Genomic DNA, 71,008 nt, shown 5'->3' on the forward strand with positions numbered 1-71,008 from the left:
ACCGTCTTCACAATTCATGGCGACGATTTATACCCAAATTATAAGCCAACCAACAGCTATGAACGCTTATAAAAACGCTGCCTCCACTTACCTCAAAGCAGCCGTTGCTTGACTGTCAGCTGCCATGCTTGCTGCTACCTTACGTCGCCGGGGGTACGCTGGCGGCAATATGACTTGACTTGACGCTTCACTTGCTCAGCCGAACGACGCGCAGCCTGGTCTACAACGCGGCTTATCTACGCGCACTGCAAACACTTTTGTGTGTGAAAGGCAAATAGCGAATTCGGAAAACTCTATTGAATGCTTAGGTGACACAGAGCAAACAACAACAACAACAAAACGACTAGAAGACCGCAAAGCAAATGCTAGCCACAGAACTATAAGGTGTGTGTCAGGTGGATGGGTGTGTGTGTGTGTCTGTGTGTGTTACGGACGTGTTGTTTATTCACTCGGAGCGATTTGTACGCGTGATAAGCATCTTATCTGGTACTCCAATGTGCACGTTTATCTCCGTTACACCGAACACTGCCCTATTTGCGCAACGTTTTTATGTGCGTGTGTCTGTGTTAGTGTTATGTGATTCGGCTGAATGCACTTGCGTTGTTGCGTTGTTTTTGGCGACTGGTCCTTTCACACGGCGGCGCAGTGCGGAAGCGAGTAGGCGGGTTTCCAATTGCTCTTACTTTTCGGCAGGTAAATGCGCTTTGCTTCGTCAATGAATGAACGATTATGTCACGCTGTTTACCGAAAAACTATTTCACTGCCTTTCAAAAGCGGTGTGTGCGTGTGCATGTGCGTGTGTTTTATCTTTGTGCTCCTTTTGCCCTTGTGCGCTCGGTCTGTTTGATCACTCAGCTCGAAGGCACTGCTGCTGATTCATTCATTGAAATATCAATTGTGGATGCACATACGCACACACATATTCAACTGTGTGTGTGTGTGTGTGATTAGAACAATGGGCCGGAAACGGATGCCCGACTACAATGCAACTGAATAAATAATTGAATTTTATTTTATTTTATTTTTATTTCTTTTTCTGTGTATCCTGCCGCAACGTGTCGACAGGCAATGTCTGCCTTTTTCCTTTCAACTTTTTTTGCTTCTTGCTTTTAAGGCGATTAAGAAGACTCAGAAGATTTGTGCCGAAGGGCACGAAAAAACAATTAATCACTGCTGTATTTTTTTTACTATTTCAAAGCAATTATTTTGGATTTGGTTGCAATTGCACTTTGTGTTCAACAATTATTTAGCAGTTTTGTAGCTCACAATTTCACTATTCGCAATATTGGCTTTCGAAATATTTAACTCAAAAATGAGTTTTCCAGCATACAAAAGACTTAAGTGACGAACCCGCCAACTTGTACACTTTTTTACACAAAACACTGTTAGTTTTATAAATTTATCAAAAATTGCAACACAAACTGCATTTGCCACACAAAATGATTCGGTCACAAATCGCACATATATGCTCACAAAATTTTCACAACAACCAATTTGAGGCTTTCCGATTTCATTGACTCGACAGCGCGAAAACCAAAACTCAACTGAGCACACCAACAGCCAACATGTGGGCTTGAACTGCGCGCCGACGTCGGTTGTGTTGATTCGCCTACATGCACACCGCGGCCGTCTGCCGACTGCCAACTGCCGACTGCTGTCTGTTGGCTGGTGTCTGTTGGTTGCTTGCTGGCGTTTGGCTGGCTGACTGGCTGTCGACAGCTGTTGTACATTACAACAACCACCGTGTGCTAGGCGGACGGCATGATCACTCTATAGCAGTGCCGTTGTTGTTGCTTTTGTTGGCGAACGTAAACCTACGCGCGCCTCAATGAATTCATTCACAAAAACAGACGCACTCAACCGGTAAGCCGCAGCGCACACACGACGTCGCACAAAACTCCTCACAACATGTTTGAGCGTCCACCTCGTCGCTGTATTGGTGCGCGCTGACTCTCACCTGGCAAACTCGATGACTGTGTAGGCTGACACACAAATTTATGAGCGAACTAGCTGGCAGTAATGATGCCACCACATATTGTATATGTATGTATGTATGCATATATATGTGTGTGTTTATAACTAAATTTGTGCTAATCTTAGCATTATTGGCGAATTAAGTATCGGCGGCGTATTGTGTTACCAAGTTAGCAAAAGCCTTTTCATTCAGCGATTCTTATTTGCAGCGCTAATGTGTCGCCTATTCAAGTGGTTGAAGTGAGAGCTCGCCTTTATTTGCATTGATTTGCACTTATTGGCAGTTCACAGATCATTCACTCGCTAAATGTGCTAATTTATCGCTGAATGAGTGAAGAATTTTGTTCTTCATTCAAATTAATTTGTATACATTTATATATATATATATATATATGTGTGTGGATGTATGCTTGTATACACTTAGTGAGGGGCTTAAATCCTTTGCTGCTTAAGTTAATTGAGCGACGGTGAATTGGTGACTGCCTCACACCGCCGCAAGCACTTTTATGCAAATTCAAATTCAAATGTTTGTGCGCATGCGCCACCCTTTGTGCGCAAATTTTTGCAGTTACTGCGGTTTCCTTGGGCCCCAACCATGCCAAGGCAATGTGGCCGCTTAAAACACAAAGCCAGTTGTAACATCTACGTATATATGTATTTATGTATCAAGTGGCAACGCATCTGAAATTTCCACAGAGCTCACGTACAGTGACATGCCGTGAAATCCATTTTTCCATAATTAAGTGTTTTAGAGAGATACCTGGGTAGGTTAGAGCTTCCTAAAGTATGAAATTTCTGAATGAAAAAGTGGGGAATTGGAGCATGAGCTTATTTTGTTAGCAGATTTGTGGGGCAAGACCGCTTAAACGGATTCAAAATGGGACCCTCGAAAATTATGCTGTATAAGGCAAGTTTCTAGTTCTTGTTTTCTCTGAAGATAGGGTAAAACTCTTCGCTGATAATTTTTGGATTATTGTAGTAAGATGGGCAACAACTACCTACTGTGCGACTGCGAGATCCTCCTAGCCTAAAGCAGGAGATCTATTGAACTACTTGCTCTCATTAAGGTTCATCTTGCCCCAATCGTAGATGTTCTTACTGGTGATTGTCCAATAGGCGTATATGCGGTAAGTGCGAAAATTTTGTCGGACGCTAAATGTCAAAATTTTATGGAGGATGGTGAGGTGGAAGCATCCAAACACGTTCTTCTCCATTGTCCATATTTGGCAAGACTGAGTTTGAAACAGCTCGGCAGTCACAACTTCGGCGAACCTGGCGATTTTTGAAAATCTTTTCAATCAATACTTAGGAGTCGTTAGGTATCATAATGGACCGGCGTTATCAGCTGAACACATGAGATCGGTTTTTGGAGCGACTCTTTCAATTAACCCAACCTTACCAGTCACATAAGATCAGAAGGTATGGGGCTTTCATCTTCCCAATAGCTCTTTGAACCTACCTCAAGTAGCAAGACGAAAGTAGTTATTCGGTAAATGTGTAAGCCATCGGGGGAACCGCTTTATGCAACCAACTATGCAGAGCGAAAAGTCGGCTAAAGTAGCACGCATACTTCTGCGCATACGACGAAGCATTATCAGCGAATTGGCTTACTGCGTTTGCTTTTTGTTGCGTTTCATACATGCTGAACCACAACTTGACGGAGTCGGTTAGCGAGTCAACTAAAGCAAACTTATCTCCGAAAACTTACCAGAGAAATAAGCATTTTAGTTATTGGGCTGAAAATATAAAGACTTATGAGGTCGGCACAGAAAAGGATTATAATAAGGTTATACAAGAGCGATAGGGGAAAGTGTGTCCGACGTTATAACATATGATCGATTACTAAAACTACTAATCTAATAAAATTCGAGGTCGGTCCTTGCAAATGAAAGAATCTCGAAAAGTATGAAGAGTGGTTTATACTCATATTGCAAAAATAGGTTGAAATTCAGCGGATAACATTGATAGCTATAGGTGATAAAAAAGTGAGCTTATAATATGCACCTTATCTAATTGCTTCTCTACTTTTCACGGCAGTATACTTTTATTGCTTGGTGTCGTAAACGGCTGCTTGCATCTACAATATATATACGAGTAGTTGAAAGAAGCCGACTTCAGTGGCCCATCTCAATGAAGTCATGTTGTGTGTACGTCCACATGCACATGTACAAATATTCCGTGTTTATACAAGTGCATGTGCGTCAAAGCAAGAAGCTGTCTCGCCGTCGCAACGCTGCCGCAAGTCCCACTTCGTGCGCTATCGCTTTGTGGACAAGACGAACTTGTGTTCAACGAAACAAAGCAAACGTGAACTTTCGTAATAGACAACAAAAACACTAAAACAATACTTATGATAGCCGCAAATTCTTAACCAAGTTTCAGTACAACTACCGTTAAAAGTTCACACGTACTTTACATTTATATATCGGCATAGAGAGCATACTGTGTGACAGATAGAAGTATCCTACAAGAAGGAGGACTGGAAATCAAGCCACTGCAGTAATCAGTAGCTTAAATAGCGAAAAATGTAGGATGAACAAGTAGCACACACACACACACACACACACACACACACAATTACGAGCTGATACATTCATCTTCGTTTCACCAACAACAAAAGGCAATATTGTCGTCACGCTGCTAGAAATTTGAAGGCACACATAATTGAGGCCTTGAAACAGCATCTTGATGTTTAGTATTTTTTATTCTGCAAATACTTTTCGCACTCTCGCGTCATGTGGCACAATCACTCCATATATGTTGCCTTTGACCGACAAGGTGTTCCTTATATGTACGCACAGCGAACGGGTCGGCGAAGCATGTACATAGCTCTCAAAACCCATTTCTCCCTGGTTATTTAACAACAACAACAACAACACACCAATAAAGAAGCTCTACTGCCTACATGGCTAGCGCTGTTTAATAGAACAAATAAATTGGTTTCACACACACACTTGCTGCAGCGGCGCATACCCACGACAGCGAATGTGTGCATGTGTGTGCTTCATTCCGACACAAATGGGCAGAAGTTCCAAGCTTGTTTATTTGACTTTCCCATTCTTAACCCAATACTCATCTTCGCCGCTTCTCACCTTTGTAGGCGTTCGATAAATACAATTTGCCAGCGCTTATGAGCGCTAACGAGTTGACAAATACTAGCGATAAAGCGTTCATTCTACGCAGGAAATATTTTTTTTATAGAAAAAACAAATTTTTCGATTTAATTCAAACTAGAGGTAATTTATATATATCGAGTTTCCATATGAATGCAAGTGACATAAAAATTGTTGTTTATTAGAAGACTATGCATTTGTACTGGCCGAGGTACCAGGCTCAATTATTTCTTCTTTAATGGGTTCGGCTGGTATCAGAGACGGCGGAATGTTTAGAGTCTGCAAAAAGTTTATTTTACTTTAAAATCATTTCTTTTATGTAAAAATATCTGTAATGATAGCTCACCTTTCCCGGGCATGCAGCTTCATACTGATGCTTTAAGCTTTCCATTTCATAAACACATGTGGACAAGGCTGTTCTTAATTCGCACAGCAGAACCATGTCGGAGCGCAGTTCATTGAACGTGTTACATATTTCCTCCGTTGGCGGCGGCGAGGGGTCTACAAACAAGAATTTTGATTAGTTCAACGAAACTAAATATATGTAGCAAAAAAAAAAACACTCACCAACTTTAAATTCTTGTATGGCTTGTTCCAATGCTTTTACCTTACGTTGACCGATGTTTGCAGGCAGTTTCATTTTCTGTGAACGCAAAGAAACACCAGATCCACGTAAGTCTGAGAACTTGATGCCACTACCTCCTATTTCTATAGCATTTACGACCGAATCAACCTTCGAGGGACGCGGTTGATGATGTAGCTTTTTCTTGACAAGTTTCTTTTCATATTTGCGTGCGCTCTGCACATTGGTGGCGGCATCACTTTGCTAGTGTGGTTACGGATTTTTCAGTGTGATTTACGAAGAAAATGTTTATATACAAATATTCGTACCTGATCCGCCTGTGAGATGAGTTTTTGTAGATCTTGTGTTTTGCGTTCGCGCTCCTTCTTACGTGCTTCGATCTTCTTAAGCTCATTCAAGAGCATTTGCTCTTCTTCAACTTGTTGGGTAGTTCGCTCAAATAACTTCTTCAGTTGATCCTTGCGCTTCCTTTCGTGTTCTGCATCGAAAGCATATGCTTTTTTGTCACTATTCTGTCCCTTGGCCTTGGCGAGCAGACCTACTACTTCATAGTAGCGCTCTTTCAGGTCTTCCACAGATTTAACGCCATGCTGTGCACGATCCCAACGATCAGCCATTACGATAAATCGCAGATCAAAACTAAAATTTAATTTAAATAAATATTTTTCTTTGGTTGTCAATAACAGTTTATTACAACTCTTACCGTTTAGCTAAATCAAATAAATGATCGGTTTGTGCTTTGTTCCACTTTTGTACGTTAGTGCGCAAGTGTGTGTTATACTCTGTCATGGTGTAGGTGGGTATTTGAAGCTGCTTATTGAATTTGGCAAAGGGATAATCCTTTTGATCGTCTGTAGTACGACGCCAATGATGGAATACAGCGCCGTCTGTGCGTGCTGGATTATTGAAAGGAGCCCATTCCCACTTGCGCACTTTTTTCATTCCTAAACGAGCTTTCGCTTGCTTATAACCGGCACCAATGCCAAGCGCTACAAGATCATTTTATGCTGAATGTGTTTTGTGCATTAATTAATAAATTTTGTACCTGTGTCTGTTGGTAAAAGCGGTGGAGCATCTTTGTTGTCATTATAGAGCAAAGCGAATACCTCGCGGTGCATACCTTCTGGACGCTTGGAAACTCCTTTAGCTCTTTGAAGTTGTTTGGGTTGAAAATGTAACATTAACACAATTATATTATTAAAATGATTATAAACTTACTTTTCAAAGTTCCGCCGCCTCTGCACCAGAAATGATTCTCGGGTCACTTCAGGAGTATTCGCCCGCTCGATGTCTAAAATATCACGTACATCTGCCATTCCGCACGTGTTCTTACAACTGAATCCGATAGAATTAACAATATTACACAAATAAAGAATAAATTTCGCGCAAACTAATAATTGTTCTCAATTTGTTGATATAAAATGCAGATTAGAGAAAAATGTTTAGTTGGTATAATGACAGATTAACAGATGCATTCAACTGTCAAATTATGGCGATGCCAGACGGTACGCTTCGGTACGCAGACTGAATTCAGATTTCAATTGTGAAGAAGCGACACTGGCACTACACGTGTTGAGAAGCCGCATGTTTTAGTTGATTTGGCTGTGAGCGGTGTAAATTAAAGTGCGTGTTTCAAATTACTGTTATTTCATTGAATTTAACCGATTCTTTTGCAAATTGTGCATAAAAGTGTGCAAGAGTGCCTTAGAAAGTAAAATCAACCAAAATTTGGGTGAATACATTGTAGTGCAACTATTTTTCAATGGATTTATCTGTAAACAAAATTCGGCGCTCCGTGGTGCAGATGCGCGAATATTTGCAGTCGACGCAGCAATCAGCTGATAACGACAGAGCACTGCTCAGGTTTTTAAACACAAACGTAAACAATAACAAATCGTTTGTTTACATATGCATTAATGCGCTACTTATTTGTTTCACTACTAGGATCCCAATGAAAAAGATGTGGAAGCACTCTTTAATTATTTAAGTGACCATATATTGGAATCACGTTGGACTGCAGCCATTGCTACATCTTTTGAAAACGTTTTATTGTTGTTAATCACACGCAGCATACCATACGATGAGCACATCGATGAAAGCAACTACGAGCCATATCAGAAAAAATGTATTGCGCTGGCCACCATGATGCGTCTATCTGTTGACACAAATCGGTAAATATTATTATGCATAAAATAGTTTTGTGTGTTGCACTGACTCTGCTTTTTTCAACAGCTATGCCATTAGTTACTTCCGAAACAAACCCGCACCCTTCCAATGCCCACAACTGATCGAAGGTACTTCATCGACCAAACGCTCCAAGAATAGCACTCAAATAACTTCAGTTGACCTCGTGAAATGTTGCTATCATTTGCTATGTGCGAATCCAGTGTTTTTTAAAGACCTATGGAATTGGTCTGTTTTTCTTGAACAGTTTGTTGACTCAAAACAAAGTGATTTGTACCAGCTGTATTGCAACCAGATTATTGCAGTACTGACAAATATGAGTGCCTCACAGCTACAAACTATGAATGCGCGACTCTCACCGGCTGCGCTTTTGCAATTTGACGAAGAACAAAATTTACGACCTACCACGAAATCCATTAGTTCTTTTGAATACTCCAAACCAGATAAGACAATTACACTGAAAATAAATTCGCATTTGGTCACAGACATGGAGGGCGTTCTTTTGCCCATTTTCAATAAAGACAACTATGAATTTTATTCAACTAACGACGGTCTACACGATAATATTGTAAAAGTTGATTCGACTAAAGTTAATTTACGAAGCATTGCTTTGGGTATTGCTTCGGCAAAAGCTATATGTCTCTCAGGTCCAGTAGGCTGTGGGAAGACTACACTTGTAGAATATTTGGCGCGAAAAACGGGACGAGTTTGCCCGAAACCTGCTGAAATTGAGCAAAGAAAATTTGAAAATTGTGAAAACCAGTCTACAAATAACGGCGGTATTGTAAACGGAAACGATCAAGTGCCAGGCGGAAAAAAAAGGAAACATTATCCTGACGCTTTAAATAACTTTGAGCAAAGTCTAGACGCCAGTGGTATTAGCTCGAACGGTTTCTTACGTATACAATTGGGCGATCAAACCGATAGCAAAATGCTTTTAGGTCAATATCGCTGCACTGATGTTCCTGGTGAATTCGTTTGGCTGCCTGGTGTGCTAACGCAGGTAACACAAAACTCTAAAAAAACACTATTTCAAAATCTTTAAAAATGTTTTTAATTTTAGGCCGTTATGAATGGATATTGGCTGCTTTTGGAAGATTTGGATTCGGCAACACAAGATACATACACGATTTTGAGTAGCCTACTGGAAAATAATTACTTGAGCGTGCCAGGTTTCCGTGATTGCGTCAAAATCGAACCCGGCTTCCAGTTGTTTGTAACCGTACGGTATGTAAAGTGCTTTGTATTTGCAAGAGAAATATTTTAATAACTCAAATTTATTTAGTACGAACAAATCTTCGACAAGCGTCGGACAAAAGTCACTTTTTGCACTATTGGAAAAATATCTATACACAATAAATATTCTGCCACTGTCACGTAATGAACTCTGCAAAGTGGTTAGCACGAATTATCCCAAATTAGCGACAGTAGCTAATCGTATAGTCGATGTATTTCTTACGTTCTCCAGTGGTGATCACGCAGCAGCGGATAATTTGCGCCAACAAGAATCTGCTGATAAAGCCGATACCACCGAAAACTATACCGCCTTGCCGTTTGAGCAAATATCACTCTCAACTATGACAAACTCCGGCCGTTTGGTGTCCACACGCGATCTTATCAAGCTATGCCAGCGTTCGAATCCTGTATTTTCCGTGACCAGCGTCGAATGTGCTTACTTCGTCTTCCAAAATGCTGTCGACGTTTTCTGCTCTTATCTGCCACAAGGCCCAGAAAAAACCAAACTTATTAGCAGCATCGGCGCCAAATTGGGAATTATTCAGTCTCGTTGTGAATATTTTGCAAATGACTACAAACCGGAGGTGTTCGTGAATAGCAATAGAATAAAGGTTGGTCGCACTGAATTACATGCAAAAACACTGGAAGAAGCATTTAAGATCAATGTGGATGACTTGGAAGAGCAAACGGATATTAATGGACCACAGGCGGTTAAGCGGCAAAAGTTGAACGACGCTGACGAAAATCCACTCACTACTATAAAACGCACTGTACAAGCGTCCAAGAATACCACATTTTCATTTACCAGAATGGCATCGTGTATTTTGGAGCGTATCGCCGTTTGCGTATCGCATGCCGAACCCGTATTGCTCGTCGGCGAAACCGGTGTGGGTAAGACATCCTCCGTGCAGTACTTGGCCCAGCGTACGTATCACAAACTGGTTGTGGTCAATATGAATAATCAATCGGACGTATCTGATCTGATTGGCGGTTTCAAACCGGTCGATCTGACATATGTCATGACGCCGCTGCGTTGTGAGTTCGATGAACTTTTTGGCGCCACCTTCAACATTGAGAAAAATCAAACATTCCTACACAAAATGGAGATCTGCTATAATCAAGGCAATTACTTGGTTATAGTTAAATTAATGTTAACGATTATCAATTCCGTATTCGGCAAAGCTGAACGCAATGAGTTGCGACCAAAGGATATCGAGAGTCTAACACGTTGGCAGTCACTAAAAGTGAATGTGCTCAAACTGCATGCGCAACTGTGTAAATCTATAAACATTTCGTTTGCTTTTATACCGGGTTCGCTGGTGAATTGCATTAAAAACGGCGATTGGATATTATTGGACGAAATCAATTTGGCCTCAGCTGAGATGCTTGAGTGTTTGTCGACTATTTTAGAGCCTGATGGTTCGGTGGTGCTGCTGGAGCGCGGCGACTTTATGCCGATAAAACGACATCCCGACTTTCGCATATTCGCATGCATGAACCCCAACACAGATGTCGGCAAAAAGGATCTACCGGTGGGCATACGTAATCGTTTCACAGAATTTTTCGTCGATGAACTGACCACAGATGTAGATCTAACTTTACTCATAAGCGACTATTTAACAACCACTGGCATACAACGTAAGAGTGTTGCAAGTTTGGTGCAATTATATAAGAAACTGAAGTTATTGTCGAAGCTTGAGTTGAATGATGGTCTTGGCAACCGTCCAGTATTTTCTTTGCGTACTTTGTGTCGCTCGTTGCGCATTTGCGCGAAGAACTTGTGCGGCTCTGTTGAACGCAATCTCTATGAGAGCTTCTGCATGAGTTTCCTCACACAGCTAGATCCGGTTTCACACAATGTGGTCCTACACTTGATACAACAAGCGCTCTTAAGCAACGTCAAAGCTGTATTAAACCAAATCATACCCAAGCCAGGTGAGAATTATCTGAATTTTGAAGGCTACTGGATACAGCAAGGCTCCAAAGAACCGGAGGAGTACAACAGTTACATATTGACGAAAAGCGTTAGGGAGAACTTGCGTGATTTGGCGCGTATTATCGCCATTGGTAAACTCCCGGTGCTGTTACAGGGTCCTACGAGTGCGGGTAAAACCAGTTTGATCGATTACGTGGCAAGGCGAAGTGGTAACCACTGCCTTCGGATCAACAACCATGAGCACACCGATCTGCAGGAATATATTGGTACATATATAGCTGATGCTACAGGTAAATTGAGCTTCAAGGAAGGCGTACTAGTGCAAGCCATGCGCAATGGCTTTTGGATCATATTGGACGAGCTGAACTTGGCTTCCACCGACATTTTGGAAGCTTTGAATCGTGTGCTGGACGACAATCGCGAGCTCTTCATACCCGAAACGCAGACATTGGTCAAGGCGCATCCAAACTTTATGCTGTTCGCCACACAGAACCCGCCTGGTTTGTATGGTGGTCGTAAAACTTTGTCGCGCGCTTTTAAAAATCGTTTCATCGAATTACACTTCTCGGATATACCACGTGAAGAGCTTGAGATTATTTTAGAGAAACGCTGCTTAATACCAGCATCGTATGCCAAAAAGATGGTAATGTGCATGTCCGACTTGCAGAAGAATCGCAAGACCACCACTAAAAATGTATTCACTCTGCGCGATCTCTTCCGCTGGGGCAACCGTTATACCTACGCTGACAAGCAGCTACTACAGGATACGCAATATGACTGGAACCAGCATCTCGTTGAGGAGGGTTACTTGGTGCTGTCCGCCAAAGTGCGCACTGACATCGAAATCAAAATAATCGAGGAGACCTTGTACAAAAACTTTCGCAAGCGTGTCGATCTCTCTCGTCTCTTCGATACGCAGTCCAGTGCGGAGGCATGCTCGGCAGTGACGCGCAATATTATTGAAGCAATAAAAGCGTATAAGCTGCGTGCTGATATTGTTTGGACACGCAATATGACTCGTATGGCTGTGCTGACGGCCAAAGCGCTGCAGTTCAACGAACCCGTGCTGCTTGTCGGCCCCACCGGCTGCGGCAAAACCACCGTATGCCAGCTGCTGGCCAGTATATGTGGCGTACAATTGCGTATACTCAATTGTCACATGCACACAGAGGGTGCTGATTTCTTGGGCGGTTTGAGACCATGTCGCGAGTCGAATGAAGATAGTAACACTGCCAAAAAGCTCTTTGAATGGGCTGATGGACCCTTAATTCTGGCTATGCAAGAGGGCTCCTACTTCATGGCTGATGAGATCTCATTGGCTGAAGATTCAGTGCTGGAACGTTTGAATTGCATACTGGAACCTGAGCGCACAGTGCTACTAGCCGAGAAGGGCGGAGTCGATGAATCGAATAATCCAGCGGAGATCGCCAAAGTTTTTGTTGTACAAGCGAAAGAGGGTTTCCAGTTTCTGGCCACCATGAATCCCGGTGGTGATTTTGGCAAAAAAGAGCTTTCGCCAGCATTGCGCAATCGTTTTACCGAAATCTGGTGTTTGCCTTCTGACACCAAAGAGGATTTGATACAAATTGCCAGTAACTGTATGCTAGAGAGCGCACAAATGGCGTCAAACAACAGTAAAGTAGAGATTACGAAAATTGCCAGCTACCTTGTGGAAGTAGTGCTATATATGCGTGACGTTGTTGAGAAATTTAGATACTCTATACGTGACATATTGGCTTGGGCCAACTATATTGCCAGCAATGCGCACTTAACATTTGCGGAAAAAGCCATTTTTGGTTTAGAAACAATTTTCTTAGATGCCTTGGAACTCTTGCCACACGAGTCCTTGGTAAAGGTTGAGTTGCTCCGGCAACAGATTGTGGAATTTGCCATCAAAGAGGCTGCGATCATTTTAAACGAAAGATTCACCTTCGCCGATTTGACAGAAAAACGCGGCACGGAAGTGGTACACTCCTTCGAAAAATTCGGTATCAAGCCTTTCTTTATACCCACCAACAGCGGCTCAAATATCGGCGCAAGCAAGAACTTTTTATTCGAAGCGCCCACCACCAAAAAAAACTTATTTCGTTTGCTCTCGGCGCTTTCCCTACGAAAACCAATTCTGCTGGAAGGGCCCCCAGGCGTCGGCAAGACTTCGACCGTGGAGAGCATAGCTGCCGCGATTGGCTATCGCATTGTGCGTATAAATCTCTGCGAACACACAGATTTGGCTGACCTATTTGGCACTGATCTGCCAGCCGAAGACAATATCCTAGACGCTGCTGTAATAGAAGGCGGTGCAGATGATAAAGCTGGGTTTGCAGGTGCGTTCGTATGGCGTGACGGCCCGTTATTGGCAGCATTGAAGGCCGATAACACCTGGATTTTACTGGATGAGTTGAACTTAGCGCCACAATCGGTGCTGGAGGGTCTTAACGCGATTCTCGATCATCGTGGTGAGGTTTACATACCCGAATTAAATAAAACTTTTACTCTGAATAAACAGACGCGAGTTTTCGCCTGCCAGAATCCACTCAAACAAGGCGGTGGCCGCAAAGGTTTGCCACAATCTTTTCTAAATCGTTTCAACAAAGTCTACCTACGCAAACTCACCACGCAAGATCTACTTTTCGTTGTAAATGGTAAATACGAAGCATATTTCGAGAAACTTCGTGCGCGCTTCTCCAAACAGCTCACCAACTGTAACATCGACAGCGAAACCAATCTATTTGACTTTTACCAGACTTTGTCGAAGGGTGTGCCTTCTGTCGAGTCCGCTACTGGAGCAGGCGACACTGCGCCCGTCATCGCATTAGATGTGACCAAACGACTTGTAAAGTTTTCCGAAACACTCGATAACGGCATAGCGGCCTTGGAGTTCGGTTACCGTGGTGGTCCTTTTGAAATAAATCTACGTGACATTCTACGTTGGTGCGATTTACTGGTGAATCCAGACACGGGATTCATTTTCCAAGCCGATAGCTGTACAGCAGCCACTACTCCCTTGTGTCTGTTCCGCAAGAATTTCGAAAGTTTTCTATTAACACTATATGAGCGCATGAAATTGGTTTACTACCAGCGCATGCGCTGTGACGAGGACAAACGTTTCATACGAAATGCATTCGCTAAAGTATTCGCATGTGATGCCGAACAACTTAACAGCATCTCCGAAGATGTCTCACTCTATTGGACGTCTGAGAAAATCTATTTGAATGACATTGTGCTGGATCGCAGCGGTGACGTGCAAGCGCTGCGCTCGTTGCGTGGTAAAGATTTATGTCCGATTCTGCTGAGCTCTCAGCGCGAGATGTTGAAAAATATGGTGGAATGCGTGCGGATGGAGAAGCCGGTACTGCTGTGCGGACCGACCGATACCGGCAAGACGAAGCTGATCGATCTGTTGTGCACGCTCTCGAATCAGGTGTGCAATACGGACACAATAGACGACTCTGTGACGGGCAGTTTCCAACAGGTAACTACCGTAGAATTAAAGATATACATATGTGAGAATGTGATTCAATAGATTTTCTTTTCCATTTCCAGATTGATTTAAACAGACACTTCGAAGAGATATCGCAAAGTGTAGAGGCCGTGCTTGCCTCGCAGCTACGTTCCATGATGTTTGAAGGTAAATCAAATGCTTACAAAACCGCTGCTGGGCTACTACATATTTGGAGTGCATATTCAAAGGAATCTAATGCCAAACTTGGTAAGCATTGTGTAGCCAAATGTCTAATTGTACTTTTATGGAGCCAAATGTCTAATTGTACTTTTATTTCACAGCCACCAATAATACCACATCTATGACGGATGAGCTGGCAAGTTTCCGCAAGCGCATACAACGCTTAAATAAAGTCATCGCTGCGCTGTTGGAACTCTCAAGTGATGCCGGCACAACAACTCGTTCGCCATCATACAAAGACACACTAGCTCAACAGCAAAATCGGCTTAACACACTGGAAAATCATGTGCGCAACGCTGATACACTCAACACGGGTGGCTCCTTCGAATGGGTTGACTCCAAAATCGTTAAATCGCTCAAATTCGGTCAATATATTTTGTTGGAGCATGTAAATTTGTGCTCATCCGCAGTTTTAGATCGTCTCAATCCAGTATTCGAGCCGAACGGTAATCTCTTAATATCAGAAAAAGGTGTGTCGGCAAATGAAAGCGCTGAAATTGTTGAGAAAGCACCGAACTTTCGTGCTTTCCTCACAATCGATCCCAAAAACGGTGAATTATCACGCGCTATGCGAAACCGTTGTGTGGAGCTGGCAATAGCGAAGGACATCTACAGCACGAATGACATGCGCTTGATTGTCTATAAGAACGGAGTGCGCGGCATGGTTGCGATTAACTGTTTACTCAATATTCACAAACGCTTAATGCAAACGACGGCAATCAACAACTACAACATCACGCATCTCACACAATTTGCATTCCTCACCGCCTCTTATGCGCGTATTGGCTACGATATGGAGCGTGCCATCTATGTGAGTGGCATGGAAGTGTATGTGTATTCCGCAAATACCGATCTCATGGGCTACGGTCTGGCGTATTATCAGAATCAGCTGCGCGAAATTGTTTTGGACGAAACCAAAAAATTCGGCTTGCTTGCGCCCACAGCGGCTGTGGACGAAGATCTTTTACGCGACATTGTGTTGCAAAGCGATGAGTTGAATACGCTTTCCTTGATCAAGCTGCAAACTGAGCCACTTCGTAGCCTGCTTCGTTACGATGAACGCGCGCAAACGGCGCTCGCAGATGTGTTTGCTGAGTTTGCCAAGCTAGACTTGATCACAGTCGATCGTCAGCAAATAATTAAATTCTGCATTTATATGTTATATGAATGCAGCGCTGTAAACGATATAGAGTTGCGTTATTTGTATTTGGAGAAAGTGCTAAGCGCTCACCCTGCTTTGCAAAGTTTATCGAAGTCTCTATATGGCTGCATACGGCATGTTAGCGCGCACTTCGAATCATCCCTAAATGAGCTGCCATGGAATAAAAAACTGTTTGCACGTATACGTGATTACGCTAGCCAACCAGCGGATGCGCAAAATCACAAGAGCTTCTGCCTGAGCGCACAACTGGTCGCCAATCTGCTGCTGCTGCCGGTGCCGCAGTCGCATACAATCAACTTCGGTGAGGCAGATGCACTCAGCTACTCACAAATTATAGCCGTGGATCGAGTCGCCGATCGTTACGAAAATGTGCTGCTACAGAATCTCTCCACTTTCATAACGAGCCTGCGCGAAGTGCTGAGCGCATCATTAGACTACGCGAACATTGATCTGGAGACATTCTCGGCGATAATAACGGCATATTTATGGTATAACCGCTTACTGAGCATATCTCAAGAGAAATTGGTAGTGAAAAAGCAACTGAACAGGCGTCTAATGGATAAGCTGGTGTTGCATTTCAAGTGGTTGGAGAAGAATTTGCTACAATTACTCACCAAGATGCTGCCAAATTACTGCCAATTAAATACGTATTACAGCAACAGCCTACAGCAAATAAATAATTATATCGACAGCATAAAACAGCCGCTTAATTTGATGCGTAAAGTCTACAACAAACACCTCACATATTTTCCACCTTTCTATCAAGAAGAGCAGGTACAGTATTTGTTTAACTTTCAAGTTATTGACGTATGTTCATTATGCATATTCTACTTTTAGATCCAATTCCACAAGTTGGTTAGACTGTTGGACCAATTACTGGTGGTGGTGCCCTCCTATGGCAGTTATACAACAGAACTTGTGCTAAAGAAGTTTCTAGCACAGAACTCGGTCAATGCTAGACGCGCACGCGTCATTGTAAATAAATGTTTGGAGCAGCGCGCCAGTTCCAATGTGAAGCAGATTAATTTGCAACCATCACAGGGTGCTCAAATACCCGAGATTTTGCAGTCCGTTTTGCTGGAGTTCACCAAAAATACATCTGAAAACACCAGCTGTAGCTATGAAGGTTTAGATGAACTCCAAAACGCAATCGATGCGCTTCAAATTGCGATTCAATCAAAGGAAGAGCTGGAGCTGGCGCATCAACCGAAGGAATTTGAACTTCGTTTGCTCTCGCTACGTGAGTTTTACCTGACTAAAGCATTATGTAGTTACGGCAGTAGCAGCACAGCTTGCGACATACAAATCAGTGAGTTTTACTGCGAGGAGATACCTTCACTAAGTAGCGCCACATGGCATTTAATCAAAGTATACAACTCGGACATGTATAGGCGTTTCGAGAAAGTGTGGAGGCAGCTGCTGAAACATTTGTCGTCTGTGACGAATGTCGAGCAATTCAAGCAGCTTTTATCATACTTAAATGGCGGTTACAAATTCTTCAATTCCTACCACGCCCACCTGCGTAATGCTTCGAACAATATGCAACTCATGAATCTAGCCACACGTGAAACCTCGACCAATGTGTTGCATGCTGCCGAGGATATTGACTGTGCTTACTCATACGATGGTTGCAGCTTTCTCAATGTGTTCATCTCGCTGGTGTTCCAGGAGAACGGTAGCCTGCGTCCAGTGCCACTCAACGAACTGAGCGAATGGCAGGCCACGTTAAAGCAGTTGCAGCAACTACTTTGGCAAAACAACGACATGTTGACATGGCAAAATAATATTCCGCGAAACAATTTGCTTTTTGCCCAGGACAACGCGCAGAAGCTGCTACACGAGGTGGCATACGTAAAGAAATTGTGTGAGTGTTTGGAAAATGAGAACTTCAGCGAATACAATGAGAGCTTCCAGAAATTGATGCAGGCGCTAAATGTTGTTCATGCCGAAAGTTTCAGTATCAAGGGTGCCGATAACGCTCCACAACAACAAAATATGCTGCATTATCAGTCCGTCCAATATAACGCATCATTGCTGAGCAGTCTTGTGGGCGCGGTCGAAATTTGTCTGCTCACATTCACGCCACTCATTGATCCGGTCGAAAAGAATCGCCTGAAGAATCTATATGTGGTGGAGGATATAAATTGTTTAACCACCTTGACAACGGTGTATGATTTTATGCGCATTGTTATGAAATATCAGCACTTCGGCGGGGAAATTTACGACGCTTTCGAGGAGCGCCTGAAGCTGCTACAAGCTAAACAGCAAAAATTCGCACAAAAATTGGCGTTGCGTCCACCGGAGTGCGTCTACAGCAAGCTCGTCGATGACATAGCGCACTACCTCAAAACCAATTGCGCACCGCAATCACTTTTAAATCTCATACAAAGCGCCCAGAAATCGTGGACGCAGCTCACAAGCGATTTCAATACAAATTCAGCGGCGCAAATACTTAGCAATAGCTCGGAAGTACTGAATAAACTCAATTTGTGGATCACCAACTCACAGCGCTTCCTCAATCATACTTTGAAAGCGTACATGGATCACTATCAGGATTTCATACAGCCGCTGCAGTACTCCATTGACCACTTGCGCTTCGGCTTTGAGGGGCTTAAAGTTGTGCTTACTCAAGCGTGCAGCAATATTTCCCAATTGGAGGGCACGAAGATGTATATCAATTTAAACGCCAACGATCGTCTCTCACACGCCTTAGCCAATATTGCTGAGTTCCCGGCTGCACACCACCTAATGGAAGGTGAAACAAAGGCGTCAACTCGTGCATTACTCCAGCAACGTTCGTTTATAAATAGCCTAATTAAACAGCTGCCACATAGCGAGCACAGCTACTTCGGATTACTCAAAGCCAAGCTCGTCGAGTTGCATAACACTATTACGATTTCAGCGCACATTAACGAAGCGATCTTCAGCGAACTGGATTATATTTTCAATGTGTCGAATCAAATCTGGCAGGCGGAAGAGGAGCGCAGGCGCGCACAAAAGGCAGAGGAGGAGAGCCTCTATGTGAATAAGACAAAATGCGCCGAAGAAGACGAGGAACTGCTGGAGCTGCAAGAGATTGAATCACATTTTCCCACAAATGTGGAAGAGGACTTTGGCGATTTTCTGATCGAAGCCACATTGGAGAAAGTTGTTAAACTCGACAAAAAGTCTAACTTGAAGTCGCAAAAGACGCAAGTGATACGCGACGAGGACTACACATTCTTGGCGACACATTTCATCGAACTTATGGAAAACTACACGCTGGCCTACTACCACAAACGCTCAACTGCTGGCGCTTCACAGCAATTGGATTTTGTGGAACCCTTTCAGGCGCGCATGCAAGCATTTGTGCCGTTATATTCGCATTACAAGCGCGGCTTAAACGACTGGATGACCGAGACCGCTTACAACACCTGTATTTTTGCATTAGCGCTGCAACAACAACAACTTACCAATACGGACGCCGCACCAATTTTATCTAGAACTACACGCAGCTACAGTTACTATGAGCACGCCAATATAGCGGAAATAATAGGCTGCATGGATTTGCTGAAGGACATTGAGACGCTCGCGGATGCGCAGCTCGCCCTGTATCCAGAGCATGCCAGCTTGATAGACATCAAGCGTGTGATCGACAGAATACGCACGCTGCCTGCTACGGCGCCAGTTGTGCGCTTTAACACCGGCTTCCAGCTATTGCGCCAGAAGCTCGCACAGTGGAACGAAGTGGCCCACAAGGGCAATCATATGCGGCAGCAGGAGATCGCCGTGGCGGAATATGTGCAGCGTTGGATGAAGCTCGAGCTGCAATGCTGGCGTAATTGTCTCAATGAAACGAAGGAAAAGATCGAGACGAACGCGCACAGGTATTGGTTCTTTATCTATCAGCTGCTGCAGGAGTATTTGCGTGAACGCGAGCTGAACAGTTCCTATACCGACATTAGAAACGCCGAAAAGCGTTTTGGCGCTGGCGAGGTGCTGGACGAGTCCGAGGTGGAGCAGAAGACCAAAGTGAATGTGAACGATATTGTGCACATATTGCGGCAGTTTGTCGAGGCTGCCAATTATGGCGACTTCCACGTCCGCTTGCAACTCTTACAAGCGTTCGAACTGTATCTACACAACGTTGAGCATTTGTCAGTCGACAGCAGCGGCACGGTTGGCGAAGATTGTCGAGCGCTGATTGCCGGTTTGCGCAATCTACAAATCTATTTTGCGCAGTTCGCGCAGGAGATCGAGGAGACTGCGCATAGTGTGCGCGCGCCTATCGAGAAGAAGTTGAAGGAGTTGGTTAAAATCGAAAGCTACAACAAGGACTTGTCATACTTTAGCATGCGTAACAATGTGGCACGTGTGCATCGCAATCTCAATAAGTTTCTCAAGGAATATCAACAACAATTGCAGCAAAAGATTACACCGGTCTTCCAGCCTAAGGATGCCACAGTTAAGGATTACAACTTCGAAAATGATAAGGGACGAGAATTGCGCTACGATACTCGTATTAAATATTACTTGGTGGAAGTTAAAAATTTCATAGCAGCACAAAAGCTCGCTGATAAATATTCTGTAAGTGAAGAGCACGCTAGCAGCGATCTAGTTTCCTTAGAATATTCCGAGCATATGCTTTTAAATAAAGTTGCGCGTCTCTTCAAGACATCGCGCAATGTCGTCAAGGAGACTGTGAGCAACGCAAACTTCTCTAAGCTTATAATTGCATTGGATAGCGTGCTCTGTGTGCAGCTGGAACGTTGTGATGAGTTGCGCGCGCTCAGTGTCGATCGCTCTAAGGAGCGTCCGAAACAGCTGCTGGAAGCCAAACAAATATTGCAACAAAAGCGCAAAGGACTAACTGATCTATTTAAGACGCTTACACAACTCGGCCTTAGCTTTAAAGCCGGTCTAATGGAGTTGTCCTTGCGCACAGACTTCACAGAGTTCACATTGCCCCCGTTCTGCATTAAAACAATGCTCGGCGCACGCACCGATAAACGTTTGCACACCAACGTGCTGCACTTGAACGAGAACCTCGATCGTTACTACGCCAAATGTGAGTTCAAGCTGAGGCTACTGCAAAACATTATGCTGGCGCCACCCTCCGAGCTGGGCCCACCCAACATTGAGCGCATCAAAGGCTTTGCCGTCGACATGTTTCTGCTAGTGCAAAGTCAGAGGCGTCAACTCGCAAACACCAGTAAGCAAATTTACGACCTGGATGTGCTGATACAGCACATTAAAGAGATCTACGACGTCTGTTGCATTGGCGATTCGGCGAATGCCGTGGATGGGCTTGCATTCAGTGCCGCTCGCGATAATTACCTGGCGTTGCGTGAGTCTATATCACGTATGCGCTACGTAATGGAGCAGTTCATCTTGCTTTTGGCATGTGCGCCATCTAGCGCTACCGTTGAACATGCAGTGCTAATGAAAAGTGAAAACAACTTGTTGCAGAACTCTCCTTTCTACACAACAATCACGAGCAACTGTCATGAGGTGCTCAAAACCGCAAAGTTCACACTTGCCGATATGCTCAACCATGACAAGGAGTTCCTGAACATAGAGAAAGTTACAGCCTACCGGGCTACGCATGAGAAACTGTGCCACATACTACAACAAATTGTGAACGATTTGAGAACAGCCACAGGCGAATCACTGCCCGCTGCGAAACCGATCGTGGAGCTGCTTGCTTTCGTGGAATCGTGTAGCAAACGTTTCTCAATACCCACGAACGACAATGCGCCTACAGATTTAGAAAATTTTGACGCTGTTCTTGAACATATACTACACGACGTACTACTGTCTTTGCAGAAACTTTATAAGAAATACACGCAGACAATTAGCGAAGCGTCCGGGGAGTCGCTGTCGCCCAACAGATCACACGATGAACTCGAGTTGCAAGAAAAACACTTAAAGCAGCAATTGTGCGCGGCGCTCGAGTCTGACTGGCAGGCATTGAATATCACCAATATTGTCGAGCATCTGTCAAATGTGCTGGTTACGTTGAAACACACCACTCCGAGTCAATCGAAATTGGCTTGTGCTCGCAAACTTACCACACTTCTGCCAATAATGGAGCAGTACTACTTGTTGGCCGACTACTATCTCTTCCAGCAGCTGGGCGCGCACAAGGTTTCGGCGAAGATGCTTTCAGTCATGCTGACAGTGTTTGTTGAGATTGGCAGTAAAGGATTCTGCGTGCCACCCGATCTAATGCAAGATGAGGAGGGTCAAGCTAAGGATCAAAAAGATGGCGAAGGTTTTGGTTTGGAAGATGGTACTGGAGAAAAAGACGCCTCAGACAAAATTGAGTCGGAAGATCAGCTGGATGACGCGAAACGCCCAGAAGACCGCAAGGAAGAAGAAGGCAAACAGCCAGAGGACTGCAAACAGGACAAGAGCATCGATGTAAGTGAAGATTTTGATGCCAATGCGCAAGATTTGGAGAAGCCTGAAGATGACGATAGTGGTGAGTCGGAGGACGATGATGAATTGGACAAAGAAATGGGTGAGACTGGCGCGGAGGCTGATAAGTTGGACGAACAAATTTGGGGCGATGACGAGGAGCAGAAAGAAGAGGAGGATGAAGAGAATGAACAAGAAGAAGATCAGGGAAAAGGTACAAAAGATGAAAAGGACACTCACAACGATCTGGACCCGAAGAATGATGCGCCCAATGAAAATGATGAAGAAAATGAGGGACTAGATGCGACTAATGAAACAACGAATGAGAAACGCAAGCAACAAGAGAAAGATATTGACAATATGAAGGAGCCTGAGGTGGATGACGATCAAGCCAACCCGTACCACAATGAATTAGAAGAACCACCAGAGCCAGAAGAAATGGATTTGGGTGATATGAACATGGATAATGATCAGGAGGAGGGTGATGACGAGCGAGAGGGTGAAGAAAATCCCTTCGATATTGATACAATGAAGGAGAACATGGAAATAACAGAAGATCAGACCAAAGAGGATGAGACTAAAGAAGAAAACGGAGATGACAACAAAACCAAATCAGACGATAGTGACTCGGAAGATGGCGATGGCGACGTCGAGCTACGCAAGGAAGAGAAGGGTGATGAAGAAAAGCAGGAAGAGGACGCTAAAGAGGAAGAGGAGACTGAGCCAGACACACAGACACGTGGCGAACCGGAGCCTGAAACCAATGCAGATGAAAAACAGGAAGAAAATGAGGAAGCGCACGCCGAGAAGCCGGAAGAATATGAGCAGTCCAAAGACAAAATGAGTAAAGAGGACAATGTGCAATCAGTGCCAGAAACCGAAAATGACGGTACTCCGGATCAGGTGGAAAACGAAAATGACCAAAATGTGAAGCAAGATCAAAAGTTGGACGAACAAGAGACCGGCGAAGAGAAAGATGGCGTGGGTCAGGCAGAAAATGATGTAAGTATAGTGAAAATTATAGGAAGTAGAGTTCATATTTAAATTTCTGCAATGTTTAACAGACAAATGAAGGCGGTCACCAAGGCATTGCTGAGACTAAAGAAAAAGTAGCACAGGACGAAAGCTCGAAGGAACAAAAACCGCAAGAGAAACGTAAACAGGGCAAAACTGATGAAGAACGTACACTAGGTAATTAAGGAAATGAGGTATGCGAAAAGAAATGCAATGATAAAAACTTTTATTCATAGGTGAGGCGGAGAAAAATAAGCTGAAACAGTTGAAGACAATAGATAAAATGAAAGAGCAAGAACAACAGCCGAAAGAGGACGATCATGAAGATGACAAAGAAGCAGATGCAGATGAATTCCAGCACGTAAAGGACGCCAAGAACAACGATAAGACAACATTAGACAATGCCACAGAAGAGCAATCAAAGAAGATCAAGCAACAAGAAGACGAAGAGAAAGCGGACGTTGAAAATGAAAATGCAGAGAATAATGAGATCCTAGATGAGGAAGAAGAGACTGATAAGCAGGACGATAACGAGCAAACTCTCGAAGAGTTAAGTGCGGAGAAGTTTGATCAGAAATCGGACAAACCATCAAAGACGGAACGCAATAAAGAACACACAGAAGAAAAATTAGAAATGGAAGTCGAAGGCGAAGACGTGCCCACCATGACGGTGCCGCGAAATGACGATACAACGGCACACTGCAAGTGCGTATCTAAACTAACTTATGTTTTCCTATAATATTAATATTTATTTAAATTTTTGAATTTCAGCAAAGACATACTACTGGAGCACCTAACACGCAGCGAGGAGTTGACCACTGCTGAATTGTTGGAAATGCGGCGGACGTACCAAGAGCAACTAACTGCTAATAAAACAGTAAGTTTTTCTGTGCAAAAAAAAACAAAAGCAGAAATCGTTAACTGAATTTATTATGATAATCCGCTTTAGTCGCTACCAGTACATGAGGATTACGAGACTTGGCAAACAATATCGAATCGTATGGCGCAGAACGCGCGCGAATTGTGTGAGCAGCTGCGACTCATTTTAGAGCCTACTAAATGCACGCGTCTGAAGGGCGACTACCGGACGGGGCGACGAATCAACATGAAGAAAATCATTCCCTATATTGCGTCACAGTTCCGCAAGGACAAAATATGGTTGCGACGCACAAAAGCCGCACAACGTGACTATAAAATAACCATCGCCATCGATGACTCCAAGTCCATGCACCATAATAATTCCAAAACACTCACACTCGAAGCAATTTCGCTGGTGTCACAAGCACTGACATTGCTAGAGAGCGGTCGTTTGAGCATTGTGTCCTTCGGCGAGTCATCACAAATCATACTCAACCATACAGAGCAATTCGATGGTCCAAAGTTGGTGAATGCGCTGAATTTTGCACAGGATAAGACGAAAATTGCCGAACTTCTCGATTTCGTGCGTACCGCAAACACAGAGGAGGCTGCACTAGGCACGGATAATGGACTCTTCGAAAATCTATTGCTTGTGCTAAGTGACGGACGCAACATTTTCAGTGAGGGACGTGTCAAGGTATGTCTGACTGCTCGGTATAATCACAATGTTAAAAAAAAATTAATTTGTGTTGTTGTTTTTCTAGGTGCGAAATGCGATAAAGTTGGCGCGTCTACAGCGAATTTTCTTGGTTTATATAATAATAGATAATCCGGAAAATAAGGTTTGTTTGCTGTACATAATTGGCGCTGAGCACTTAATTATTTTGCACTCTCTTCCAGGACTCCATACTTGACATACAAACTATGGAAATGCTTCCTGACAAACGCATCAACATCAAATCGTACTTGGAAGACTTTCCATTTCCGTATTATGTAATCGTGCGCGACTTAAATCAGCTGCCACTCGTGCTGAGCGAGGCTATGCGTCAATGGTTCGAATTGGTGAACAGCGAAATGTGAGACAGTCAGCTCAGCATAAAGCAAATACATTTATATAACGGAGTTTACGCATTTCATTTCGTTTTTGAGAATATGTTTAGTAAATTATATACACTGTATTATATAACTGTTAAGTTTTTGCGCAAAAAAAAAAAATATAATAATGAATTAAGTTTATGATTTTCAGATTGTATCAAATAGAAGTATATATTTATGTTTTCATTTGAAACTTCGACGTTAATATGTTTTGCAATACACATGCAAGTACTTATGTTGCACAATTTAAGAAGTGTTTTTGTTTCGCTTGCTCGCGAGCAATTAATTAGGAATCATAATATAAATTTTTTTATTATGTTAAAATACAATAATTTCTTGCACAAATATATGGAGTTTATATGAAGTTAATTTCTAAATCGAATAGACTCTCAGTCTGGTTTAAACTTTGTCTAAATAGCTGAGCATGCTGCCAAGCAACATCACCCTTACCGCCCGATAATACAGCCTTTATTTCGAATACTGAGGCACCAATAATGTTTGCACTACCGTTATCAGAAGTCACGTGCACTTCGATTTGCCCTTCGCCAAAGGTTTTGCGCTCGAAACGCAAGTTATATGACTCGATTTTCAAACCAGCGCTACTGAAGTCGAATTTCCAAACGATTTCACCTTCTTCTGCACCTTCTGCAATACCAAAGAATATGCATTAAGCGATAACATCCTTGACAAACATATGCAGATAATATACACCCACCTTCTCGTGCCAAATATGTCATTTTCCAATCGCGCTCCACTTTGCGAAAAATGTTTCTGGAGGAAAATTGTGCACTTTGCCAAGTCTTGTATGTCTGAAGCACCGTTACATCAGAAGTGCCAACTAAGTTGCATTACAATTAGAAGCGAATACAATATGTAACTGTAAGCAGTATATTTACCTTTCAGATAGCGCTCGTAGATGTCTTTGGCGCAGCTGTAACGCATATTAAACTGCTTGGCAGCTACTTCAGCGTCGGTGGGAGTGAAAACAAATATCTGAAAAGCATAAAAGCAAATCGATGTACTTATAAATAAATACACGTATTATTTATAATTCTCGCTTACATTATTGTATGTGTGTTCTCCACGAGACTGACGCCATGCCAAACTGCCAGAGCTGCGGCCCTTTAGTTCACCCTGCGTAGGTTGGCTAAAACAAATTCAAATGATATTATGACACTAAAGTTTGAATAAATGTTTGTGTTTACCGTTGCACGGTCAGTTCAAACAGCTCTAGCATTGCACGTTGGCTCAGAGCTTTAACGCGTTCCGCACTAAGTCCTGCTTGGCGTTTCTTTCGTATTGCTATAATTGTGGCAATCAATTCATTTTCACCACAAAGATGTCGTGTTTTTAGCGTCTGCTTATGATTATTGACATAACGCCATGTCACATCCTGCATATCGTCACAAGAGTAAGCCAGCACATAGTCAATGGGTCGCTTCCAGCCGTGTTGATACATCAGCGGCGAGTCTACCACATTGTCGGAAGGATCTACATGCAACCAGCGTGCTTGGTTTTCTGAATAAACCTAAAAATTATATGCGTTTACGCAAATAGTAGGAGCTTATTCAAAGCAATTTCTTTACTACCTCCGTCCACACATGATCAAAACGCGAATATACAATGCGTGCATCGTATTCCAAACAACGACAGAGAAATGTAAAGCAATTTGCGTATTCACCACAGCGACCTTTACGCGACACTAACAGCTGTGCTACATCATTGTAGCGGTAAAATTTGGTCTCTTGTCCACAACAAAAGCTCACTTCGACGCGTAGATCACCTTCGGTTTGTGTGCGCTGCAGCTTGCTTTCTTCACTGCCACAGACGCGACAAGGCAATTGATTAACCCATTCAAAGAACTCAGTGTTAAACCAGTTGCACAGTTCCACCACCAACAGATCCCTTATGCATGGCTCTTTTTCTTTACATTCACTGGCAACGATCTGTTCTTGAAAAGCAATTAACTTCTCGCTTGCTTTTTGTGTTAATTCATCGATGGGGATGAGAGCACGCCCAGCTGCTAACAACTTATCATCTTCATACTGCATAACCGCATCCGATTGCAGTTCCAATGATTGTAGAAAAGCATTATTTGTTTGCTAGCACAAAAAAGAAACAAACATTTCAAGTAAATGAGCTTAAAAACGAAGCGAAAAATGTTTGAGATAAGCCACTAACCAACACACGTGGAAAAGTAATGCGCTGCTGATAAGAAGTTGTCGTGATAATTGGGCGCAGTGGTTCACTTTGCCCCTGTTCATTTATTAATGAGGCCATATCGTTGCCATTCACTTTTGGGGTTTCCCGCCCAGTCGCAGCTAAAAATAGAAATATGTATATTAAAATAAAAATATGCATGTTTATATAAGCCGTGTTACTTTTATTTGTGTGCGGTGTGCCTTTAAGCCAAGATTCTCGCCTTTCTTGCAAAACGTCCCGATACTGTTGAATGCGTTTTAAAGATACGTCCTGGGACAGCGTATATTCTGTAGCGTTGCGTTGGAAGCCAATTGCATTAAGCAACTGCGAAATGCCTGCCACCGAGAGTAGTTTCTCTTTAATTGTTTTATTCTCGAGACGTATGGTGCGATATTTGGGATTTGTTGGCTCTTTAAGTACATTTTCAATTAAAACGAGTAGAATACGCGTCGCTTCGAGATAAGCATCTGCGGAATTTTCAAATGATTGCGACCGTTGGGTTTGTGTAGCTGAGCTATTGCCATTGGTGGATGAGGTAATTGCAGTAGACGATGTGTTAGAGGTAGATGCTGTGACGGTGACGGGTGTGTTGTTTGCTGCATTGGGTTCGATTGAGCGTATACATTCAAAATTTACTTCAGACATTTCTTTGTTATTATTCGTAGAGGCCGCCACGTTTGGTATGAAGAAGCGTGTAGGCAGACAGTTACCGAAGAGGAGGTGAGTCAGTTAATAGAAGTTCCTAAATTGCGTTGTTTTTCTGAATTTACACTGTCAACTACACTCTATAATTGTGTGGGAAATAAATTAAACAATTAGAATATACTTTTTTAGCGTCGCAATTAGTGAAAGCGCAATTGTTACGTTTTTAATTATACATTTACGGCCAGACGTAGTATTACAACAATAAACAGATAGTGTTTTTATTTGTGAACTGCGACCCGACAGCAAAGCAACCGTCGATAATGGTCAGCTGTTTTTTGTTTTGAACGCTGTTTATTGATTACTGATGATGCTGTCGTATGGTGTAAATGTTTTATGTATGGTGTTGATCAGAAATTTGCCTTGCCGCATTAAACAATACCAGAGAACGTATATCATATACATCATATACGTTCTCTGACAATACTCGAAGAGTTGTAAAGGTGATAGGAATGTAAAAATTATGATTAAACTATAGTCAGATTTAGCATCTCAATTGAACCCGAGACTAAGAGCACTAACCAAAAATATAATTAACATTAATACAGATATGATTTTAGTAATATTTTTTATTTGCTTTATTAAAATTGGATATAACTCTTTAATATTTTTATAAGGACGGAATTGAATACAGTAAATAAATTTTATTCAGCTCAATATTATTGAAAGTTAAATTACCACCTCATAATTTCATAGCGTGTGGCAGCGACAAAAACATAAGACCAGAAAGGCACAAATAGCGAAATGCTATAAAAAAGTGACAGTACAAGTGTTTGTTATGATTATTATTTTTTTGCTCTTTGCTAACAAAGTATTGTAATGTCGTAGTAAAATAATTATTTGATATACGGGTTTATTAATTATTTCAAAGTTAACATAACCCGCTATAATTTATTGAAAACCCGGTCTTTTTACCTGAACAAATTCTCATTGTTATTAAGCAATGTGATTTCTCAAAAAATTTGTATTATCAAGGACGAATTCAGAACAAATTAAGAGAATTCAACTAGTAGTAGTGGGTAAACATTTTTAACTTCAAGCAGAGAAACTTTCCAGATTTTTGAAAGTCATTAATAAGGAAAAGACTTAATAAACAGGCAAATCGACGCTGGTGGAAACAAGTTAAACTAAGTTAAAGGGAACGCTCATGAAAAATGCGTGGAATTGAAGGCAAAGTGGTGGTGCTGGGCTCACGAGGTAAAATATAATATGATTCATTTTGTAACCAAATCTTTGTCAAAACATTTTTCTGATCCACCTTTTTCTATAACCATGATGTTACTGCCTAGTAAGGGTGCAGAAATTTGATAAACACACCTTGAGAGTACATAATTATTGCGTATGTATTGATATGCGCTACAACCACCTGAAGAGGCCACATTGTATATTGTTCCATTTGTCAATCCACATTCCTCATGATTTGCCCCAAATAATAAGCGCTGTGCCTATTTCATATAACTACATACATCTAAACATAAAAGAGACCTTAATGTTGCTGTAGATTTGTCTATTTTATTTCTATTTTTAAATGTAAGCAGATAAAATAATCCGCTTATGTTAATATAGAAAAGAACTACAATACGGCAATACACATTCGCATTTTGTACTTTGATGCTTCACCCAACTATCAGTCATTCTACTTTAGTTACTTATGTACCGGTCTTTTTTTATTTTTGCATGTATTTGTTATAGAATGTATAGCTGATATAAAATAGTTTCTAGTATTTGTTGATAACAAATTATATTTTAGAAAGGTTTAAGCTTTGAAAGCACGACAGAATCGTTGAGCGCAGTAATGAATCATAAAAATCACCATTGAATATGTGCATAAACATATACATATATACTACTTATATCTACATTGTTACATATCGGGGGGTTTTTATAAATCTTCAGTTATTTATATATATGTATATATTCAACGTTGCAGTAATATTTTTGCTCTTAGATATATAAGAGATGAAAATAAAATATTATACTTTTAATATTTACAAGCTATATATAAATTTTCCTCTTTTATTTGCAAGGAGTTGGTAAAACACATCTGATTACAAAATATATAAAAAACACATTGCATAGGGATATTGGTCCAACTATAGCGGCCTCCTTCTTTACTTGCAAAGTGCTCTTGGACGATGTAAAAATCAAATTACAAGTAAGTAGAAAACCATTAGTTTTAAAAATTATCTAACCGTTATATACTTATTTGCTTATAAGCATGTGCGTTGAACTTTTTATGCTGCACATTATTTAAGGCCTTCATAAAATTTAAATAAATCTAGAACTGCAATCTATCGTAATCATCCTACATGCTTAGTCCAAGCAGATTATAGTTGTTATACAATGTCTGAAGCAATCAGGCAAATCGATTTTTATTTTTATTGAGCATTAGTTTTATATAAAATATAGATTAACAATAAGCTAAGTAGCACAACAACACATCTGTATAACTAATACATATTTGTAATTTATACTTTATTCGTACATACATACATACAAATATTATACACTGTGATGATCATATTTTTACTAGTTTTTATTTTTTTCGCAAAATAGCTTGCCTATAATGAATCGTCTACATATCTATATATATGTATATATATATATCAATCAATTGCGACGATGACTTCAGGCATACGTGTGTTGTGTTAGAATAAATTTTCTTGCATACGATCAACAACAGCTAAAAACAATTATATGCATTTTATAAAAAATACATTTCTCACTTCTAGATCTGGGACACAGCTGGGCAGGAGCGTTTCAAAGCCGTCGCACCAATGTATTATCGCAACGCCAATGCAGCTATTTTAGTTTTCGATTTGACGCAACACAAAACATTTGTCGATATCAAAGCGTGGATACAAGAGCTGCATCGCCACGTGCTGGAGCCTATGATACTCACATTGGTCGGCAACAAGTTGGATTTGCTAGCACAGCGCACAGTTACACACGACGAAGCCTACTTGTTTGCCACGTCCATCGGCGCTACTTACTTCGAGGCATCAGCCGAAACGGATCAGGGGCTCGAGCAAGTATTCCTCTCCACCGCACTGGGTCTGGTGCGTTTGGCGGATGAGGGTAAAACTCGTTCACTGCGCCAATTCGATTCGTGTGACTCCATATCAGCCTATACGAACAACAACACCGCTTTAAGCCATACCTGTGCAGCGTTGTCAGCAAAAAACGGCAATGCGGCTTTTCGTTTGCCATACGTAGACATCGGCATACCCGTGGATGGTGATGATGAGCGCAAAGTGACGGGCGTGGGTAGACTTGAGACGCCTTCGTGGAGCATTTCACATATTGCTTTCGGAGAAGAGGAGTCGTCCAGCTGCTGTTGGTAATCTAGATATTAAAAAAAAAAAAAATTTTAACGGCGTGTAGCTTTAAAAGGGGCTAACTTTAACAATGTATAGGTGATTTACTCATATATATTCTTTATTTGCTGAGTACGAAAAGTATTTTTTAGAAAGCAAAACGTAAAAATGTTTCAAAATGTAAAACTAAAAGCAATTATAATCATAATTAGATTAATGTTATAATATATCTGTAAATAATAAGCAAGCCGTTGGTGGGCGGTAGTTCACTGCGTGAGATCGCAAAAGCAATCGTGACTAAGCTTTAGTTGATAAATTGCGCTACTGCCTACTTTTGTACTGATATTAAATATAAGCGCATTTGTACGAGCCCATTTTGCATGAGGAAGTTTTTTTATTCGAAATCAATTATTTCTAAAACATAATTTATTTTTGTTGAAAACAGTTATTTGAGGAATTGCAGTTGTAGCAATAATTATTTGCTCACTGAAGGCATTAAGACGCTTTGTTATTAGCTTTACTGAAATGTTTAATAAAACATTAACATAATCAAATCAAACACATGTACAAACGACAACAACAGAGTGTGTATTTTAAGAGCACTAACCATCGTCGCAAACAAAAGAGACGTAGATCAAAGACGTTGTATTCTCATATTTGTAAAAAAAAAACAAAAAACAATTATTTATGTAAATATGTAACACTTAGTACATATACACCGGTACTTAGTATATGCAAGGAGAAAACATTGAAGCCAAATAAATAAATATAAAAATCCCATTTTTTTTTGTTTTTTAGGAATATATAAAGTTGAGTAAATTCTACTTTGAGGAAAAGAAAAATTATTTTGTATATTAAGTTTTTGAAATATATTAAACTGGTTTGCCTAGGAAGAGAGCAATATAATATAATATTAATTGTTTTACACGCTTTATGATGATACAGTTTCATATGTTGGCTGTAACTTATTGTAATTGAACAAAGTGAAATGTATTTTCCGATATCATTTGTTGTTTATTGACACCGAGATTTATTGTCAAATGAAATGAATTTACCACTGTCCACATATGTATTTATTATATTTGTATATACATGTATGTATATACATTTCAAAATAAAGATAAAATAATTTGAAATCAATTACTAAAATTTTCGTTTTAGTGCATAATACTAACTAATTGTTTATTGGTAGTTCAACAAATTCTAAGGGGTCAATCACTTCTTTGGTGGTGTGGAAAAAATCAGTGGAAGTCTGCGTCTTCGATATACATGTTTTCGTTATAATATTATTTTCTTTGACACGTCTCTAATCTAATAGAGAATAAACTTATATAAATGTCTGATGCCTTTAAGGCTGAGAAAGATCAATCCTCTTGCATTACTTACCGATCCAAACAGGAATAGATCATCGAAATAAGTTAACGCCTATCTCCCGGAACTTTTCCATTTATTCACTGCGAAGCGTCCAAATTTCTCCTTTGCTAAGTCCACAGCGACTATATTTACCAACTTGAATGAATGAATACAGGCTAGACTTCAATATTTTTGTCGATGATGCTAAAATTCCGGCAGTCAATATGCCCCAAAATTTTGGGTGTTACGTTTGATAGTCTGTACTTCTTCATTCCGGACACGATCGCAATCATTATCAAAGTACAGAGCCGCCACAAAATCCTCAAGTAGCTAGCCGGCAGCACCTGGAGGCAAAAAAAGAAACGTCGCTGTTGGGATGTTTTCGCAAAAAGTATGCTTGCAGTAATCTGCTTGGTGCGAAACCGCCCCTTAAGAACAACAAGAGAACGCTCCTACAACACATCGACGAACTACAGTAATATACCGACGCAATTGTTGATGCGACAAACTTTAGGAATGTACTGAACGCCATTTACAGTGAAGCTATTAACTAATTTTCATTGATTTGCTTCCAGTGAATGGCTAACTTGGAGTTGAAACAGCACCCATCGCAGAGGTTGAGCTCGAATTGAAATGGCCCGCTCGCAACTTCGTTCTGGATACTGTAGTAGGTTAAACTCCTAATTATCCCGAATAGACCCTGACATACTAAACATATGTCCTCTATGCAAAGAGTCTCCGCACGATATTAACCACCACTTTGCATGCCCCGCCAAACTCTTTCACTTAACAGCTCTTTTCGTTTTGTCTGACCCTGTCGAAACAGCCTGTTTTTTAGGCCTACCGCCAAGAGATTACGAGACCAGCTGATTTTGCACTTTTCCCCAAAAAGTGCTTAGGTATTCATTACAACAAACAACATGATCAATCCTCTTACCGAAAAAGTTAATTTAGCCTCTTCTACTCCGAAATCATGGGACCATAGAGCAAATAAAAAAGAACGAGCACCAAAATCGATTGAAGTGTGAAGCTTATAAAAAAGTAATAGCCAGTAAGTAACCTCTAGTTCGTATGCAAACCATGTTAAAGAACACAAAACTAATATTCCATAAAATCTGAATTCATGTGCCCATTTCAAAAGGAAAAAAATTGAAAAAGTATTCTCCTCTTTCGGTATGCTCCAGGAGTGAGTGTTTGTGCGCGTTTAAGGCGCTTCAAGCAGCGCCAATTGAAGCGGCATCAAGATCTTCATAAAACGCAACCAAGTTTTGCTGCAGATTTCAACAAAACAAATAAATGTGATAATCTTAAATCGTTTGCCCGCAGCTACAAAACATTAAATGAGACATTTTAGTTTTTGCGTTTTGTCGTGAGTTTGTTTAACTTGCGTGATGAAGTGAGTCAAAGCTAAAATTAGAAAATTCGCAGTGAAGTCAGTCGTACATATTTGGCATATAATACTTTTATATAGAAACGTTTGAATCAGATTGGAAGGCAAATGGTTATTAGTATCTTCGCGTTGTGTGGAATCGCCCTTTCGGTGCTAGGGGGTGTAATTTGCTTTCTTAAGGACTTTTTCCAACATTGTTTGATTTGTTAGAAGAATTCGGCATTTCAGACTCGATTATCCATATTTCGATTTGACTTTATTTAGATAATGAACACTTTCCTTTCGATAAATGCATGGCCTGGAGAGTTTTTAAAGTGGTGAAATTGGTTTGAGATGTTCTAGGTCGCTAGAATTCACTGAAGATAACGTCAGCTTTCTCGCCAAATTTGAACAAGTTCATTTACTCAGAGTTCTAAAAATAATCACTAATTCATATTAAATTTCGGTTGAAACGTGATTTAAGGACAAATGAGTACGAAAACATTAGCCAATAATGATGCTTGGCTGACTGCATTTGTTGAATGAGCTGGCGAACGATGGCTAACAGAGAGATTTTCCGAAAATAAATGGGGTAAGCGGACGGATCGATTTTTGGTGAGATGGCTTCAGAAGCTTCGGCGACGGCCATGGCTTCAATTGGTTGTGCGATACGTTTGGTTGTGTGCGTGGTAATGTTATTGACTATCAGCAGACGTCAGCGTACAGAGCTTAATCGCCATTGTACTTGCGAGTGTATTGAGAACAACAACTACAATAACAAAGATTAATTCAGAGGAAATTGAAACAGTAGCAAGCTTATGAACGAGCCAAGCAGCAGTAGAATTGCATGGAAGAAGGGGTGTATAATATATTATTGATATAAACAACAGTTATAATAACAGCACATAGCTCGGTTGTACAAACTGGATGTATTTTATGTATGTGTTTGTGTTTAAAGTAAATTAGTTATTTGCTTTATCTTAATCACATTGTTGACACAAAATGCGAAAATCCCTTCAGATACTGCATTGTTGTTGTTGGTCAGCTATTGATAACGCACAATAGTTTTGTTTTTGTATCGCTTGGTTTTGTGTTAGCTGTTGCATAATCACACACTCATTGCTGGCAAGGCGAGGCGGGTAACGGATGATGCTGAGCAAGGCGGAGTGGGGCCAGTAATGATGCTGGTGATGGCTGTGCGGAACAATTGATGTGTGACGGTCGGTTTGACCCACGTTAGCGTTGACACGATGGCATAAATGCTGCACAGAAAGGATGACTGTTGAGTGGTTTCCATTTAATGCTCAACTTTTTTCTTGTCGCCTAATCGGAGAGTGTATATCTGGAATTTGACGTTGATCGCTGGAGTTCGTTGAAATGTGCGGCTTACTAGTGGACACGGTTATGCGTCAGTGGAGCAGACATTTTTGAGAAATTGCCATTTAAGCAGCGTTGACAAGTTGAGGCGCTGAAAATTATGGTCAGCAGGTGTGATTGTAGTATTTTGAGACCGTCTGGAGGAATACCGCTAGTGCTTGCTTTGCACGTTACTTATTTTTTCATAATCAATAAATCATGCAGACATGTGTGTGATTATCGAGAGCAGGCGACCACTCATTGAGAGTGAACTGACGACCCGAACACACATTTGTGCTGTCTTAAATTTGAACCGTTTGGTCTGTTGCTTGACCTTTTTACAAAATTTGTGTGCTTTTTTGTGGACTTTTGCGCACTTATCCACTGCCAATGTGTGCCCAGAGAATGCCCTTGGCGAATGTAATAAATTCCTTTCGGTTGTACAGCCGAAGCTAAATTTGGCAGCTCACAATATTTTTGACATTTTCTTACCCACGTTTAAGGTAATGCCAGAGTCATCGACACGTGAGTGCTCATTGGGGAAAAAACAAAAAAAAAAAAAATAAAAAAATAAACAAAAAACACGAAAAAGGGAAAAAGAAAAATTTCAGTTAATATTTTGAAATATGTTAACCCTTTTTTGTTGGGAATTATTACTCCGATTGCCTGTGGGCCGGTTACTCATACGTCATGTTGTACGCCGCATGAGCAGATGTCTTATAATAACACAATTACACATCCCACATACATATGTGTGTACATGTGCTGGCATTCGCTGGAGCTTATACCTTCATTTGGGGTCTTCATTTCACTGCACACACACACACACACACGCGCGCATACAGACATGTACGTATATCATGTAAGCGCATGCCTGGTTGCATGCATATTGGTTGTAAGCACATTCCTGAGGCTTCCTCGAGCTCATGTGTGCGCGTGTGTGGCGTCCCCTAGTGCCGTTGCGGAAACACATTGTCCATTTGTGTTCAGTGAAATGCAAATTATTTATGGTCATTTGGTTTTTCATGGAAAAATAATATGTCGCATCTATCGTTTAGGAAAGTACCTTGTACATGGTAGACCCATATGTGCTTGTGTATGTATGTATGTCTGCAGCGTTTCGGTGTGAAATGGAATATGGCAGGAACGCTCGCATACAGACACACATACACTCAACATGGACACTCTTATCTGAGGCAACGTGGTGCGTTTATTTGTTGATATTCTTCACTGTAAATATTAATTTTTGCATAGTTTAAGATTGAATATTAAAGTTTTGAATATTAGTTTGGCGATTTGAAGCATTTTACTATTTTTGTGTTTTCTTTGAATTGAAAAGCTGATTTATCCCAAGTAATTTATAATATGTCGTGTTGTTTGTTTGCATCGGGAATCAATGGAGTTATGACACGTGTGAGCTCTAAGGCAACTGAATGCTTTGATTACCTAAATTACAGACGATTCTGAGATATTATAAAGCAATATATACACATAGGTATCCCGAAATACATTCTGAGCGGCAGTTGTACCATTGAATGTGATTGTATGATCAATGAGGGTGGAGAGCTTTTAGGAGGAGGTATGTGGTGCTATATGTTTCTTTATACATGTATTTTTAGATATGCGTAGCTTAAGGATGCCTAATTCTATTGCATAATCTCTTATATATTTCAACTTTGGACTCGATTTTCGAAGAAAGTCGACCGGTATAATATAATTGTAGTCTTGATATGTGCATTCTACCCTTTCATTTGAACTGAAATTTTTTGATTTCAAAGTCTATTGCCTTAAGTGCAACGAATTAAGATTCCAAAATCTCTAAAATTTTCGAAACATATTAATACTTGTGTATCTCTTAACGAAAGGATATGCTATTCTTGACACTTGTACAAATAATGTGTGGATTTTGGAGTTAAATTAGTTTTAATTATGCCATGAACAAGGTATATTAAGTTTGCCACGAAGTGAGACCCTATAAAGTATATGTATAAACGATCAGCATGACGAGCTGAGTCGGGTTAGCCCTGTTTGTCTGTCTGTACATACGCGAATTAGTTCCTCAGTTTTTGAGATATCGATATGAAAAGTTGCACACGTCCTTTTCTCGTATTGGGGAACTATTAAATACTACAAGTATATGTGTTTGGAGTAATGTTTTTCTGATTTGTGTTTCAAATAGTTGAAATTTAATGTAAATTGCGAAAGCTTTTACGGAAGAACAACCAATTTTAACTTTTTTTCTGTATAAATTCTTTTTATCATCATTACCTCTTCAACAAGCTCAAGCAGAAAATTGTTGGCACCACCAGCTGCTGGTATTCAACATATCAAAGGCATTCAACAATATGTATGTACTTTTTTTAGCTTTGCATATGCGAATGCTCACATTTCTTTGAGTGGATTAACACACACACATTCACATTTGTGTGCTTGTACCCAGTGAAGCCGTTACAACTGCTGCCGTTGTCAAGGCATTGCTGCAAACTATTGATTTGCCATTAAAGGCCTGGGAGAGGCTCTGGCCATAGCACTATGGTCGATTACAACCACACTTTATACCGGTTCTTTTGCATTTACCTGCTTGAATTTATCACTTTCCTACTTTTGCTTTGATATTTGCTGCTCTCTCTCGTTTTCATTATACTTGCTACCTGCGTTAGTTAGCTAAGAAACTGCGTGTTTACCGTCGCATTGTATTAGTGAAGCCTACCTTAAACAAGCCATATTTTACGTATACTGTACCCTTATAGCCTCAAAGTCCACTTGTGCGTCTGTTGTTGTTTGTGTTTTTCTGTGCATTGTCGCGTTTGTTTAAGACAGGCATGCTATGTGGCCTTTGATGGTCCTTTAGTAGCGTCCAAGCGAGCCATATTGGCAGCTCTTTTTATGTTTCAATCTTGACTATTTAATTATGCATCCAATCGAAAGGCGACTCGTGTGGTTTGGCTCTTTATTAACATAGCTGGCCCTTGTCGCTCCTCCGTGTGCTCTCAGTTGCTTAGGTTGGCATTAAATTTTGTTTTATTTTTCTTTATATCTAAACTCGCACACTTACACATATATACACACACTCTGCTGCAGACGTAGCTTTCTTGACTTGCTAATCGTGTTAGTCGATTTAATGGCGCAGAAAAGCAATCAAGGTAACATTTGGTCAAATTGAGTGTTGTGATTTTCGACGCTCTCTGTGCTGGCAGCAGCAAATCACATGATTTCATCACCGCATTACCACATTACTCATCGCTCTTTATTCACCTGCTTACATTTTATCATATCACACTCGCTTTCATGGACACACACACCCTGCCTTGGCGATGATCCGACCGCGCGCTGTTCAACATTTACTCAGTACACAATTGTATGCTTTCGTTATCCTTGTGGATTTAGTAGTTTGCTGCTCGTACTTTGTGGTTTCCATTGAGTTAGTCGGTTGATAGTGTCGATGATGATTGAATGATGTCATCAATGAAGTGAAATCGTCAGTAAATATAATCTTAACTTCACTTGATCGCCAATGCGGCAGTTCTTGAAGCTTTGTGTGTTCGATGTCAATGTTGGACGCAGCGAAGGCAGCGGAAGCGATACTTAGTGTGCCGCCCGATTATATATAAGCTTTACTCCTGTTTAGCTCGGCTTTTTTCTACAATAGAGTACAACTTGTGTGTTCAATGCTGCATTAAAGCGCAACACAATCAGCAGCAAATCGTTTTGTTTAATAAACATCATAAATGAGAGGAAAGAAATGTTGTAGTGATCTGCCATCACAGTATTCACTTTTAAAATTAGTCTCGCTCACACACAAACTTATACTTATTTAAGTCATCATATTTTCATCTCTCTTACAGGAGCATTTGACCAAAGTTATTTAGGTAATTTTTTTATGATTTTGCAAAAATAAACCCAATATATTTTCATTATCTGTTTGCAATTCGGATAAGTTTAAAAGTTTCCTTTATGGGCAACCGACACTCGGGCTAAGCTTTTATTTGTACTATAACAGAAGTGCATGCATTGTAAATGTACCCAACTAACGGTATATTTGCTTAACTTTGGAAATGCCGTTGGAAAGAACAAAAGTGCAAAGTTCGCATAAAACACCATTCATTCATTCAGCGCTCGAAGACAAATAGTCATTGGCATAAATATACCTATGTACATATAGTACATATAATATTATACCTATTTCCATGCACACTTACTCACGCGCAGCAGAATATTACTCATACGCCCCGTCGAACACACACTCCAAGTCGGCTGCATATTTATGTGGTTTGCATATTGCTTAATGCTTTTCATTAAATTATATGGCTGAGACTATTTCGTTGTGTTTTTTTTTCGGAAATAAATCAGGGGAAATCACACATACACACATGAAAACATAAGTATTCACACCGAAAGTGAAATCGTTAATGAACTGCTTTCAGAAAACAGTGTGGAAATTAAAAGCAATTCACTTACGGCAAAACGGGTGCCATATAAAATGCATGCATACACACCTTCATATACCGGAATGCATAAAGTAACACATGTTTATATATATGTATGTATATGTATGTATGTTTGTGTACTGAGTCGATTGGAGTGCTGACGCACCGTGACTAACCAACTTGTGCTCTTGCATATTTCTGAATACGATTTGCCAAAAGGATGTGGAGTGCTAAAGTCGCAATAAAAGCTATTTTAGTTAATATCCAACCACCAAACAGTGTGTAGCACCTAACGCATATTAAAAGATATTAAAAACTAGAAGAACAACCATTCATAAATAAAAAATATTTCTATACAAGAATTTGTTTTTATTGCTCAATTTGTATGACAGCTGTACTATATATATATGTATACTATAGTGGTGCGATCTGAACCATTTGATTAGAGACTATAGATTGCTATGGACAATAATCTATGTAAAAATTTTAGGATTATCTTGACAAATAAAAACAGTTTTATAAGGAGTTGATTTTGATAGGTCAGTTTGTATGTCAGCTTTATGTTGTAATGATTGAACCGATTTGAACCATAAGTTCGGATATTGAAGCCTTCCATTGGACAATAATTCGCACCGAAATTCGTGTTTATATGTATCTAGTCAAGTAAAAAAAATTTCCATACAAAGACTTAGTTTTTATCGCTAGTTCGCGTACATACAGACGTACAGACGGATATGGCTGAATTGTCGAAGCTCATCACGCTGATCATTTATATATATGGATCTCCGGCGTTTTCTTCTGGTTACTACAAACTTCTTGGTAAACTCTAATATACCTTAGGTGGCGCATAAAAATATAGTTTTGAATTTTTTGAAGTTATGTGGTTGTTAATATTAGATCAACTATACTTATATGTATGCTCACATTTGTTTCAAAACATCTCGAGCTTAATTAGAATACTTTTCCTTTGTGTTATAACTTGTGAACTCACAGCGTTACCATTAATTCGAAAATATGTAACCGTTATTTAATTACTATAAATTTTTTTAAGGTTTTGTTAGATCGTATTTTCTAACTTAAGTACAGTAGATTTGAATGGCGCTGTTGGAGTTATTTTGATTTCAACATCTTTTATAAGGACTTCTTTAAGTAATCTTAAGTGGCTGGGAGCTTCTATTTTTTCGTTTGAATGTATCACTTTATTGGATTTATTGGATTTTAGTTTACCACAGCGAAATGTCCACCTTTTTATGAGAAGCTTTCGAAGGCTTGCATAAATAAATATAGCGGCCAGCGAGCGAACTTACTCGGCATTGACAATATTCGAACTTAGACCATTTATAATATTCATTATAGTCCCGAGAAGAGATGGTTAGTCAAATATTTTCAAAGAATAGCACACTGTTACCCCTTAACATGCTTCGTTAGGCAACCACTTGCCGCCTTTTAGTTGCATTGCTGCATAAACGAGTGCGGAGAATTCCTGAAGACTTCAGCTCAACATCACTTTTCAACGAATGTGAAAACCCGCTTTCGAGAGCTTTCTTTATTATTAATACGAAAACATATTCATGTACGTACACTATTTGCATACCTTTGCTGAAGCTCATACCTCCATTGGCAGCTCATTTTTTTTAAGTATTCGCAAGTGTTGTAAAATGCTTTGAATTATTAAGCAATGGGTTTGTGGACATTGTAGATTTCGTATATGAATAATGAATGAATATGAGTTGGGAATTTTGGAATACAATAATCATTCGAAGAATTAAAATTTCCATAATACTTCTGTGAAAAAAAATCAAAATTATTGAAAAGCTAATATGAGTAGCTATTCTAGAAGTAAATAAGTTTGGAAGATGCGAACGAAATTTATTTAATTAATTAAATTTAGTGGCACGACGCTGTTGGGGCAGATTTCGAGTATACATTTCTATCTATGATTTATAGGTTGTCCCAATTATGGCTATGAATTACATTGACATTTACTAATCGATCGATTTGGATATATTTTAGAATTCTCATTTCAGGCGGCCACCATTTTTTCAAATATAAAAATTTTGACTAGTCTTTCTATCATAGCCTGTAATGATATATAATAATAATACATTATTTTGGTTTTGGATTTGAGATAAGGTTAAGCAGAAAAATGTTCCTCGCCGCCACACGCATTTTTTCGAAGGTCCTACTGCAGATCGCCTACAAGATCAAAGGTATCCAACATTTTCAAAATGAATCGCCAACTACAAAAGTACATGAAATTCTGTAAATGCGAGTATATAATTATTTATTTATATGTTAAATAAAAGGTCATGCTTCAAACACGTTTTTGTGAAATACCAAATCCATTCAAGATCCCTGAATCTCTAAAGATAATTTATTTTTTCAAACAAAACCAAACAATAGTTAGATTTGGCTTTTAATGGCTTTGGTGGATGTCTTAAAATGAAAAGAGTTTTTCAAACTTTTGCTATGTTTAAAAATTTGCGCACCCTCTATATACATTGTATACATTTTACATGTGAATCGGATTCCTTCCGGTTATTATAAGCCAGTCGGGGCAGTCTACTATTAACTATTAACAAGATTATAATATGCGATACTTACATACACGCCCACACATGTAAGAAACAATATTTGAAACATTTCGGTTGAACTTGAGCTCGTTGTGTTATATACTTTCGGATGCGTATTTGTTATGACTTCCTTTGACATTTCTTATTCATAAGTAAATGGGCCCTTATTAAGTTGCACTATTCTTGAAATAAAGCTGAACCAGTCAATTGTCAGGGTTGAAACTAGTCTATAATTAATTGCATTTGGACTGTATTGTAACAGTAGTGAAGCGCCACTTCGGTTAAAGTTTGAACTAAGAATTGTGTAAATGTGAGGAGCTCCGGAATTATCTGCAAGCAGTCATTGACACTAAAGTGTACTTTTTCTCCCTCTCTAAAATATTTTTCAACTTTTTGACAGCTTTATAAAACACCCTGTAAGTACTTGTATTCTAGGCTTCTAAGCGATCGAGTCTGTCTAGGTCTGACAATGAAATACGAACACTCGTACAAAGAGAATCATTGAACTAGTCCTCTTAGAGGAATACCTTACGCATATTAGATTATCGGCAGCGCACTTAGTATGTATGTGGGTGCTTCCATTATTTTATGTGTATATCATCCATTCTCTCGTAAATTGCTTGCACCATAAACCGGATGTCCACTAATTTCCTCGGCTAATTAAGTTTTTTCCTTTTCATCTATGCGAGTACATACATATGTTGGATATGTAAACACATCCGTAGCCTCCGGCTTTGTGGTTTTTGCTTTTACTGATAGTGCCGTCGTGTATGTGAAGAAAAAATTGGGGCATTGCCGACAAATTGCATTTTGTTCTCCGACTACACTCGTACATGTGTAAGGACAAAGGCATGTGTCTGACACTTCTGAGCAGATTGGCTTAGCACGGTATAATGGCAGTTAGTAAAAACCACTATTGGCTTGTGCAAGATAATCGAGCAAACAAGTTCTCATCTCTGTCCTAATTTGCACATATTTATGCACACATTTCATAGCTACAAGTATAAGCATACGTTGGCGCTTAGATACGCCGCAACGGTTTCGTTACATTGTGGGCCTGTCGGAAATGCAGTGAGCAACGAAATATCAACACGTTCGAAATTGTTCCTTCAGCTCTCAAATGCTCTTCTTCGAACTTACAAGTACAACGCCAGAGGGCTCGGTTCATGCGAAGCAGTCAGGAAGTACTCAAGAACCGAATATATTGTGCCTTCAACTTTAAGTTGAGCTATACTCTACTTCAAGGAGTTTATATTTGTTGTTGCATGGGTCTGAAGAAAGTAAATATAAACAAAATTGGAGTAAGGATGTGGGAAAAACGTCTTTCGGTTGTTTCAAAAATATGAGCATGTACACGAATGGCTTTGGAATGTGCGAAAATTTCCAATACGGGCAGAACCAAGCGTGCATTCAGGAAACCATGATTCCGCTGTGTATTGGTGGTTGCACGAATTTTAGGTAGTCTTGAGTAGGGCATGTGTTGCCAACATGACTCCAATGTAAGCGTGCTCTTCCCTTTCAGCGAATAATAAAGCAATCTGCTAAATTGCCTCCATGGTCTCAGCTGCCTTAGCATTTTCTACTCTGCCGACGTTGTAAATGAAACACTTACACCGTGTGTGTGTGTGGGTGTGCGTGTATATAAGACAATATGTTCCATATCTATAAGAGCATATTTGTACAATTCTGCGAGAATTTGCGTCATAGCCAATAATTGCATAGTTGTGTTGGCCTTTGCTCGACGTTTAAATATTCAGTAGCGATAATCGGCATGGGCGGTATGAGTAATTGCATTGCTTTACCTTTACCATTTGACTAAGAAGTGTTGCTCATTAAACTGTTATGCATCGGTAACCCAATAAGCTGATATTTTAGCGGAAATAAAAATCATTGAACACAACGCGAAATAATAGCATTCTCAACGAGACATTAACATAGTTTGAACGTAGGAAAATCAGTTTGAAACCACGCCTACTCCTAAATAACAAAATATTCTCTCACATTATAATATTATATTTAAATGAAGCCAATGAAGTTAGCAGAAGAAAACTTTGTGCAAACAAATTCGATATCTGACTATAACTTATTACTAATAAAAATGGAGGCAATTTACTCGGCATTTTGGGCGACTTGATTTTGATATCTTGGTCGGTTTGTTTGATCTGATGTGATATTTTTATTTTTTTTTGTCTTGTTTTTAGTTTGGCATCGAAAAATCTGAGAATTGTCCAAGCACCCATATGTTTTATACAGTCTGATCAAATTTAAACCAGACTGGTCATTTAACGTGCGCGCGTAAATCGAATAAATAAAGCTTTTTTCCTCTAGATTGTTACAACCTTTTTTTATGTTCGTGTGCAGTTTGATCTCCATAGGTATGTCAATTAGTGTGTGGCTGTTATTTATTTAAGTTTGTTTGGCGATTTTTACAATGCCAAAAATTGAACAACAACTTTGTTTGAATTTTTGTCATCAAAAATGTTGCAGAAGTATTATGGTGAGTCTACTTTATCACGAACACAAGTATTTGAGTGGTATAAGGCATTGACAGAAGATCATGAAGTCATGGAAAATTTGCCTCATGCGAGTCGTTCATCCTCCTGAAACAGTGCTTGAAATTCGTAGTGTGGGCAACAGAAGACGATCTGTACATTTCTAATGAATCGATTCAAAGAATTTTGCCCAATGTTTTAAGTAAAAGGCGTGTCAACGCTAGACCTGCATCTTTTGGAAAATGACGAGTAAAGGTCGCAAAAGAGATGCTTGACAACGTAGCTGAAACCCTATAATCAACAATCTAGCGAATGGCGGTCCAAAAATGAACCGAAACCGAAAAACCCAAAATTCGCTGAAGGCACTGGGGTCCAAACACATCCAATACCAAGAGGCTTATAACAAGTGTATCGAAAATTTGATTAAGCTTTGGTATTGGATTCAGTATTAGATCAGGAGCCTATTTTGTGGGCGATAATAAAGATTTCTATTAAAATATGTGTTAAATAAGTTTTTTGTCGGTTCGGGTCATATTTGATGGTAAAGTGATATTCGTTACTCTAGTATAACAGTTGATGGATATATCGGCACCCAATATTGATCAACTATATGCCCAAAGATCTTCTCTAAGCCCCAATATACTCAATTTAGGGAGCTTACTTACTTAGCTTACTTTAAAAATTTAAGTGACTTAATAATATTAGCTAAACATATTTTTTGTGCAATGACGTAGTATAGCATGAGAAATTGACGAAATCGCTATAAATGCTCCAATAGCTCCGTATATCTAATATAATAATTGATACACATATTCGTATATTTACCAAAGTTGACTTCGTACGTGACATTTTAAACTACAAATGGCTGCCACTTGGCAATTTTTTCACGATTTGGATTCTTAAAAATTGCGGAAGTATCTATATTAGCCCACACCATACTTTTTTTTTTGGTAAATTTACTGCTTAAGCTGGTATTTCGGTATGTTCGTGGGCAAAGACTGGCTTATTTTGAAAGCATCCATAATTGATTTTTCCATTGGAAACGCTCAGAATTATTCTGCGAAATTCTTGCGTGAGAATAACGCGCGCACTCGAATGGACCACTTTGTGGTGTGTACAATTTATAACAGATGTCAGGTAATTTTTATTGAAAATGAAATCGTAGCGATAAATCTGTCTCAGACACAATGCCGCAGGAGCGCACAAAAAATGCGGTTTTCTATTTTATGATATTGTGGTTTTAGGATATTTGATACTCGCTTGCCTAAAAATTCATTTTAACATTTATTTTTCATGCAAACAATTCAAAAACATAAGCATATACATAGAAGGTATACACTAGGTCAATAGATACGGTGCTGGTCAAACGGTAATCCAATCAACTGCACACTCACATACCCACGCACACATGCACACCTATAATTAGTAGCATTTCCAGTGATGCTTTCGAAAAATTCCAGCTTATAACATATTGACCCAACTATGTGACACTCGTGCGTTCCCCTTATAGCGCTCATATATACACACAAATATTGACGCACGTTTAGGAGAGTTGATTTTGCAGCCGATCACGCAGTGGCTTACAGTCCATCCGGGTATTAGGTCATAGCTGAGTACCCTAAAACACGGACATGCACATAAACACTCGCATACAAAGACACAACAATTTAATTGAAAGCATAAATATTGAAAGATGCCAGATGCCACAACAACGGAATTAAAATCATTGTTAAAGCCTGAGAGAAATGAGCGTAAAAACAAAGCGACGACTGCTGAGAGCGACGCAAAGATGACAACGGACAGAGTAGAAAAATCAAACGATGCCAGGATGGCTGCGAAGACATGAAGACTGGAAAATAAATTCCATTTTAATTGAGTCTTAAAGTAGAGTGTCCATTCCCCAGCGTGTCTTGGCATTTGGCTTAGTATGCGTTTTGATTGCCATGCTTTTGCCGGCCACAGTTCCGCTGTGTATAGTGAGGTGGTTGTGGTGAGATGGTGAACAAGGGAATTTAGGGATATCCAGTTCGCCTGCCCGACAACCAAAGGCTGGTTGCCCACACCAGTTGAATGCCTGGCAATTGTCAATTGCTGTTGTTCTAGTGTTAAATTTGAGATCCTGTTGAAGTGGACAACTAACCTCTTGGTACATGCAACATGCCACATGACGTAAGATAATTCTCTGTAAATATTACATAGGACGCTGAAGCGTTTTAAGTGGTCGGCTAAAGAGCGAATAACCAATTATTTAAAATTATTTTTGTTCGTTTACTAAAAACTTGAACTCATTAAAGACCCAGCCAATGGCCTAAGTTGTAAATAGTGTAGCATATAGAATTCTTCTAGTACTGTTTATATATATATATATATATATATGCTTTCTTTTGTTTTTACATTGCAAATGACTTGTTTACAGTAGCCTTTGAGTTTTACCGACAATTGATAAGCTCTCGGCGAAAGCACTTGAAACAGTGTGAAAGAGAAGTGTGGTGACTGTTCGAAATGTTTTTTCAACAGAATTGCGCCTCACATCAAATTTGATCCGAACTCTTAAGTCAACACAAACATGCTAACGCTAAATCCAATTTATCATATACTTCTTATAAGCCTCGCCTCGGATGTCCTTTACTGCCTTCAGCGAATTTTGACTTTCTCGGTTTCGGTTCATTTTTGGAGCGACATTGCTAGACTGTTAAACAGTTTCGTACTCATATTCATAAGACCAGCTGGGTCCTCAGCTACCTTGTCCAGCATCTCTTTTGCGACCTTTACTTCTCGTTTTTGCAAAAGATTCACGTCGTTCGGTACGAGTCTAACATGGACAACCTTCATACTCAAAACATTAACCAAAATGTTTTGGATCGAGCCATAGGAGATGTTCAGATTCTTTGCTATCTCGCTGATGTTAACACAAAAATTTTCAAATACTTATTATTTAGCTTTTTTGATTTTATCGTCAGTAACAAAAGTGGATAGTGCATGCGGAAAGTTTTCGATGACTTCATAACCTTCTCTAAATGCTTTGTGTCACTCAAATACTAGTGTTCGTGATCAAGTAGCCTTAGCGATTATATTATATATTCCCTCTATATCTATACTGGGGATACTCTTCTTATACTTGATTTTTTAACAGTAGTTAATTAGAAAAAAAAGAATTGCTAAGAAATTTGCAACTCTTCAAACCAAAATTTATTTCGAGGTTAGAATTCTCCCGTACCGTACTTCGACCTGGGTAACATTGGGTACAATGGTTAGATTCAATTTAAGGAAGTTGAAAAATAGATATCATATTGAAACAAATCAGTTGAAATACGTTCTGATGCTACGCAGAAACTAACTGCGATCTGTGGTTCTCACTAACAAAAAAAAAGATTTTTCTAATTGCCTTCCCACGACAGTCAGTTATACTTAATTGAAATAAAACTTGATTTTAATCCGAAGGAATGTCAACTTGGAAGCATATTAATTGTTTTTGGGAAGTTGAATCGATGTAAAACCGGTTTTCAGTTCGATAGTGGGAACACTGATCAAATTCCGTGTTGTAAACGGAAGGTTTACCTGCAAAAGTCAATCCTGCAGAATATTACTACCGAGAGCTAAGCGTACATTTTTCTTTTCTCTTTCCTGGTTTACTACACAATTCATTTGTACAAGTCATTGCCTTCAAATGTCTTCAGGAACATTGACACTGAAAGAAGCGGCAAATTCAGTGCATTCCTTCTGTTGCTGATAAGCGAGCCAATTACTTAAGACCACAAATATCATCATTATCATCATTGGTTCCATGCAAACATCACACTTCTGGTACATGACAACAAAGTCAATAGGATGTTGAGCGGACTCACTAGCTTGCTACATTGCTGATAAATATCTCTCAAAGCGAGCGGCAGACATACGCATAATGCAGCTCATAAACAGTTAACGAGTTGTAACTGCATACCAAAGGGAAAAACAACAATTAGATAAGAAATGTAATTGCACTTTACCCACGGTAATTACAGATGTACTCTATCGACGGTAGTTGGGACTGCAATTCACTGGTCTTCTGTGACTTTCTGGGGGAATAAATAGTGCTGACAGTGTTCGATTTCAGCACAGTGCAAGAGTACTTCGCATAGACTTGTAACATTGTATAGAAATTGACTACGAACTATCCGTTATGTTTAAAATTTTCACTCTACTCATCCTTTGCCTTTGGGTCTCGCAGGGTGAGGCCCACAGGCGCGTCATCATTCAGCCGGCGGCCGATTGCGATGAAACTAGTACCTATCAACTTTGCCAAGATTTCCGTGACATACGCAATCTGATTGATCCGAACACTTTGGTCTACCATATCTCTTCTGGCTATTTTAAGGACAATGAATTTCGCAAGGCCATGGACTTCATCAAAACCGACCAATTCCAATCGGTGTCACAGCAACTTGCCGATAGTTCCGCATATCAGAAACTGATTACGCGCTTCTCCGATGCTGGCGTCAGCACGGAAACAATTGCCAGTATTTCCAACATTTTCAATTGCCTACTGATTTCCATACCCGAATATGGTGATGAGTCGGAGATTACTGAATTAGAAATGAAACCAATCGTGGTGTCCCGAACTTTGCAAGATGTCGCTCTGAATCTGGTAAACGCAATTCCACGCTCGAAGCTTCGCCAATTGATACGGCAAAAGCTGTATGAGAGTAGTGAATTCGCCAACTTTTATCGCGTCTTGCGCAGCAGCGGTTTTCGTCGCGACGTCAAGAAACTATTGGTAAGTATTCCTGCTGAGAATGAATCCTCATATACAGCTTCCTAACAATTTAATTTCAGAGTGCATACACATCAAGGTACCCGATTAACGTGTTGAAACGCAATAATATCGATTTGCAGAAATTGTTCCAATATGTAAGTAAAATCTTCGATTACGGTTCAAGTTAAGCTGCGACTTTCCGCTCATTATAAATAGATAATTTGAGTGTGCACTTTTAACTTTGACAGCGGTGCAAATAAATTGAATTGAATTTGTCCAAAAATGGCGATTTATTATTATTTTTCTATGCATTTAACTGATTAACTGAGTAATAGTATGAATCGCCCTCTTCTTTGGTATTTATCTTGGTCGTGTTGAACACTTACTAACAGTTAATTCTTTGCTGCACAGATGTTCGTAGGAGCTTTAATTTTGCTCGGAATTTGAAAATCTTGCTCATCATTTCTGCTCACAACTTTGCTGGCTCCACACTATTTGCCTGAAGCCATTCTTCTTCGAGCTGCTTCAAACGCCAAACATATTTGGCAGCCAGTTAAGTGCTTGCGGTAGTGCCTCAGGCAAAAATGTTGCCTCCCTTTCAATTCTAATTCAAAGCAAAGCAATGTAAACGATCCGAATGATATGCTTTGGCATAAGCGAATTTTTCCATCCGCCCTTCAATTAGAATGCGCTTGAAGCATTACGTAACTCCCTTGCCACCTTTGAAAGCAATACCCCAAATTCATGACCCTATTTGTATTCGATCAGTGTTTGCATTGCTTTGCATTTCATTATGCCAAGCACCGTTTCGAAAGTCGGTTGTTACCGTTGCCGCCAGAAGGTGATAGCAGTTGTGTTGCAATTTTTGCAACTTTTCGTTCTTGCACTACAATCGTATGCAATTTTGCTTGCTATCAATGCTTGCAAATCGAAACAACACTTGCAGCGCAGGTGTGCGTGTCCTAGAACCCTTTGCAGCTAACGTAGCGCCAGGACCAAGACGCAGGCAAACCGAATGGGTAACACGGGTGCTATAACGACGATGTTGCTGTTGGTCAAGACTCACTTGCTGGCTCCTAATGCTTTCCAATTTTTGCTAACTCATCACATGCTACTGCTTGGGGATGGTTTGTGTTTTTGAGCTTTGCATTTGCATCCGTGTCTATTGTGATTGCATTTGAGTGCCATTTAAGTTGAATTAAACTCGGGCGTAAAAATAAGTGGGCGAGGTAAACAAGCGTTTAAGTTGAAATTTAATAGCGATTGCTTAAGCGAGCTGTATTTGGGGCTGAGGTAACGAAGGCGTAGAAGTGAAGTATTCCATTGAAGGATATTTTGAATATTGGTGAATTTTAGTGGTGCGTTTCTAAGATAACTATCGAGCATTTGCTCGTTTAGCGAGACTATTAGTGAGACTATTAGTGAAAACTCAACTGGTACCTGAGGTCAATTATAAATTTGACCCGGAATAGTCCATTCAAACTACGTGCGCAAACCGAACCGAATTGTTTTTTTTTCAAAATTGGTACAACATTTTTTATGTTTATATAAAATTTGATCTTCATATGATAATTAGTGGGTGTTTGATAGTTGTTTGATTAGAATGCGGAAAGTTTGTCTCGCGATTTTTACCATAAAACCAAATTGAGTAATGAGTTTAAAATGTTGGGTTTCCAATGGAATTACGACTACAGAAGACTTTGAAGAAGTGTTTTCAGGAGTTTACTTTCTCACGAACACAAGTATTTGAGGGACACAAAGCATTCGGCAACAGTCATGAAGTCATCGAAAACAAACACCAAATGAGCCGAAGCCGAGAAACTTAAATTTGCTGCAGGTGTTGACATTTTTGTATTGGCGCAGGAGCTTATTTCAAAGCTATAGATATGATGTTTACGTAACATTTTTTTTTGTCAGATGGCACACTAGAGTTAACGACATGAATGAAAGTCTGTTTGTATGTTGTATGCAGCTTAAACAAAATACGGACTATAGATTTGTCAAGTTCTTTCGAGCAAATCCATCTTAACAGCATACGGTAAGCTCAATCCATGCATACTCCGTCAACGTATTACCTTGATTCGCATGTGATCGTAGGGACCTAATTAGGCGGATCTACTTGCCTCATCTGCAATACACAATTCCTTCATCCAAAGAGAAGTGCTGGCTTCTAGCACGTAATAGGCACTTGCTCATTTGAAACAGGAGAGTAGACTTCATAAATACATTTTAAATCTGTGAGCTTTTCATGGTCTACGGCTTTGCTCAATGTAATTATTGGAATTGCCGAAAAAAAAAAATTGTTGAACTACGATATTAGAGGATGAGTGATATATGCGATATGCGATTACGGCGGCAAATTTCTACGTACTATACTACATTCTAATTCGACTAAATATTAAATGTTTTCCGCATGTGCGATTTCAATCTGGCCTAAGACATATATTTGTTAGCGGAAATGCGCTATTATTTAGAGAGATTGTCAAGCTAAAGACGTGTGTAACATATATGCCCTGTGCAGCATTACCATACGTAATCGCACATAATAATGTATGTATGTATGTGTGCAATCGTAGGCTCTTTACGCCCTGGCAATTTGCCCTACTTATTCTTATATGAAAACATATCCGGCGAGCAAAATGACAACAACAAAAATAGCAGAAATGTCGACTGAACGTGTAAATAAATGCAAAACGAATGCAAAGGAGCTCAGGAAATGAAAATATAGACAATAAAGCGAAAGTGCTTATCCGGATTTGGGCAAATAAAAACAATATGTGAGCAGAAGAGCTAATAGGCAAGGTACATAAATACATACATACGTATGGTCTGCGTTGTGCCAATGTTGAAATGATGACTGCCTCCGGGCGTCTCGACAGAAGCAGTGCAGAAGATTCAACATCTGTCGTTTAAGCAACATTTTTATATTTGAGAAAGAAATGTAAGCTACTGCGTGAGCATATATGTGTTTGCCTGTGTAGAAGGAAATATTCGATTAGCAGTTCTGCAGATGGTTTAAAGGGTAAAATAAGAATTGTAGGCGAGTGTTCCACACGTTGACGTTAAGAGTGTTTGCTAGCTGCTACTCGTTAATTATCTTTGCTAAGTAATAAAAAGAGATTATCTCTCATGAAATCATGTTTGTATAAACAATCAATATATTGTACATCCTTACTAGCATTATACGAGTATAGTAACACCCCGCAAGGAAATACTCTAATTGGTTATGCATTTCCATTGAAATCATAAGCTCCCATTCGTTCTAGTTTGAATGTAAGATTTATATTATTTAGTTTAACTGCAGAGAATCTTCAGATATTAAGATAGTCATTATATACAGACACCTCTTCGAACCTATTGTAAAGCTATATAAAGTAGCGTTTCGTTTTCATTCGTTAGACAAGACATGCGCGCAATTGAAAAAAAGGAAATTCTCAATATATTTTTGCAATAGAACTCCTTTCCTCATTTAAAACTTCACTATTCGATTATGAATTTTCATGGTAGAAAAATTAATTATTATTATTTAATTATTTAACTATATTGCAACCAAAAGAGCTCAGAGAAGTCTACGATGACTACTCCAAACTTGAGGTTTGTAGATCTCAGCTTCCGACTAACATGAAAACATATTTTTTCGAAAAAGTTTTTCCTCACGATTCTCTGTCACGAAAAATTTCTCATAAATGCGACCTTAAACTTGTGAAACCATCCGATAAACCGATTTCATAAATTGTTAATTTTTTTTGTTTCTTTTTTTTTCAATTTTTAATACAATCCGATTTGCAAGCAATCATGCACTTGTTGCGTTGTAGTGGCAGTATGTAGCCGTTGAATTTAAGTGGAATTCAATTTGTTGCGTTGTATTTTTACACTCTTTCCCAGAAATGAAGTTTTGAAATAGAATATAATTACGTTTTCCTAAAATCAGATGAGTGCTTGTTACGCTTCCGAACCAAAAAGAGTTTTTAGCATTAATTTTCGTAAAAAAAATGATAATTACTAAGGATAACATAATAACAAGGTAACCCTTAACGTTATAGTTTTATCCCACAGCTCCTATAGAATTTGCGTTCAATCATATCGTTTAAAGTTACAAAACTCTCGAAGAAGAAACGCACATGTGTGTAAGTTGTTTGAAAAATTGAATTTTGGGCGCAGCTCCAAACATTTTTAGTTGAAACTTAATACTTTCTCGAATAGTATACTGAATATTCACTATAAAATCGCCGTTAATTAGATTTACTTTGGTGTGGATACTTAGTGGTTATTAATAATTGGACAAGTGTCCTATGGCATGAATTGAATAGGTTCCCAGTTCTAATAAAAATAATGCTTATTTCATACACCAAAATTTCTATATTAAACCTATATATATGTCGTTGTACATATATATATGTATATATGTATGTCTTATATATCGGTTTGTGACAATTACAGGAGTATTTAATATTACTGAAACCGAAAAAAAACAAAAAATATTTTAATTTTTTGTTAAAGCAGCTTACTGTGTTTAATTAAAAATTAAAGACAAATACTCGGAAATTAAATGTATTTTCAGATAGTAGCAGTCGTTATTGCCACCTCAAATAAAGAATACTAGAGATTAAGTTAACAGTTCCCACAATTACAAACATGTCACCCTATTAATTATGTTACATTTCCTCAATTATTTTAATAAAATTATGTAACCGTCTTTTAATTGATGATGATGACTATAATTAAATGCTTTTTCACAATTTATTAATATATATTTTTTTGTCCATGCGGTTTCTAAAAATACATAAGTTTCATGAATAAATTTCCCTTTTCCACTTTTTATAATTAAATTACGTAAAATAATGATTAAATTGCTGGTTCTTATAAATAATTAATGCGCAAATGTGCTAACACTTAAAACAGTTACAGTGATGAACATAAAAATTAGGAAAACAAAATCAAAATTAAAAACTCGAACTAAACACTTTCTGAAATATGTATTGGAATAGTTGAGGTTATGTCAAGTTAGACAATGCTTCGTGTATATTAGATTCTACGAATTCACTCGCGTAGCAAATTGGATAATATTTTTTTTGCTAAAAATTAAGTTTTAACGCACACATAAAGTTATCATTCATTTTCAACTATTCGAATATGTTTAATATCTACTGTGCTCAAAAGTACACCATGTGAATATTGGGGCCATATAAATAAGGCTTCCATTTGCTTTCAGTAATTTATTCATAGATTTCCTGTTGCAAACGATAATTTGGGCATTTTGTTGATTGAAGCTTCCGCTTACTATCTGAAATGGATAAGCCTTCAGTGGTGGACAGTCGTCAGTTTTTCCACACACATTGGCGCCTGTGGCTGTTGTTGGGTTGCGTACGTGAGCCAGTGCGCTACCAGTTGCTCTATAGCCTCTACCGCCCAATCGTCAATGCGCTCATAATACTCTTCTACCCGGGCACCATACTTTTAGCTCTCTACAATAGCGGCAACCTAAACGATTTCCTCCAAACGCTGCCCATTTGCGCCGCAGCTCTCGCCTGCAGCGCTAAATACATAAGCTACTATCGTAAGCTGAAGTTGGTGCGGCAAGCAGAGCAGGTCTTCAACGCTTTGGATGGAGAGGTACTATTAGAAGAGGATCGGGTGTTTTTCGCTGGCATTCACCGAGCCACTAATTTGATATTAAATACACTGTGTGGCTTGTGTGCCTTCTTCTTCGTTATTACAGTCATGGCGTCCATTGAGAACCGGGACTTGGCCATTGCCATCGAGTTGCCGTTCGATTGGCACGCGTCTACGGCGTCGTATGTTGGCGCTGTTGCATTAGACCTATTCCTTCTGGCCTGCGATCTCTTGCAGAGTCTGGTGAATGACTCCTTTCCTGCGGTTGCTTTGTGTATTCTATCGAACCACACACGTTTGCTAGGAGCTCGGCTTAGTCGGATCGGCCATACTAGTAAGGATGTGCAGGCGAATATCCGAGAGTTGCAGCACTGCATTATTGATCACCAACGTTTGTACAGGTGAGTTCATAATACATTGAGAGTAATTGAAACTCGTCTTAATTGTTTTTTTCAGATTGCTGGCAATCATTGAAGAAATCATTTCAATGCCGGTCTTTGTTCAATACGCAGTCACCGCTTTCCAGGACTGCTTCACTCTGATAACATTTATATTCTACACGAACACCATTTCCGATAAACTTCTGTATTTGACGTACTTATTGGCTCTGCAGTTGCAAATATTTCCCATCTGCTACTATGGCACGGCTTGTGCTCAGTCGATGGAGGATCTGCAGCAGAAGATTTTCGCCAGCAATTGGGTTGAACAGGATCAGGTGTACCGACGTCTGGTGACTATAATCTCTCAGTGCTCCTTAAAAAGAACAACAGCCTATGCGGCGGGGCTCATTCCCATTCACCTGGGCACATTCGTAAAAACCCTTAAAGGCGCTTATTCCTTTTACACATTTGTGAATGGTGTAAGAAAAGTGTAAAGAGGCTGTTACCACAAAATGCTCAGATTAATATCTATTTTCGTTATAATAAACGAACCGCTGATCACTTTGATGCAATCGACGACTATACGAGGAAAACAAAGTACAAAATAAAGGCTTACGATTATTGGGTTGGCAACTAAGTAATTGCGGATTTTACTCATAGATGGCTTCAGTTGAATTTTTAGGTTTGCTGGCGTAGTCCAAATGTAAAACACATTTTGTTTTTTGATACTTGGCAATTCAGCTATCAATCAGTAAAATAAAGTTTTTTGATCGGTTACGTAGTTTTCGTTTGGCGTTCGTTGAAAAATGGAAGATCAAAAGGAACATTTTCGTCAAGCTCACAAAAAGTTGCTGTTTATGGCGACGAAGCCATAAAAGAACGGCAGTGTCAAAATTGGTATGCCAAATTTCGTTCTGGTGATTTTTTACTCAAAGATGAAAAACGCTCTGGTCGTCCAGTTGAAGTTGATGACGACCTAATCAAAGCAATAATCGATTCGGATCGTCACAGTACAACACGTGAGATTGCAGCGAAGCTTGCAATGAAAATCACTTAAAACAACTTGGCTATGTTCAAAAACTCGATACATGGGTTCCTCACAATCTGAAAGAAACGCAACGCATTAACAGCTGCGATTTGCTAACGATACGTAATGAAAATTATCCATTTTTAAAACGAATGATAACTGGCGATGAAAAATGGGTTATTTACAACAATATCGAGCGGAAACGATCGTGGAGCAGGCCAGGTGAACCAGCTTAAACAACATCAAAAGCTGGTATTCATCAAAAGAAGGTTTTGTTATCAGTTTGGTGGGATTATAAAGGAATTGTCTACTTTGTAAGAGTTCACCCAACCGAACGATCAATTCTGTTGTCTACATTGAACAACTAACGAAATTAAACAATGCAGTTAAAGAAAAGCGGCCCGAATTGATAAATCGAAAAGGTGTTGTATTCCCTCATGACAATGCAAGGCCACACACATCTTTGGTCACTCGGCAAAAATTATTGGAGCTTGGTTGGGATGTTTTGCCACATCCACCATATAGTTCTGACCTTGCACCATCGGATTACTTTTTGTTTCGATCTTTACAAAACTCCTTGAATGATCATTGATCAAAATGGGCAATACATTACAGAATAAAATTATTTAGTTCCATGAAAAAATTAGCTTTAATTTTTTATTTTTAAATCCGCAATTACTTAGTTCCCAACACAATATTTCGTAAATCTTAGAATAATAATATTCGAGTTGACGTAGCTTTAAACAAATATTACAAATTATTAACATTGATATCTTTCCCTGAACACACAATAACATAAAATGATCGAAAAGTAACATATTTCAGTAATAAAATATTTTGTTGTTTAGCTAGATTTTGACATTCCCACAATACATGATACAACCATTTACATACATTCATACTTAATTACTAAAAATCTTTGCAAACTGTTGCATGTTAAAATGTATTCTTGATGGGCTATCTAGTAATTTTTAAAAGAAACTTGATAGCACCACTTTAACCCTTAAACAAGTAATTTTTTTGTTTTTGACAAGAGAGCAGTGCGCACAGATATCGAAATAGAAATGGCGAATCAAAAACAGCTATTATAAAGTCTCAATATCTAGGTCTCATCCAGTTAACGAATATATAGCTAGAAGTAAACACTGATGATCTTTATATTTACTTACTTACTTAGGAGGTCATATATATTAATATATATATTATTAAGTTTAGCCTTTTTATATATAGAACCTCTTATTAATGATAGTTAGGTGGCAAAGTAGATTGTTTTTGTCTAGTACGCTTAAGGATGGTAGATAATTCGGGACCCCATCCACATTCCAAGATGCTAAATTACATACAACGCCAAAGATCATGCGTGCCAAGTTTTGTCAAGATAGCTTAATATTTACTCGAGTTATTGGTTGTACAGACTGGTAGACAGTTCGCAGGTGAAATTTACAACCCTTCCCAAAAAATTCTTCATTACTACTGATGTCCGATTAAATATGCGCGAATTCGTGTAATTGCTTCATTAGCGGACTCACGCGACACCAATTATATAATTAAGTTATTAATTGTCTCGCCAACGCATAAGGCGCACCAATATTCAAATCCCTCTAAACTCACCTTATTGCCAACTATAAATACGAAGGAAAAAAGCTGGAAATCGTATAAACTTCCAGTTGTGTACCGTTATCCAGTGAGTTAGCTATGAGCCAACCAGTGAACAGCAACGCCTTTTTTAAAATCCACTGGTTGGGCTTTCGTATCTGCGGTGGCGACTTATCCGTGAATAAATATCGCTTGGTCTATTTGGCGTACGCACTTATGGTCACTGCGCTGGTGACTTTTTGCTATCCGCTGCATCTGGCGTTGGCGCTTTTCCGCAACGGTTCAGTAGCCGGCAATATTAAGAATCTCGCTGTGTGCGTCACCTGTATCGCCTGTAGTTTGAAATTCCTGATTTATACGCGGAAGTTGGGGATTATGCGCGAGATTGAGCAGACCTTTTCGGAACTGGATTCGCGCGTGAGCAGCGAGGTAGAACGCAAATATTTTGCTTGGATGCGCATAAGCGTAAGGAATGTCGTCTCTGTATTTCTGTGTGCCTATGCTGCGGTCGGTGTGACGGCAGAGCTGGCATTTCTCTTAAGCAAAGAGCGCAGTCTGCTATATCCGGCATGGTTTCCGCTCGATTGGCGTGCATCCACACGAAATTTCTACGTGGCAAACGTGTACCAATTCGTTGGTATTTCCTATCAGATTTTCCAAAACTTCATTAACGATACCTTTCCACCCATAACCTGTTGCCTGCTGTCGGGTCATATAAAGTTGCTCGGCATTCGTGTATCTCGTATTGGCTATGATTGTGTACGTCTGCAGGATAATGAGCGGGAGCTAGTGCGTTGCATCAAGGATCAGAAAAATCTATACAAGTGAGTCATAGAGAAAGAGTTCTTAGATTCTAGAGTTCAACTCAGTTTTAAAAAGTTTGCTTTTCCATTTCAGGCTATTCGATCTGCTGCAAGAGGTTATGTCTTGGCCGATGTTCATTCAATTCACTGTTACCGCCTTCAATATCTGCGTGGCCATGGTTGTGATGCTGTTTTACGTAGATACACCGTTCGAACGTCTATACTACTTGATATATTTCATATCCATGCCTCTGCAAATTTTTCCCATTTGCTATTATGGCAGCAGCCTTCAGCTTCTCTTCGGCCAACTACAGTACGAAGTATTTCGCTGTAATTGGACCGATCAAACTCGGCGTTTCAAGAAGCAAATGATGCTTTTCACGGAGCGCGCTTTAAAAACTACCACCGGCTTGGCCGGTGGCATGATCAAAATACATCTCGACACCTTCTTCGCCACCGTTAAGGGCGCTTATTCGCTTTTTGCTGTCATCATGAAGGTTAAGTAGGTGATCCATGAATACTGCAACTTTTTTTTTCTCGAAAGTCTAAAAAAGTGTAGAGTTTGAGTGTAGTTATTTCAAATCGCAGGAGAAACGTTTGGCAAGATTATATAAGCATTACATATTTAAATATCTTAGCAAATAGAAATAATTTAAAAGATATTATTGTTTCTAAAAATTTAATATTTGGGTCATGTGTTACATATCTTATAATATTCAACTGGTTAGAGATTTGCACATTTCGGAGGTCGTCATCTCCAAACAGCGATTGTGGGTATTAGAAGAAACTACCATATATGGAGGGGTATTTCTGAACCCCATGGTATAACTGTGTGGAGACAAAAATATTCACGGAGAACTATTGATAACCGTCGCAACAGTTTGGGGTCTCGAGTCTGCTTGAGCTTAAGTGATTTCTCTATATTATTCTTCTCTAGAGATAGAGACATATCAAGACACCATGGTCATCTAGCTTCTTAACTTAAGGTCTTGAACCCGCTGATGGAACGCACTAAACATCAAAACATAATTGGCAGCAGTTAAAAGTAAGCACGTGCACGAGTTCTACAAGTAAATTTATTCTAAAGGTGTGATATGCCATATTACCAAACAGAAGTGTTTCTCATTTCCTTTGAAGTGTCTGTATGTATTGTAGATATTTTCCTGTAAACTGCCACATCTACATGAACGACTGTATTTCCATGTAAGTATAACTGTTTATTTGTGATATTGCTTCGCTGCTTAGCTCCATATATACTACTCCGTATTGGAACCAAACTCAGCCGCAGCCCAAAAGACTCAATGAAGCGCCACCTATCTACGTATTTGCGCCAACAATTTGCTCTGTAAGGAAATAGTCATAGATGTAGATGTATTTACGCACTTATGTGTGTGGAAATTTGTTTGTGAATGCTCGAGGTTTCGGCAATTCAGTGCTGCTGCCCGAACCGCTCTCATTTTGCGGTGGAACAACGTCGGGCAAGTGATGGAGCTTTATGTTGTTTGCTTTGCGATTCGCAGTTGCTGTGAAATCCTAAATACTCACCCGCTATGTCTGCCCATACTGAGATCATTTTCGAATACATTGAATGACTAATCGACGAATGCTAACCACAAACGATTTGTGCGCACTGATGCGTTCAAAAGAAGAGTTTTTATAAACCAAATTGAAACCGGCAGTTTGTGCTTTCTAAATTTTTAGCGCTTTAAAAGCAAATAGTGGTGCTATCAATAGAACATGTTAAGTCACCGAAAAGGTAAATTTTGTTTTTTCAGTTTGGAACTACTTCTACAAGGCTAAATGTTGTTTCCTCCGTCCGTGCGGTCTCCGAGTCTTTTAATACAAAAACGAGTTTCCAGACTCGGTGTTTCGTTGTTTTCGAAAATAGTTCGAGGGGTAGAATTAAATCTCTCGTTCCAAAAACAAAAGTTATTTTGTCATTATACAGGTGTAAAATTCGCAAGTGAAAAGCTGTCAAAATATCTATTAAGGTGGTAAGCCGGCTAAGGAATTTCGTCGGTATGAATGCAAGCGCGTTAACTCTGTAAATATGTAAAACGCAGTAGTTGGCGATAGTGTATGGTACTTGCGTGAGAAGAATGTGGCTTCACTTGGGTTGAGCTTAAATTGTGTATGTGATTATCGCTCAATTTGTATGGCAGCTATATGATTTAGTGATCTGATCTATACAATTTCTGCGGAGAATACATTGTTGCCTTAGAAAATAACGCATGGCAAATTTCGTGATCGACCGTTCAGTTAATATGGCAGCTATATGCTATAGTCATTCGATATATACAATTTCTTCGGAGATTGGATTATTGGCTTAAATAATAATCCATGCCAAATTTCGTGAAGATACCTCATCAAATAAAAAAGTTGCCCATACAAGTACTTGATTCCGATTGTTCAGTTAGTATGGCAGCTATACGCAGCAGTGGTCCGATATCGGCCGTTCCGACAAATGAGCAGCTTCTTAGTGAGAAAAAGACAGGTGCAAAATCGATGATAGCTTAAAAACTGAGGGACTAGTTGGTATATATACAGAGAGGCAGACGGACAGACGGATAGACAGACGGACATGGCTAAATCGACTCAGCACATCATCTGATCATTCATTTATACATTTATAGGGTCTCCGACGTTTCCTTCTGGGTGTTACAAACTTCGTGGCAAACTTAATATAGCCTGTTCAGGGTATATAAATTATAAGAAGTAATAAATTCACTTCTAAATTTTTTTTATGTATAAATTGATGACTTTAATTCTGTCTGTTTTAGACCATTTACCACCGTAGCTTGTGTGGGCCGTTCAAAACTTTCACACTCACATAGTAAACACAAATACACTGCAGAATAAGTTTGAGAACGTAATGAAATTTCCTCGTTTAAATTGATTTACAAATGTTACACAAAAAGGTTAAATAAGTAGCTGTTTGCCAGCCCTCTGATTTCCGTTTTTCCAGTTGTCATGACAAAAAAGTTTTTTATATGCAAATATAAATGAAACCGGTGAAGCGATTTATATTTATTCATTCACACACGCTTTTATAATGGATGCATGATTGTGATGTCAACACAAAGCAGCCCTGTGGGAATTTTGGTGTTCTCCTTCTGGTTAGGCAAAACTCAAATTATCTCTCCTGCAACTCCTGATGATACAATCGCTGATTAATGAATGAAGTTCCATACTTAATGAACACATAGGGCTTTATCAAACTATTCGTTTTCTGACTGTAGAAAGGAGATTCATGGTAGATTCTAATACGTGTAGAAATATACACGTGAGTTGCGTTATTGAGCCATTTGTGCTCGAAATTACTATGCATGTGTCCCGATTATTTTCAAATAGGCAGTTGCCATCTCATTAATGCATAGATTAGGTCTCATTCAACCATTCGGGTAATTGTCTTATTTATAATTCAATAAGAAGTATTGTAGCTATTTTAGTGGCTAAGGCAACTTCATAAATTTGACCAGCAGTTTTGAAGAAGATTTACTCCAGATCTCTGTTAGATCGTTCTCACGTTAGTCAGATCAATATAACCTAAGTAGGACACGATTTATATGCGGAATTGTAGCCAAAATATGTGAATTACAAATTGGCATGGACAAATATTAGTGTTATTGCTTTCTTAAGCACTGCGGACTTGAAACAAAATATTGTTGAAAATTATTTGGGAAATAAGTACTTTCATTCCAAGAGCACTTTTGGAAATGACAAATTTCACCTACTGGCGTCGAAGCAGTCAAATACACATAGAAAAGTAAAAACTTCGTAAAACTGTGCTGCTGAAATAACAGTATTAAAAGGCAACAAAAGTTCGTTATCGTATTTACACCAGCAAATCGGTGCATCATTGCCATCTATACAGATTTTTCATTTCCTCCACGCTGCTACAATATTTTTGTATTGTGCTTCAATTCGCACACTTACCAATATATGTACATGTGCATATATTTCTCAATAACAAAAATCTATATGTATAGATAAGCGTGTTTTTGCTTTATAGGTGCAGACGTGCGCGTCATTTAAATGTCCTGAATTATTTTATATTTATTTTACTGTCATTATTTGCTCGTTGTTTGCTCGCTTCATTTTAATTTACTGCAAGTCATTTGCATTCACCGGCACGCACCAACAACGCACAAACTATTGCCAAGGCGGAACGCAGCAAGCGCAATGGCACTAACCCGAGCCACAACAACAGCGAAATAAACAAAATAATGGCAAAGTGAATGAACGACGAAATTACCGTTGTTAAGTTTCGACCCAACTCACCATCCCAAACGCCGCAGCGGACTTAGAGTCAAAACCTGTCGCCACTGACGAGCCAGCGTCGGTGAGAAAAATCCTCAGCTTTAGCTCGGGTCGCTGTTCGCATTATCGCGGCAACCAATGCAATTGTGGGACACGCTTTTTGCAATATTTGTGACCATTGAACGCGTCAACTAAGTGACATTGTATTTGAATGTATTTCGAAACTTTCATGCAACTCACCCCGACGAGATGTTGCGTGTCGTACGCATTCTATTCATAAACGCGCGTGCATGTGAGAGTGTTTATGTGTAATTTCGTCTTCTGTCACGTGGCTAATGTCCTTCATTTCTTTTTTATGGCAAAGCGTACGCATAAACCCACACATTTCACTATTATACACACATAACATTCTAAACCTAATCGGTCTCATACAACAACGTCCATATGCATAAGTACACGTATACACTCGCTTATACGGTGAAAGTGTAAGCACATTAATTTCGTGGATTTGGCTGCAAAGTCACTTCCTCGTTTACACGTTCGAAGTGGCTGTAGCTTTTATGGTTTAACGGCTGTATTGCTGAAAAACGCATTGATATTGTGGCTTTTAGCGTCAAAACTGTGAAAAGTGCGAAATTTCTAAAAATAGCTGCAAACCATGAGACTGAGCCCAGCAGCGAAATAAACCGTTTAGTATAGTAAAATGGAGCCTGAGAGCATATGGTGTGTCTCTACAATGTATAAACAGCGATTATAAAATGAAATTACTATTTTGTTGGTAATGGTGCTAATACGGTACATTAATGGCTCGTTTGTCCGTCGTTCTGTCCCCTAAATGGGCGTTAAAAGGCCACTAATTCCCATCTCGAGAGCGATTTGTTACTTAACCCTTAGTTACAATGTATATACTCGTAAGTCATCAAGTACCAGCAGTAGTTCCTTCTGAGTTTAAGAGGTTAGGCTAGTTTAGCAGAGGTTAGTACACTTGAGTACTTTGCTAGCGAATTATATATAGATTAAGATGCACCTTATAATTTTGTATCAGATACCAAGAGTTTCTAGAATCACCGTCGCCCATAGAGATCCACTTGAAAAAGGTGTTTCTGATTGATGAGATTAGTCTCCAAACCGCCATTTTGTATTGAAATATCAATACAATATTGTTTTATACACTCAAATACATGTTTAAAAAAGCCCCAAGGAGAGAAATTCGATTAATTTATCCTTACTCGCAGAATAAATTGTACCGCTGTTTTGGGGGTCCAAACTAGCCCCTTAATTAAAATATGTCTCAATATAAAAAAGTATACCCGACTTAAGCAGTGTGCGTTACTACTACTCGGTAAAGGCAGGGACTCAGAGCATAATTAGTTGTTCGTACCGAGATCGGATTACTAGCATATCGAAGAAAAATAGCTGTCAGATATTTCTTTATTTATGTAGTAAATTTCGAAATCTGATAAAATTTTTCTGCACTTCGATAAAAAAAAAACCTAAATACAACGAAACAGAGATCAAATGTGAAATATGTTACTAAAGCGAAGGAAAAAATAACTGCATATTTTAATGGGAACACTTTATCACACAATTGCATATGTTATACATGTGTCTCGTCTAGGTGTATATATCACAGGGTGATGAATGTACGGATCTAAGAGATTACAAAATTATTAAATGTTATATTTCCCTCAGTTTGTGATTGATGAGAAAGCAGAACGCTTGGCTTATTGTAATTGAGTAATTGAGTTAGAGTAGGTCCAACATCATCTATATTTTTATAATTCTGTATTTGAGTCGTTTTTATAATCAGTTATAAATTTGCGCGAAAAGAGCCCCAAGCTGGCAGCACGAAAAGGAGAACGAACAATTTAATTTTAAAATATGCTTAAATCTATTTGAACTTACACGAAATGCGTAAAAGAGTATTTCAATTGGTACACCCTGTCATCATGACCTTTAAGGTCAATGCAAGCAAAGTCGCAGCTGCTTGCCGAACACTGCAAACGCATCGTAAAAGCAGATTACGACTTTCAGTTGACAGAAAGCATCTGAAAAAAAATAAAATAAAAAAACAAAACTTAAGGTGAATTGAAAAAAGAGAAAAGCAAAGAGAACGAGTTTATGTAGTAAAACGTATCAACTAATAAAAAACTGCACAGATTTATGAAACAGAAGGAAGAAAAATTGCAAAAGTGCAAGAAAAATGTACGGGTCGCTTTGTCTCAGCATGAGTTACATATACAATGGAACCGGATGGGGGAAGCTTGATGCGTTAAAATTGAGTAGCAACCACGACCATCCCACATAAGTAAGAATATATCTTCATTATTTCCAAATTTAAAAGGTCGCTCTCAGCTGAAGTACTTTTTGATTGGAGTACACATATTTAAAACATAGACACATACGAATACACATCACACACACACATATGTATGTGTGTAGGTGAGTGAGAAAACAAATGAGAAATTGGTTGCAATTTTTGTTTGTCATGACTTTTGAAGCGCGTTAAATTAGAACGGACTGTGTAAAAGAGACATTTCATGCACGATTGTTTGTGTGTATGTGCGTGCAAGCCTGCATGTAGAAACGCATATGTTCATTTATACACGAATACAGACATTCATGTGTGCTCTAAGTGAGCGGGTGCTGGCAAACAAGCGAATAAATTGCAGGAAAAGTATAATAAATTATTACATTGACACAGGAAATGAAAAGCACCAAGAACAATGGCTGTACCACACACACACACATGCATAACCAAGACAGTCATTGCAGCGAATATATGCGGACCATTTGGCAGCAGCACAGCGCCAGCATGATAAAGCGCCAGCGAGCGATATCAACTGTATGAATCGTTAGTTATTAATAACCAAGCATTTATATACGAACAGACCTTGACAAAGTTTTTACTATGGACTATGGATGCACCATTCGATATGCATACCAGTCGATGGAGCGCACTTTTAAAATAACATATGCTTACATATAGATTTATGCTCAACATTTCAAATGCAAGCAGGCTCCGAAGGCAGAAATTGCCTAGAAAATATTACTTTAACTGTATGTATATACATATACTTGTATACCCAATGAAGAGCCTTTATGTCAAAGGTTAGTTGCGAATGGTAGCAATTATCAAAAACACAGGATGGTGAGCATTTTCCTTGGCACAACTAACTGTGACTGACAGCCGCAAATATATAAGGTAAAAGTGATTGGAAGAGGCAAAGTGCTGGCTAACGGAAATTCAAAAATTTAGAAATGCATTTCTCTTTCAAACAACGGCAACAATGGTGAACCGATTAATTGGAAGGTAAGTTTCAAGTGCAAATATCCATCAATGTTGGGGCTGACGGTTGATATAGAAATTAAAGGTAACTAGTCGTCTGCCAGCGATAGTAATAATCGCTATCTATTGCTTAAATATAACGGTTGTTTGTATCGACAAACATGCAACAAGGTAGATGTTTACATATTAAAACTAAAATAAAAGCGTTAACTTGGGCTGTACCGGAACTATAATACACTTCACAAGTGCAAATCTTATCTTTAGCTTGGATTTGATCGGCCAGTTTGAATGGCAGCTGTATGCTATAGTTGTTCTGTCTTTGAGACTAATTGTTATTCTGTTCTAGTAAACAATTAAAACTAGTAATGGTTTGATTGAGGTTCACTTAAATTGTTATGAGTTAGTAATTAATTAAGCCGTCAAGGCTTAAAGTGGAAAAGCGTATCTTCTCTTGGCCTGATAAATGTGGGTATTTCATACGATACTCCATTAGCTACTGCGATAAGATAATTTAATAAAACTTAGTAGACCTGATACTTATAACGGGTACTGACTACATACGCAACATTGTAATAATAATAAGCGCTATAATAATAGAAAATTTCCTTACTTTTTTTTGATCAATTTTTTCAGATGTCTCACGTAAATATTTGAATTTTCAATTAATCAGTACTTTGACATAAATATCAATTCCTTGCTTGCTGTCTCAAAAATTTGTTTGTTTTTAGCAGAAAATATGTTTGAAATTTGAAAAAAATTTAAATTTATGGGTAACCCATAGTTATATCGTCCTATACGAAGTTAAAATATAGTCAACCTTAAATTAGCTGAAAATATACTAAACTTAAATTGAAATATGTTATCTTATCGAATTTGCTGGATACATATGTATGAGTATAAGGCTACATACTGTGTTTTTGTTTTTTCCTGTTGGGCCCTTATGCAATAATTCAGTGAATAAATAAAAATATTTTTTACCCATTCAACTGGTTTTACTATATGTATAACAACACTCAATTATGCACTCAAATGGTTAGTCAAAGCAATAATAGGATATTGAGACATGTAATTACCGGAAATTGTATTATTCAAATATTTGCTTCCAATCAAAAATTAGCAATAAATATAAATATCTGCACACAAACGTATGAGGCACAAATAAGCGCGCTTATGAATAAATTACCACAAATGCTAATAAAATATTATATAAATACCTTGTTGTAGCCAACTATATATAAATGATCAGCTTGTTGCTTGCAGCTGAGTTGATTTAGCCATGTCCGTCTGCCGTTCCGCACACAAACTACTTATTTCCTCAGTTTTTGAGATCTTGCTGTGAAATTTTGCACCCGTTAGTCAAACCGATAAAGATGTTTCTGTAAGACAGAAAAATGAAATTGGATAGTGAGTTACATATTTAAAAATATTGAACAATTGCTTCAAATAAAATCTTATGAATAGAGGGTATATTAAAGCCTTTTTTTAGACCGGTGGTTGCGAAAGCGAAAGTGGTTAAAACTCAGCTCTAAAAGAGTTTTAAAGCGTAAGGCATTTTTAGAAATGCCTTAGCTGCAGACAAATAGACGTTACGTAAGGCCAACTTAATTTTTAATTGGCAAGAAATTTTCTATAACTCACCAGGAATCTCTTTATTATCACTAAAGTAGAAGGTGAAAACATTCTTAGTCCCTTTTTGTGCTTTAATTTATTGCCATATTTTTGTTATTGCATGTCTGTTTTAGCAATTTTTGCCTGTTCATGTTGTTATTGTTGTCATTAATAATATTTTTGCGATTGCCTTTTGCGCTGATTTAATAGCGCAGTCAAGTCACGCAGCAACAACAGGTGCTTAAGCTCATTGATTGCACACCGCGGTGTTCTCGACATGGCGTGAATCCCCCAGAGCCAGAACGGCATGGCTGCGTTGGTAAACTCGCTTATGAGCTCATGAGTGTTGCACGAATTGGGGAATGTAGTAAATGAAGTCACGTTTAGCGAATAAATCAATTGAAATTAACAGCGAACATATAGCCCGAATTATTATTGATAAATACCTTTCGTGAGCTGAAGTACCAGTGCTGGGGCAGAAGTGGGTAATACCAAGCGAATAATTTAATATAATCGGCAATTACAACTGATATGGAGAAAGTGTTGAAAGCATAATGATGAGCTAATCTTGAATCACTAATTTGGAGTATTAATTTCATAAAACGAATGTTGAACTATTTAGATTCTATATTCTTGCACCCATTTCTCTTTTTTTGGTACTAATTGAAATAGTTGCGTCCAATTTTATTGAAACCTTGCACACATAGATGAAAAATGTGTACAAAGTCAACAGTAGGGCAGTTATCCTCACATTCGGCTAGATGGGCTAGTTAAAGTTATCGAGCACTTTAGGCCTTTATTGTATCAGCGATGTCATTTGGGAAATTATATTTAAAGTAAAAGTTTAATTTGGGTTAATGCCCATCTAGAAAATCTTGACTCTACTCATTCTCATATCCTTCGTAAAATTCTGATTCTTGTGTCAAGAACGGGTGTAAAGACAAACATTTACCGCATGTTGTTTGCTAAGGTTCTCTGAAGTCCTATAATAACTCTAACTTGACTCAATTAAGGAAGCACTAATATGGAAAAAAACCTGTGCTTTATCGACTAGAAGTGATATTAGGTTGCTTCAAATTTGTGAGCTCTGAAGTAGTGACTATGCAACCGGCAAGGCAGTAGGTTCGCAGAGGTTCATATGCATATACATTTTTATACTGTAGGCAACCTCATGGAGTGACGCCATGGGCCAAGCGAATCTAATCACAATCAATGTATTTTGTAAATAATTCGAAAATTCCATGTGCCACATGCAACGCAAATACAAAGAATCAAATCAAATAAAAAATACATTTCTTTCCACGTTTCCATTTGAAAAACATACATATTTTTATATACATATATATTTGCTGTGTTTAGTAGCCTTAAGCCAACATGGGAATGCTTAAAAAAATTGCAAATCAAAAAGTCAAAAGAAGTTTACCGTTCAAAGAATGGGGAATTTTGCAATTTAGTTGATTTAAAGCTGCAAAAATGAAGATGATTCCTAAACGTCGTTATGGTTTTCCAAAAAAAACCTTTCGATTATTTTTTGGTTCTCAGTTTTTATTTTCTTTCATGTCTTCTCCTTCTACATTTAGTGTCTTGCTCAAAGGCATACAACAACTTTACTGTTCATGAAAAACAACAAGTATAATGAAGTGAGAGATGTTTGAGTGTTGAGTCAATGAAAAGCGAAAGTGAATACTTTTGGGTAAATTGAAGGTCATGTGGCTGAAGACTTTGTTACAAAAAAAGTAAAAAAAAATTTAAAATTCTCAAATTAAAAGTTTCCCAATTCGAAGAGCAAAAAGTCGATTTTTTTCAATAGGTTATCTAAACGGATTTCCATATTTCCTCTGTTTAAGCGGACTAAGTGGAGGCGTGTGCAATTACATATAGAGACAAAATTACTTAAGAAGAATTATGACCACTTTCTTCACCCCATCTGACGGCACGGCAAAAATGCCAGTGTTGACAATGTTGGTACGTAGTGAGGTCAGAAGAGAGAAAATCGGAAAAACGATAACCGCGCTATAGGAAACGCAGAATTAGTACAAATCACATCATTCGTACCGCGTTATATGGAGACCAATAAGGACAAGATAAATTATACATTATTTTGATTGAATTGAAGAGTTTATATTATATAAGGATATGACACCAAAACTAAACTAAAAAACTATATCCAACCACAACAAGAAAGACTTTTGTAAAATTTAATCTTTCAACACTCATCCTCGCTGTCAGATAATATGAGTCGCCTAACTCGTCTTCTTTTAATAGGCAGAATGACTTTTCGATTGTAGCTTTTTTTCTAACTCCACTAAAACCTCTCTATAGGAAGCTAAGCAATTTCTTAACTTTCTTTTAAACTTTGCAAATGGAGTTCTAATTCTTTAACCAAATTTTGATTTTTTTCACATCTTGTAAATCGACATTTGATACCCATATTTACGTTTACCAATAGATTTGAGGTGGGTGCATCAATTAAATCCATCAGTTCATCCTCATCTAAAGTTTCTTCTCCGAGTACGAGTTCTGATGGTTTGTTGTAAATTCTTCATCGTGTAAACGAGAAGCAATGTTTACTATTTCTGTAAGTTCTGGGAGTGAAATTGTAGAGTCATCTTTTATTGCTTGCACCATTTCAGGTAAAAGGGGTTTCCAACACGCATTAAGCGTTGATGGTTT

General features: G+C 39.1%; 7 protein-coding genes and 1 pseudogene across 8 annotated transcripts; 6 read left to right on the forward strand and 2 right to left on the reverse strand.

Annotated features, from left to right (window-relative positions):
- Nucleotides 1-5,185: 5,185 nt before the first annotated feature.
- Nucleotides 5,186-7,125, reverse strand: DMAP1 (DNA methyltransferase 1 associated protein 1). The gene is made up of 7 exons (XM_014241852.3): nucleotides 6,889-7,125; nucleotides 6,716-6,819; nucleotides 6,374-6,659; nucleotides 5,979-6,309; nucleotides 5,655-5,913; nucleotides 5,434-5,588; nucleotides 5,186-5,366 (listed from the first exon to the last, which is right to left on the reverse strand). Exons 1-7 carry the CDS (start codon nucleotides 6,984-6,986, stop codon nucleotides 5,277-5,279), a joined length of 1,323 nt encoding a protein of 440 aa, XP_014097327.1. The 5' UTR covers nucleotides 6,987-7,125; the 3' UTR covers nucleotides 5,186-5,276.
- A 138-nt stretch (nucleotides 7,126-7,263) lies between these two features.
- LOC106622363 (midasin) lies at nucleotides 7,264-25,406 on the forward strand. The gene is made up of 14 exons (XM_014241552.3): nucleotides 7,264-7,549; nucleotides 7,615-7,841; nucleotides 7,903-8,857; nucleotides 8,918-9,081; nucleotides 9,140-14,498; nucleotides 14,570-14,735; nucleotides 14,810-16,644; nucleotides 16,708-23,271; nucleotides 23,334-23,460; nucleotides 23,520-23,988; nucleotides 24,055-24,160; nucleotides 24,233-24,838; nucleotides 24,906-24,983; nucleotides 25,042-25,406. The coding sequence occupies exons 1-14, from the start codon at nucleotides 7,433-7,435 to the stop codon at nucleotides 25,219-25,221; spliced, it is 16,953 nt and encodes a 5,650-aa protein (XP_014097027.2). The 5' UTR covers nucleotides 7,264-7,432; the 3' UTR covers nucleotides 25,222-25,406.
- Pngl (N-glycanase Pngl) lies at nucleotides 25,381-28,436 on the reverse strand. Of its 2 annotated transcripts, none has more exons than XM_014241745.3 (9): nucleotides 28,303-28,436; nucleotides 27,618-28,223; nucleotides 27,418-27,557; nucleotides 26,826-27,338; nucleotides 26,442-26,764; nucleotides 26,299-26,383; nucleotides 26,133-26,229; nucleotides 25,952-26,074; nucleotides 25,381-25,881 (listed from the first exon to the last, which is right to left on the reverse strand). In XM_014241745.3, exons 2-9 carry the CDS (start codon nucleotides 28,081-28,083, stop codon nucleotides 25,592-25,594), a joined length of 2,037 nt encoding a protein of 678 aa, XP_014097220.2. In that variant the 5' UTR covers nucleotides 28,084-28,223; nucleotides 28,303-28,436; the 3' UTR covers nucleotides 25,381-25,591. The 2 variants fall into 2 exon arrangements, with proteins under 2 accessions (XP_014097220.2, XP_036223306.2); XM_036367413.2 differs by having other exon boundaries at nucleotides 28,317-28,396.
- A 480-nt stretch (nucleotides 28,437-28,916) lies between these two features.
- On the forward strand, nucleotides 28,917-32,237 carry RabX1 (RAS oncogene family member RabX1). Its single transcript, XM_014230509.3, has 3 exons — nucleotides 28,917-29,337; nucleotides 30,168-30,295; nucleotides 30,873-32,237. The coding sequence occupies exons 1-3, from the start codon at nucleotides 29,295-29,297 to the stop codon at nucleotides 31,482-31,484; spliced, it is 783 nt and encodes a 260-aa protein (XP_014085984.1). The 5' UTR covers nucleotides 28,917-29,294; the 3' UTR covers nucleotides 31,485-32,237.
- Nucleotides 32,238-49,109: 16,872 nt separating this feature from the next.
- On the forward strand, nucleotides 49,110-50,042 carry LOC106621047 (uncharacterized). Its single transcript, XM_014239778.3, has 2 exons — nucleotides 49,110-49,780; nucleotides 49,840-50,042. Exons 1-2 carry the CDS (start codon nucleotides 49,187-49,189, stop codon nucleotides 49,945-49,947), a joined length of 702 nt encoding a protein of 233 aa, XP_014095253.1. The 5' UTR covers nucleotides 49,110-49,186; the 3' UTR covers nucleotides 49,948-50,042.
- Nucleotides 50,043-50,141: 99 nt separating this feature from the next.
- LOC118681707 (uncharacterized) lies at nucleotides 50,142-54,447 on the forward strand (annotated as a pseudogene).
- Nucleotides 54,448-54,461: 14 nt separating this feature from the next.
- Nucleotides 54,462-57,433, forward strand: LOC106621480 (odorant receptor 59a). Its single transcript, XM_014240761.3, has 2 exons — nucleotides 54,462-55,773; nucleotides 55,829-57,433. Exons 1-2 carry the CDS (start codon nucleotides 55,049-55,051, stop codon nucleotides 56,244-56,246), a joined length of 1,143 nt encoding a protein of 380 aa, XP_014096236.1. The 5' UTR covers nucleotides 54,462-55,048; the 3' UTR covers nucleotides 56,247-57,433.
- A 1,041-nt stretch (nucleotides 57,434-58,474) lies between these two features.
- On the forward strand, nucleotides 58,475-59,684 carry LOC106622362 (odorant receptor 59a-like). The gene is made up of 2 exons (XM_014241890.1): nucleotides 58,475-59,199; nucleotides 59,273-59,684. Exons 1-2 carry the CDS (start codon nucleotides 58,475-58,477, stop codon nucleotides 59,682-59,684), a joined length of 1,137 nt encoding a protein of 378 aa, XP_014097365.1.
- The last annotated feature ends 11,324 nt before the right edge of the window (nucleotides 59,685-71,008 follow it).

Source organism: Bactrocera oleae, chromosome 4 (genome assembly GCF_042242935.1).
Source record: "Bactrocera oleae isolate idBacOlea1 chromosome 4, idBacOlea1, whole genome shotgun sequence".
In the NCBI taxonomy this organism is placed as follows: Eukaryota; Metazoa; Arthropoda; class Insecta; order Diptera; family Tephritidae; genus Bactrocera; species Bactrocera oleae.

Excerpts from the sequence above, each read along its gene's own strand:
- LOC106622362 (XM_014241890.1), top strand. The coding sequence starts at position 58,475 with ATGAGCCAACCAGTGAACAGCAACGCCTTTTTTAAAATCCACTGGTTG. Across the intron at positions 59,200-59,272 it reads GATCAGAAAAATCTATACAA|GCTATTCGATCTGCTGCAAG; the intron begins GTGAGTCATAGA and ends TTTCCATTTCAG.
- LOC106621480 (XM_014240761.3), top strand. The coding sequence starts at position 55,049 with ATGGATAAGCCTTCAGTGGTGGACAGTCGTCAGTTTTTCCACACACAT. Across the intron at positions 55,774-55,828 it reads GATCACCAACGTTTGTACAG|ATTGCTGGCAATCATTGAAG; the intron begins GTGAGTTCATAA and ends TGTTTTTTTCAG.
- Pngl (XM_014241745.3), bottom strand. The coding sequence starts at position 28,083 with ATGTCTGAAGTAAATTTTGAATGTATACGCTCAATCGAACCCAATGCA. Across the intron at positions 26,384-26,441 it reads TTTGAACTGACCGTGCAACG|CCAACCTACGCAGGGTGAAC; the intron begins GTAAACACAAAC and ends AATTTGTTTTAG. Across the intron at positions 26,075-26,132 it reads CTACGAGCGCTATCTGAAAG|TTGGCACTTCTGATGTAACG; the intron begins GTAAATATACTG and ends AATGCAACTTAG.
- LOC106622363 (XM_014241552.3), top strand. The coding sequence starts at position 7,433 with ATGGATTTATCTGTAAACAAAATTCGGCGCTCCGTGGTGCAGATGCGC. Across the intron at positions 7,842-7,902 it reads CTATCTGTTGACACAAATCG|CTATGCCATTAGTTACTTCC; the intron begins GTAAATATTATT and ends TTTTTTCAACAG. Across the intron at positions 24,161-24,232 it reads AACTAACTGCTAATAAAACA|TCGCTACCAGTACATGAGGA; the intron begins GTAAGTTTTTCT and ends AATCCGCTTTAG.
- RabX1 (XM_014230509.3), top strand. The coding sequence starts at position 29,295 with ATGCGTGGAATTGAAGGCAAAGTGGTGGTGCTGGGCTCACGAG. Across the intron at positions 29,338-30,167 it reads GGTGGTGCTGGGCTCACGAG|GAGTTGGTAAAACACATCTG; the intron begins GTAAAATATAAT and ends TTTATTTGCAAG. Across the intron at positions 30,296-30,872 it reads ATGTAAAAATCAAATTACAA|ATCTGGGACACAGCTGGGCA; the intron begins GTAAGTAGAAAA and ends TCTCACTTCTAG.
- DMAP1 (XM_014241852.3), bottom strand. The coding sequence starts at position 6,986 with ATGGCAGATGTACGTGATATTTTAGACATCGAGCGGGCGAATACTCCT. Across the intron at positions 5,914-5,978 it reads TCATCTCACAGGCGGATCAG|CAAAGTGATGCCGCCACCAA; the intron begins GTACGAATATTT and ends TAACCACACTAG. Across the intron at positions 5,589-5,654 it reads CATACAAGAATTTAAAGTTG|ACCCCTCGCCGCCGCCAACG; the intron begins GTGAGTGTTTTT and ends TCTTGTTTGTAG.
- LOC106621047 (XM_014239778.3), top strand. The coding sequence starts at position 49,187 with ATGTTTAAAATTTTCACTCTACTCATCCTTTGCCTTTGGGTCTCGCAG. Across the intron at positions 49,781-49,839 it reads GCGACGTCAAGAAACTATTG|AGTGCATACACATCAAGGTA; the intron begins GTAAGTATTCCT and ends ATTTAATTTCAG.